Raw genomic sequence first — 72,089 nt, forward strand, 5'->3', positions numbered from 1 at the left:
ATAAACTCATTACTTTCCATAATGTGCCCTTGTCGGATGGCATCCTTGATTTGAACCCCAATTTCATAGAGGTCCGTAAAGTTAAAGATCAGCTTCTGCACTATCTCAGCTTGCCTAGCCATATCTTGCTGCACCAAATCTACTGATTGCCAAAAATGGATAAGCAAATCTTTTAAATTTGTCGAAGGTTGCACCATGATAGAGGTAGATGCTCGTGCTCTGAACAAAGGTGATCTAGTTGGTAAATGCTGAAACAGTGGAACTGATGAGCCCTGTCTGGCCCTTCTTTGCCTTGCCTCTAGTGAAAGAAACACGAATGGCTCTTTTGAACTGAATCTTCAACCTGACAAAGTCTATCAATACAAGTCCAGAGTACCCGGGGGATATCGGAGACTTCTGAAGCTATAGTTCCAGGACTACCTAGCAAAAGAGAAAACAGACAGCACCTCAGCCTGATTTCACTAGAACATATATGAGCATAACTGAATGAATGTGCTCTCTACTAAATTATGCCCCAAAATCAGATACCAACTTTGCAACTAATATGCACGTCCCTATACAGTTTCACTATAAAGCACATACCAGTTAAAGAGAGCCAAAACACCTCTATGAGAGGGTAGGGTTACCTTGTCCTAGTTTTGTCAGGAGCTAGGGGTTCACTACGCAAACAAGCAGTTTCAAACAATTCCTGCATTCGGGTGAGCAACCTGTCCTAGTTTGGAACAGTCTCTATGGCTTCCGATATGCAACTAGGTCGATTGGTCAAAAAGGGTACCTCAACAAGACCACCTAATATGCCTCTCACGCCTAACACCAAGAAGTGAAAAGAGGATCAAACGGTACAGTGAGAGTCCAAATCCAAGGGTTGTGTTCCCATCATGGCAGAGCCCGCAACCGGTCAGCCTTTTGGCGAGCTTTTCCAAGCAAGCCTCTAGCAAACTGCTCAGGAATAATAGATGGCAAACACTGTGACTTAACCATACCAATGCAAATGCAAATGCAAAAAAACACATAAGTGTAAATAAAATGACATATCATGAGTTCGAGTCAAGTTCTCTAAATCCCCAGCAGAGTCGCCAGAAACTGTGGGCTCGCCTTTTTCCGCGCCCCCGCACCTTTCAGAAAGGGTTTGAAAAGAAGGGCCCTAACAGTTCGGACTCTACCTGTGGTTCTGAATCTAGTATCACAAGTGCAATGTGAAATTGATAACACCAAAGAGTCCAATCCGGCAAATCATTTTGGAAAATCGATTTTGAATCAAATAATGCCAAAACTGGGCTGCTTTTCCAAATTACAGAGTCGCCACCTAAATATTTTATTTTTGAGAAATTTAGGAAACCCTGACTTGTGCCAAATGCCACGTGTCTGTCATCATGAAAGTTTCCTCGACTTGAGAACTTGGGTACGAGAGGGGAAGGTCCTGAAGTAAGCACCCCCATTCGCCCAATCAAAGATCGGCCTCTACTACTCATGATATGATGTTTTATAAACCTTATGTCTTTTTATTCCGGTTATTAGATAACTTTACTATGTGACGCATACATGCAATTATAGACTAAGTCGCATGACTTGGAACGAATTCAACTCATGTTTGCTTTCGAAAATGCTTTGAATTTGCCACCTTCAACTAGGCTTAAAAGTACAGATTTGCCACCTCAAGTGGGCTTAAAACTTACATTTGTTGAATCGTCCCAATTTAAACAACAATGCCTTCATCCATAGACATTCATGCATTTTAGCAAATAAGTACATAGCGTTATGGCAAGCATGCGAAACATGGCAACATGGCAATCACACTCATGCAAGTATGCAAAAGCATAAAACTCACCGAGTACTCCAAGCCAAAACAAAAACACTAGTTAGAAAAAATACATGATCCTATCTATACAAGATGCCTAATGCAACACATGCAACATGAAATTAATAGGCTCGGCTACTAATATTGCATTTGCAACACTTTGATAGCATGCTTTGAAACACGTATTCAAAGAAGTAATTAATTGACAATGCAGTTTGAATGATGCGTCGAGCCTCGGTGCATGCAAGACAAATGAATGATGCAAACTTGCAAGCATAAGGTATGCTAATTGAAAATGTCCCTAATCTAACCATCAAAAGCGGTTAAATAAAAGGGAGAAAGATGCGGGGTTGGAAGACATGCACACACACACGCACACTTATTACAACATTGTGCCCTCGCAAAGGAATGTCTGAATAAATAAGAGCTAAGCTAATCAAACTAATCTAATTAAACTAATTAGACTAATTATTACAAATCAAATGAATAACTAGCAAACTAATTACTAATTATTACAACACTTAACTAATTAGCAAACTAGTTAATTAAAGCAAATGTACACTAACTAATTATGCGAAATATTTAAACAACACTGCCTCAGCTCTGCTTCGAGAAGTGGAGGATGCATGCACTCGGTTTTCTCCCTTGAAAAGCCCTCCAATTTTGCTCTTGAGAGGCTCTGTTTGCAGGGTTGACCATACTCTAGAATCTTTCTGCTCCACCTTACCAAAAACTTGCTGAGGATTGCACCTATGGCCTGCCAGCCATGCATGGTGGCTGCCGACTCCCTGTCAGCCAAAAGTGTGCCTTGCCGGCCAAGAGTGAGCCACTGCTGGCCACCAATGAGCCACTGCCAGCCACTGGTGCTTTAAGTCACCACACTGCAACAGAGCACAAACAGAGGAAAAAGAAGGATTTTCCAGGGGTTTAATTGTACTGTGCCTCTCCTTATCATCTCAAATCCTCAAAGAAGTGGCACACTTGGATTTAAAACCACCAACCAAGCATTTTCAATGCATGATGGCCAAGGAATCAAGGAGTACATTTTCATTGTATGAAAAAAAACAAGACTCAAGACCACCACCTTATCATGAGTGATCAAAGGCAATGGAGGCCAAGGAAAATGACACATTTCATCACTATTGAGTATGAAATGTCCCACTTGCCTTGTGTTCGAATTAACGTCCGATCCGAACACATGTAATGCAACACAATATGCTTATCTTGCTCAAATTTTACTTATCACTTTTGTTTACTCATTTTAGTTACCGATCCATTCTTTAACCGGTTAGTCCAAAAGTGAGAGTTCTTTAAAGAGAGAAGCGTCAACCAAAGGATGATGTAAGGCAAGGGAGAGATCATGCCTTTGGTTAGTAGAAACCCTCAAAAGAGGATTCAAACCATTAAGCACAAATCTCAATCTCAAGCTTAAAGAATCTCATGCTTGAAGCAACTCTCAAAAACAATTGAAAGAGTAAAACAGAAGAGAATGTGACAGAGCTATGTATGCTGAAATTACATGCAAAATGACATTATAACATGTAACCAACTCAAACAACTCATGTTTAAAGGCCTAAAACAATGAGCTAGTGAAGGAATTAACCCTACAACTATGCCACACAAGGCTCAAAAGCAACAACCAGCCCAAAATAGAGGTAAAATAGTCCAAAATATAGCCTAAAACATTCTAAAACTAAGCCAACACAAGCTAGAATAATAGGCTAAAACATGAAGCATGCTAGACTAGTAAGCAAGACACAAGGAGGGGAGGCTACCTCCTCCAATTTTGGACGTCAAAACATGTTTTTAGTCACTAAAATAGCTCTAAAAAACAGTGTTTAAATGCTCTGAAAAAGATGATGCAAGGGTGGGAAACACAAGGGCAAAAGCCTCCAAAACAAGGTACAAAGAAAGGCTATCAACCCCTCAACCTTTAATGGCCTTTGGACCCAAGCTTCAGGTCAAAAACACAGAGTTTTATAGCCCAAAATCAGTTGAAAGACATGCTAGAATGAAGACAAAACTAGCTAAGACAATAAGCTAAAACATGGGGTTACACTACAACCATGCAAAAGACTACTCATACAACACAAACAGCTCAAGACAGAGCTAAAGCAGCCCAAATTAGGGACAAAAACATGCTGGAAATAAGCTAAGTTAATCTACAAAAACATGCTAACATATGGAGCTAATTAGGCATGCAAACAAGACATAAGGAGGGGAGGCTAACCCCTCCTATTTTAGACTTCAAAACACATTTTTTACCACTGAAAATCCTCTAAAATCTAGTGGTTAAAAGGGCCAAAAAAGTTGATTTGAAAGTGTTGGAAAGCTAGCACAAAAGCTTAACAAACCAAGGAACAAAAGGGTGAACCATCCCTAACTCAAAAAGAACCTCAAACCACCATTTTTAAACCATAAAAATAGAGATTTTTTCAATTCAAAACCACCCCAAAAATAGTACAAAAGGATGGCAAAAACAAGTATGAAAGACAAGCTTAAAGGGTAAAGGTTATACCTCTTGGAGCCAAGCACGCTGTAGGCACAAATGAGGCACCAAATCAAGCAAATATCACCTTATAAAGCTCAAAGAAGGTCCCAAGGAATCTCAGCCCAAAGATGAACTACTTTGGTTAAGGGTTGATAGGTTAAAGTTTGAAGTATGCAAGCTTCTAAGCACAAAAGCTCAAGAGAGAGAGAAATCTAAAGAGAGGGAATCATAGAGAGAGAGGATTGTAGAGAGAGAGAGGCTCCCAAAATTCTTTCCAACCCTCAAAACAATAGAGAATGGCCTCTACAAATAGAAATATATGACCTCAGGTCAAAAATATCATCAAATGGATAGCTAGAGCAATCTGGAAACATCTGGAGGTAAAAATCTGCAAAAAATCAAAATTTTGACACTAGTGGCCGGCAGGGGATCATTGATGGCTGGCAAGGATCATTTGTGGCTGGCCCTGAACATCAATGGCCGTCAATGCATCATCTATGGCAGGCACACTTCATTAGTGGCAGGCAGAAAAATCTGCTCTCCAGGTCCAACTTCAAATGGGCATATATCCTTCATCTGGACTCCTTTGCGGGTCATTCTTGAGCCTAAATTGAAGCCCCCGGAAGTCTTATATCCAATGGTGTTAGCCTCACATTAAAATTCCAAGTGTGAAAAAATATATGCTCCTTCTAGTAAAGACTGCTCAGTTTCGGTCCTAACTGGATTAATGCCCAATTTCTTCCAAACTAGTTTTCTTCTCTCTGCTCCTCTTTTTTTCAACCCCAAACCCCTAAATATGATGTTTTGAAAGATTTTTCATAAATTTCACCTCTGTTTCATCTATTTCCACTTTGTCCTTGCTCGGTTTACCGAAAAGCGCAACATTTAACGAAATGCGAGCTTTAGAACATTGTAAGAACTTTTTCAGAAATATTTTGAAGGAAAGGTTTTAAGGTCTAAAATCATTTTGGTCAAAATAGCTCTGGTCCAAGAAGGGGTGTAAGGTTGGGATTTGAAGCTCCTCTTGTCGAAGAAATCGAACCTTAGCACTACACAACTTTCATCACCAAGTAAGCAATCAGTGGCGCCCAAGTCTTAAGGGCGGTCAAAAATGGGGTGTCTATAGATATGATTATCGGTGCCTATCTACTTGGTAACATGGCAGCATTGATTGTGAAAGGATTAAAAATAGAAAGGTTTAGGGACAAAATGGAAGATTTTATTAAATATATGAATACACACAAACTTGGAAAGCCTTTAAGTAATGAGATCAAAGACCATGTGAGGCTACAATATGAGAATAGATACACAGAAGCTGCTGTTCTTCGGGATATTCCAATCTCCATTTAAGCTAATGTACTATAAAATGATAAAAATCTTAACATGTCTCATTTATATTATGTTCAATAGCCCATGTTGACACCTAAAAATAAAAAATAAAAACTTAAAAAATAGTATATGCTAATTAAGTGCTTTAAAATAGTTGACCAATCTCTTGTATTTTGTTGGAAATGTGTACCATTAGTTTGCTTCGTCACCCAAAAAAGAATCGTGGGTTGTAGATTGTTTTTCCCCATAAACTGTTTCTTCTTTGCAGATTTCACAAAAGTTATATGAGCCATATGTTAAAGAGGTTCCACTTTTCAATGGGTGCTCTTTGGGATTCATCAAATAGATTGTAAGTCTTCTTGTTACTAGTAAACAGATGCTAAGATCATACCTGCATTGATTTTACAAAGTCATGCGATATTTATTGGCTTAATTATCTGTGCAAGGTAAATATTTATTGCTAGGGAGGTTAATGAATCTAGCAACTCCTGATCCTATGCAATTTCCAACTTATTTAAGTGCTTCAGCTTACTAATATCTAGCTATCTTCAGTGCATAAGATTTTTGGAGTAACCTAAATATTGTCTACTGCATTTTCATACTTGTTCTGTCTTTCTATATTATTTATATTATTTTAATAATTACTGGTTTCTTGGTATTCCTTTTAAAAATGCCTCTTCTGAAGTGCCATTTTTTTCGTTAATTTGTTGCTTTTGTTGTCTACTGTCATAATTTGATGTCATGTTCATTTATACTCGAACATTACAGATCTGATAAGATTTAGAGCCTAATATTAATTTATAGTAGTCGGCCTTACTCCTTCTTCTTCTTTCTCTCTCTCTCTCTCTCTCTCTCTCTCTCTCTCTCTCTCTCTCTTTTTGATTTTCAAGCAACCAAAGTCCATGAGGAATTTTTCCTCCCAGGAGAAGTAATTATAGAGCAGGTAGATATAGTGGATCAACTGTATCTTGTTTGTTTTGGTGTACTAGTATAATTTTTTCTCATGGGTAGCTTGCTCAAGCCTAAATAGACTTGTAGGAAAAAACGGGACCTTGATTGGATTTCCGGTTAGAAAATTAGATGAAAAATTGTAAAACACAAGACTTGAAAGCCTCGTTTGAGGGGCAGAATTGCGAAACGACCATCGAAATCGCCGAAACTTAGCACGGGTCGCTTGCTCAAGCCTAAATAGACTTCTAGGAACAAACGGGGCCTCGTTTCGATTTCCAATTAGACAATTAGAAAATTGTAAAGCACAAGACTTAAAGGGCCCATTTGGAGGGGGAGGGGAATTGCAAAATGACCACCAAAACTGCCGAAACTTGGCACAGGCAGCTTGCTCAAGCCTAAATAGACTTGTAGGAACAAATGGGACCTCGGTTGGATTTTCAGTTAGAAAATTAGAAGGAAAATTGTAAAACACAAGACTTAAAAGGCCCGTTCAGGAGGCGAAATTGCGAAATGACCACCGAAATCACCAAGGGCAACTTGTTCAAGACTAAATAAACTTGCATGAAATCAAAATTGGACTTTCCATTACAAAATTAAAATCAAAATTGTGAAATTCATACCGAGTTTTTTTTTTTTTTTTTAGTCAATCTAATATTGTCTTTTCTTTTTCATGTCACTGATTGGCAATTGTGGAAAATAGTTCAAGCTGCATCAGAAGATTTGATTTTGTGTTTTTTGAAATATTTTGACATAGGATTTTGGTAAATGACTTATGGGTTGGATGTTTAGCATGAAAATATTTGGTTTTGTATTTTTACAAATATTTTGACATAGAATTTTGGTAAATGACTTATGGGTAACATCAAATATTTGGTTTTGTGTTTTTGAAAATATTTTGACTTAGGATTCGGTAATGGAATAGTAATGAAATTAAAGTATTGAAGTATATGTGTTCAAGTTGAATTGGAATTTGGGAATGTTGAAACTTATGTTTAGAATTTGCGAATGAACCTTGTTATAAATGTTGAAATTCATGCTATCATGTAAAGGAAAATTAGAGAAATAATCTATTAAGGATATGGATGATATGAACTCGGTTTTGGAATGTTGAAAGGAGATTCAAGGATTTAATTTGAATTATGTTGAATTGCAAATTGATGTGTAATTTGGTATAAATAGAATTAAACAAGTTAAGAACGGAATAATTATATGTAACCCGATTTCTATGTGTATTATGACTTGTGTAGGGTCAGCTACAGGGACGGACCAAGCACCTGAACACTGTGAGTAGTAGTACAAAAATGTACATTTTATCTACTGTTGACAATTATTGTCACTAATGCTTTGTTCCTTGTAAGTGTTATACGAACATTTATGACAATTGGAAAGCAATGTGAACTTATATGAACGCTGGAAGATTCACGTACGTTGGTATGATTTTGGAATCCTTATGTTCTGTTAATGACGAATATTAGCCATTTGTTATTTATCAGCATGCTGTGTTATTTCTTAAAGAATAAGTGGAACCTATGTTCATCCTTGAAGAATGATATTTGTGTGAATCTAAGATTATGTTACGAAGGGACCCAAGATCGTTTAGAATCTATGATATGAATGTAAAGGTTTACCATCAGTATGCAACCCACATAAGAATATGAATTATTCTATGTTGTTAAGCGCATGATAATGATATGATATAACAAGAAATGCTCTGTTTTCTATAAACTTAATGAATGATTATTCATATATGTGGAAGTATTCACATCATCTTTAGCACAAGGCCCTTACCCAGGGGTAATAATACCGTGGTTCAAATAATTAAGTTACAAGTTTACGTATGTTCTAAGTTTAAGTCTGTTATAAGTTTACGTATGCTCTAAGTCAAGAATGTTACAAGTTTATATATATATGTGACAAGTTCAAATATGTACAAGTTTAAGTAAGGTTACAAGTACAAGTATATACAAGTTTAAATGTGTTACAAGTTTTCGAGTTTAAGTATGTTATAAGTTCATGTATGTTACAAGTCCAAGTATGCTATAAGTCCATGTATGTTATAAATTCAAGTATGTTACAAGTATACGCATGTTATAAGTTCAAGTATGTTACAAGTTTAAGTACGTTACAAGCTTAAGTATGTTACAAGTTTAAGTGCGTTACAAGCTTAAGTATGTTACAAGTTTAAGTACGATACAAGCTTAAGTATGTTACAAGCTACGTTACATGCTTACATATGTACAAGTTCAAGTGTACTATAAGTTCACAATGTTGAGGAATTTCTTTATGGAACTCACAAGAATGTTTTTTATTGATTTGCCAGCGCTATTAAAAGGCTAAGTATAAGTAAGTATGAATTCTGATTTCTGTTAATGATTCAAGCATAATGCATATGTATGAATTTATTTCCGTTTATGGTATGACATTTATGTATGGTTTGGTCTGTAAGACCTGCTAATTATTGGTATGGAACAAAGTGCTACTTGGAACTAACTGCTACATTGTGAGCCACCGCTAGAGTCCATGTGAGACACCTCTTGAGTCCATACATTCTGTGAAAATTATGAGGCTGAAAGCCATTCTGTGGAAGTTATGAGGCTCATGGCCATCTGTATAAGTTGTTATGAAATGGAACAAAGTGCTACACAGAACTAAGTGCTACGATGTTAGTTACCTCTAGAGTCCGTGTGAGACACCTCATGGGTTCATATATGCATGTCCAAGGGCTTTAATGCCCATATGTTTCAAGGGCTTTAATGCCAATATGTTTTAAGGGCTTAATGCCATTCTGATAAGGGCTGTAATGCCAATCTGATAAGGGCTTATGCCATTCTAATATGAAACAAAGTGCTACACGGAACTAAGTGCTACAATGTGAGTCACCTCTAGAATCCGTGTGAGACACCTCTTGAGTTCATATATCTATATGTTCAAGGGCTGTAATGCCATTCTGATAAGGGCTTTATGCCATTCTGACAAGGGCTTCATGCCATATGTACAAGGGCTATATGCCACCATGTTTAAGGGCTCCATGCCATATGTTCAAGGGCTATATGCCATTATGTTTAAAAGCTTAATGTTAATGTGTTCAAGGGCTTAAAACCATTATGACTCACGATTGGGGCCTAAGGCCATTTAAAATGAAAACATGAACAGATTAACTACATGATCTTCGCATTTATTTATGCATTGTTATGTATTATGTTTAAATTGTGCATTTATGTATCATACTATTCACTGAGCTTGGCTCACCCTATGTTATGTCTGTTTCTGTAGGTAACCAACCAAGTGGTCAGTCCTAAGCCATGACGCTTGTCCTCTTTGGTCAACCTTTCCATGTACAAGCCTAAGAGAAGCTGCTCTTATTTTCATGAAGTTTTGACGAACTTTGGTTTTGCACTCTAGTTGTTGGCCTAAGGTTGAAATGTGTATAATACTTTCTTTCGAAACGTTTTTGATGTATGCCCACTTATAGAGCTGGGCTTGTATATATGTGCGTATATATCCGATATTCAGGTGTATGTTTTAGATTTTATTGTCTGTTTAAAGTTTGTGATCCTGGCATGATAGTAGTAGCTCAATGGAGTTTGTTTCTATTGTCAAATTTTGATATTTAATGCTTCCGTTCAGGCCCCATATATTATATATAACAGGTTAAGTGTCCGTTTCTAAAGTGGTCATGCCCAAACTTCTAGGGGCGGTTTGGGGTGTGACAAGTGGTATCAGAGCACGAGTTGCTATCTCACACACGGATCCATTGAGCTTTAGGATGTCTAGAAAAGACTTAGGCATCATGCATGACATCCTTAGTGCATATGAAAGGAATTGATAGCAACGATAATGGTATATGTAATGACGTTAACCGCAATGGTTATTATTCATGTCTGTTATACATTTCATGTATATATTGTGATTGATCGCTATGCAGAACATGGTAAGACCTACAGATGGGATTAAATCAATAAAGTTGCGCGGCGGAAGCGTGGTAAGAATTCACGTTGAACGGTAAGACAAGTTATATGCCTATGACTAAGTGAAATGTGTGCTATTAATTGTGACTATAGAATTGATAGATATATGCGAAGCATCTATTTAGATGACTTACTTACATGATTTAGTGCGTACATAAGATAATATGTGCGATGTGTACTTTCTGTAACATAGCCACATCCTCCTTATTATAACAATGTTTAAACCTGCGAGTTCGAGAGGTTATTGTGAGTTAATAGTTGCTAAAATAAGTTTCGCATGATACTTTGTAATGTGTTGAAAAGGATTGGCTATGATAAAAAGTTATATATATAGTGATTCTCTTTGGAATTGTGCACGGAAGTATTTGATGGTCGAGTAATATGAAGAACCCCCCCTATATGATGAGTCTGCCCATATGATACCGGTAAAAAATAATAATAATAATAATAATAATAATAATAATAATAATAATAATAATAAAAACAGATAAGTTACGACAAAAATTGGAAGTTTGTTTCTGTATTTTAATGCAAATTGTTAAACTAATCCCTATTCTGTATTTAAAAAAAAAAAGGGTTAAGTAAAGTTTATGACTAACTAGTCAATTTGAACTTATGACGACATAACCAAGTGTCTAATATGTTACGAGAAGTTACGAAACTGTATGTTCTTTGTTTTGATACTATAAGGATGATTTGTGATCACATGTTTTTAAATAGTAAGTATTTTCTGAAGTGATCAAAATGTTATGAACTTCCGACATGTTTATGGCATGATAAGCTTTCTGGATAATTTTCCAAAATGACTAGATACGCTAAGAAGCTCCGAATGTTCAAGATATGACAAGATTTCTGAAAGAAATATTTTGCTATGCATGAATGAGTTCTTCATTTGATAATTTATTGTTGCATACTTGATGAAAGCTCTATGTTGAGCTTCAAGCTATTCTGCCCTATCTGTTATAAGTTGAATCGGAGATTGTTCTGTCAAAGTTTAAATAAGTTTAATGCTATTGAGAATTATTCCATCATCTGATATCTTTGAAAGACTTGATAAGTTTCTGAGTAATATCTCTTAACAACGTATTGTATGTACGTATGAAGGGTTTGAAGAACTTTATGTATTACATATTGTTGGAAAATATTTTTGTCCATGATAGGAACATTTACTACATATGGAACAAGAATATAAGAACTTTATGGTAAATGTATTATGTATGTCATAATGTTAACTTTGAGATCTTCTAAGCCAGTATGGATCTTAACTGATTATTATCTTACTGTAAATTTGGGAAATATGACCATTAAGGTTCGATCTGTATTTGATTTTCCTAACACTCTACCCTGAACATGTAATTCGTTGATATGAGATTTAAGTTGGTATTTGAAGCCTATTAGAGACTTGATTTACACTGATAAGTCTAATACAGATAACGAGCAAAGGACCCCGAAGTCGTTGATTTGGCACTTAATCGCTATTATGGGTCTAATTGTGGTAAGAAGCATATACCTTTGTGGAATTGTGATAATGGGGGTTACTTATGAACTTAAAAAGTTTGAATTATGTTTGATAGTTGAGGACACGATTCAGAAATGTTATATGTCCAGGACGGAACTAAACTTATAACAAGGTGAATCAAGTTTGGAGGACCAAACTTCTTAAGGTGGGGAGAATGTAACGACCCCAAAGTGCGTATAGAAAGTTATCCTTATTTAATTAGGGGTTAATGTGTTTGCTATTGGAATTAAAGAACTATCCGTTGAGTTATGTCTTTGAAACTGGAATTGGTGACCTTTACCAAACAAATCTGAATTTTTTCCCTCCGCTCGAGCGGAGTAGTTGGCGCTCGAGCGTACTTTTAGAATTTCCAGTAATTTCGCAGGCAGACTGAAATTCTGGGAGAGGTGATTTTCCGCTCGAGCGTATAAGTGGGCGCTCGAGCGGGTCGCCTGGTTAAGTTTGATTCTGAGACACGTGGACTCATTTTTTATGTTCTTCTTAGTGTGTTTGGAATGTTCTTACCTTATTTTGGGTTATTGATTGAGATGTTAATATGATGGTAAAGTAAGATTGGATCAAAAACTTTAATTTGAATAATTCGTTTACGACCAACCGTCACTCTTTTGCCCTTTTCTTTTTCCACTCTTGGAATTTGGATGTGAGGTTAGAACCATTGGAAATTTTATTTTCGGGGCTTCAATTTGGACACAAGAACGACCTAAAAAGGAGTCCGGATGAGAGAGTTACACCTGTTTGAAGTTTTAGAATCTGTGCTGAGAGCAGGTCCGCTCGAGCGGGAATAGGGACGCTCGAGCAGGTTTTTCGGGGCAGCGGCTTTAAAAACGGGATTTTAGATCATTTCTTATATCTTTCTTCCTCCCTCTTCCTTCCTCTTTGCCTAAGTCCGAAACCCTAACTCTCAAACCTTTGATTTCATCTGTTTTTACCAACAATCCACCATGGATCGTGCATTAAGGGTGAAGAAGAAGTGAATATCAACTTTTTCAACCGATTAGATTTTGGGATTTCGAGAGGATGCATTCAACCTAGCTTCTTTGCTTCCAATTTCGAGGTAGGGGGTTCTCTTAGCCTTGAATGTTTATGATTCAAAGTGATTTTGTTGGTACTTTGTGATTTTATTGACATTTTGGAATCTTGAGTTGATTATGGGATAGGGACACTTATGGCTTTATGTTGATGCATAATTGGGGCTTCCACTCTACTTCACAAAGGATGTTGAATGTTTTTAGCATATTGGCATATAGTAATTGTTGATTCGGCGATTTCACTAAGAAAAGAGGAAAACCCCCAATTTTCTTGGAAACCCTAGGTTGATTAATGATGACAACCAATGAATTGGCTCAAGTTGAAAGTAGAGTAATGAAATTAAAGTATTGAAGTATATGTGTTCAAGTTGAATTGGAATTTGGGAATGTTGAAACTTATGTTTAGAATTTGCGAATGAACCTTGTTATAAATGTTGAAATTCATGCTATCATGTAAAGGAAAATTAGAGAAATAATCTATTAAGGATATGGATGATATGAACTCAGTTTTGGAATGTTGAAAGGAGATTCAAGGATTTAATTTGAATTATGTTGAATTGCAAATTGATGTGTAATTTGGTATAAAGAGAATTAAACAAGTTAAGAACAGAATAATTATATGTAACCCGATTTCTATGTGTATTATGACTTGTGTAGGGTCAGCTACAGGGGCGGACCAAGCACCTGAACACTGTGAGTAGTAGTACAAAAATGTACATTTTATCTACTGTTCACAATTATTGTCACTAATGCTCTGTTCCTTGTAAGTGTTATACGAACATTTATGACAATTGGAAAGCAATGTGAACTTTTATGAACGCTGGAAGATTCACGTACGTTGGTATGATTTTGGAATCCTTATGTTCTGTTAATGACGAATATTAGCCATTTGTTATTTATCAGCATGCTGTGTTATTTCTTAAAGAATAAGTGGAACCTATGTTCATCCTTGAAGAATGATATTTGTGTGAATCTAAGATTATGTTACGAAGGGACCCAAGATCGTTTAGAATCTATGATATGAATGTAAAGGTTTACCATCAGTATGCAACCCACATAAGAATATGAATTATTCTATGTTGTTAAGCGCATGATAATGATATGATATAACAAGAAATGCTCTGTTTTCTATAAACTTAATGAATGATTATTCATATATGTGGAAGTATTCACATCATCTTTAGCACAAGGCCCTTACCCAGGGGTAATAATACCGTGGTTCAAATAATTAAGTTACAAGTTTACGTATGTTCTAAGTTTAAGTCTGTTATAAGTTTACGTATGCTCTAAGTCAAGAATGTTACAAGTTTATATATATATGTGACAAGTTCAAATATGTACAAGTTTAAGTAAGGTTACAAGTACAAGTATATACAAGTTTAAATGTGTTACAACTTTTCGAGTTTAAGTATGTTATAAGTTCATGTATGTTACAAGTCCAAGTATGCTATAAGTCCATGTATGTTATAAATTCAAGTATGTTACAAGTATACGCATGTTATAAGTTCAAGTATGTTACAAGTTTAAGTACGTTACAAGCTTAAGTATGTTACAAGTTTAAGTGCGTTACAAGTTTAAGTATGTTACAAGTTTAAGTACGATACAAGCTTAAGTATGTTACAAGCTACGTTATATGCTTACATATGTACAAGTTCAAGTGTACTATAAGTTCACAATATTGAGGAATTTCTTTATGGAACTCACAAGAATGTTTTTTATTGATTTGCCAGCGCTATTAAAAGGCTAAGTATAAGTAAGTATGAATTCTAATTTCTGTCAATGATTCAAGCATAATGCATATGTATGAATTTATTTCCGTTTATGGTATGACATTTATGTATGGTTTGGTCTGTAAGACCTGCTAATTATTGGTATGGAACAAAGTGCTACTTGGAACTAAGTGCTACATTGTGAGCCACCGCTAGAGTCCATGTGAGACACCTCTTGAGTCCATACATTCTGTGAAAATTATGAGGCTGAAAGCCATTCTGTGGAAGTTATGAGGCTCATGGCCATCTGTATAAGTTGTTATGAAATGGAACAAAGTGGTACACGGAACTAAGTGCTACGATGTGAGTTACCTCTAGAGTCCGTGTGAGACACCTCTTGGGTTCATATATGCATGTCCAAGGGCTTTAATGCCGATATGTTTCAAGGGCTTTAATGCCAATATGTTTTAAGGGCTTAATGCCATTCTGATAAGGGCTGTAATGCCAATCTGATAAGGGCTTATGCCATTCTAATATGAAACAAAGTGCTACACGGAACTAAGTGCTACAATGTGAGTCACCTCTAGAATCCGTGTGAGACACCTCTTGAGTTCATATATCTATATGTTCAAGGGCTGTAATGCCATTCTAATAAGGGCTTTATGCCATTCTGACAAGGGCTTCATGCCATATGTACAAGGGCTATATGCCACCATGTTTAAGGGCTCCATGCCATATGTTCAAGGGCTATATGCCATTATGTTTGAAAGCTTAATGTTAATGTGTTCTAGGGCTTAAAACCATTATGACTCACGATTGGGGCCTAAGGCCATTTAAAATGAAAACATGAATAGATTGACTACATGATCTTCGCATTTATTTATGCATTGTTATGTATTATGTTTAAATTGTGCATTTATGTATCATACTATTCACTGAGCTTGGCTCACCCTATGTTATGTCTGTTTCTGTAGGTAACCAACCAAGTGGTCAGTCCTAAGCCATGACGCTTGTCCTCTTTGGTCAACCTTTCCATGTACAAGCCTAAGAGAAGCTGCTCTTATTTTCATGAAGTTTTGACGAACTTTGGTTTTGCACTCTAGTTGTTGGCCTAAGGTTGAAATGTGTATAATACTTTCTTTCGAAACGTTTTTGATGTATGCCCACTTATAGAGCTGGGCTTGTATATATGTGCGTATATATCCGATATTCAGGTGTATGTTTTAGATTTTATTGTCTGTTTAGAGTTTGTGATCCTGGCATGATAGTAGTAGCTCAATGGAGTTTGTTTCTATTGTCAAATTTTGATATTTAATGCTTCCGTTCAGGCCCCATATATTATATATAACAGGTTAAGTGTCCGTTTCTAAATTGGTCATGCCCAAACTTCTAGGGGCGGTTTGGGGTGTGACACGACTTAGATGATTAGGTCCGAGAAGAGAAGAGCTCAGCCTCAGTGAGCAGATCCAAGATTCTAGAGGATAAGATCTCGGCCTAGATGATTAAGTCCGTGAAGAGAAGAGCTCAGCCTAAGTTAATGACTTTTTATATAAGGTCCACAAAGGAGTATATGGAAGCCATGCACGAGGCAGATCCCTTGCCTACAGAGCAATATCCCAAGGACTCTTTTGGCCTTACATGCAAAAGGAAGCGGAAGCCTATGTAAAAAAACGTGAAAATGTTATTGAAATCCACCTACAACATGCGAGAGAACAACAATTCGACTGGGGGCATACCAGCAACAACTTGCTAGGGATTACAACAAGACGGTTAGCCCAAGAGAGTTCAAGGTTAGGGGCGTCATCCTGAGAAAGGTTGTCGGCAATAAGAAGGATCATAGGGAGGCCAAACTTGGCCCAAATAGAGTCATTTCGGTTGTCGGCAATGGGGCATATCGGCTGAAGTAATAATAAAGTGCTAGTTTGATTTTTGTGAATTTGAAATCTGTGCGATAGGACCGACTAGTCCTATGACGATGTTTCCAAATGAAACATGCCGAATAACTTAGACTTATTATATGGCAGAGTTGAATTATACTTGCATATAATAGAGTTGAACTAAGTTGGCGATATTTCTGAATGAAACAAGATGAATAACTTAGAGTTATTATATAGCAGAGTTGAATTATACTTGCATATAATAGAGTTGAATTAAGTTAGCGATGTTTCTGAATGAAACATGATAAGTAACTTAGACTTATTATATGACAGAGTTGAATTATACTTGCATATAATAGAGTTGAACTAAGTTGGCGATGTTTCTGAATGAAACATGACGAGAAACTTAGACTTATTATATGGCAAAGTTGAATTATACTTCCATATAATAAAGTTGAACTAAGTTAGCGATGTTTCTGAATGAAACATGACGAATAACTTAAACTTATTATATGGCAGAGTTGAATTATACTTGCATATAATAGAGTTGAACTAAGTTGGCAATGTTTCTGAATGAAACATGACAAGTAAATTAGACTTATTATACGACAGAGTTGAATTATACTTGCATATAATAGAGTTGAACTAAGTTGGCGATGTTTCTGAATGAAACATGACGAGAAACTTAGACTTATTATATGGCAAAGTTGAATTATACTTCCATATAATAAAGTTAAACTAAGTTAGTGATGTTTCTGAATGAAACATGACGAATAACTTAGACTTATTATATGGCAGAGTTGAATTATACTTGCATATAATAGAGTTGAACTAAGTTGGCGATGTTTCTGAATGAAACATGACGAGAAACTTAGACTTATTATATGTTGAATTATACTTGCATATAATAGAATTGAACTAAGTTGGCGATGTTTCTGAATGAAACATGACGAGTAACCTAGACTTATTATATGGCAAAGTTGAATTATACTCCCATATAATAAAGTTGAACTAAGTTAGCGATATTTCTGAATTAAACATGACGAGTAACTTAGAATTTTTATATGGTAGTTGAATTATACTTGCATATAATAGAGTTGAACTAAGTTGAATTCACCTTTACTTGCCATGTCGGCAGAGTTAAACTCATAATGGAACTAAGTTTGCTTTAGAGAAACCAAGGTTGAACAACTTGGCTAGTCTTTGTTTGACTCAGACTTCAGCGAAATTAAAGATACATGCTTAAAGTGAACATAAGTGACACTTGGGTTCACATTAGGCGGTAGGAAACAGGAATAAGGAATAGGCCTAACACTGGTTAAAAAAATTTACAAGTTAGAGTCAGCCGAGATATCCAGATGAGGGGACACTCGAGTTGTTGGTTACCTGAGATCACCAACCAGTTCGTCAAACCTAGAAATATTGGATGGCAGCAAGTACAAGTAAGGAAACAATACTTGTTGAATGTTGTTTAAAGAATTTTTATAAAATGCCCATTAGCCAAGATCACAATAAAAGGTGACCTTCGAGGTAAGTTGGTCTGAGGTGGCCAACTAAGGGTGTACCCGAGATGAAGTGGATTCGAGGTGGTACATGTCAGATGTGTTCTAACCCGAAGTGATTACACAGTTAAAGTATACTTGGGAGAAGTACCAAAATATTCTAAGTATGGAATCATACAAAACAGTAAAGACAGAGACAAGCATTAAACACTTAGTCAAAAAGAGGACTTGCATTCAAAAAGACAACTTGTTCATATACAAAAGAAGGCACCTCGGCCCAAAGCAAAATAAGATATCAAGATGGAATCTGACTCCACCCTCAAATGATAGATACTACAGGAAAGGGCATACATGTCTCTCCAGGCATCATTGAATCCTCCTCCCCAGCCAACCTTAGATGAACGTCAATTGGAATGCAGAATTCCTGACGGAAGCATTCTAGTTTATTAGAGAAGTTTACCCTCCATTTGAACATCCCCATGACCTCGGCTAGGGTGAATTTGGCAAGGAAAGTTGGACTATGTGGGTTAAAGGGATCGGAGAAACCCTAAGGATTGCTGGGTATCAGTTTTAGGGTTCTGAGGAAGGTTTGGGGGCAAAATCTGTTTTAGTTTTCCTAAGTGTAGATTCTAGCAAATCCTAAACCTACGTCTATGCAAATGTACAAGATTCAGAGGCAGTAATCTACTAATAAGCCAGAACAGATAGAAGAAACAGGTCTCAAAAACATGAAATAGTGACCAAAGACTCAAGAACACGAGAAAAATAGAGCATTGATAGATTCAAGGAATGAACAAAATTGATAGAATTCGATGACAGTGTGCTAGAAGATATGTGTCAACTATAGAAAAAATGTGAAGATGGGCTCAAGAACATAAAGAACAAAATATGAGTCAAAGCAAGCAAAGGCATGTAGAACAATGGGATTCGAATATGAATACAAGATGGCAATGTAGATGCAGATACAGATACCGTGTGTGATGTGTAACAATCCACAGAAGGAATATATTTGAAAACAGTGGAGAACTGAAGTTAAAATAAAAGAAATCAAGAACTTACAAAGTGAAGCCGAGGAACTAAATGTCGGAAAGGGATTCGCCGGAGTCAAACAACGTTATGATTGGAACAGAACTGCTGAGTGCACGCCAGAAGTGGTGGCCAGAGTTGTAATAGGAATGAATGCTTTAAGAACAGTGATGATGGTTTGCAGAGGCCAAGAGAAAGAGAGTCTAAAGGCACAAGTAGACACGAAATGAGAAAATGAAAAGGTTTTGCTAGAATTGGAAAAAGATGGCAAAAAGTTATGATTTCGATTCCCGACGTGCCCGCGCTGACATCAAGTGGCGGGAGGCAGAACTGATGCGACACAATGGGGACGTGATTGGTATGCTCCAATCTGATGATGATCTTGATTGAGAAGTGCAATCTTAGTTGAGATATTGATCTTGGTTGAGATGTTGAAATTGGATGAGGGCAGAACTTGTTTATTTTTCGTTTCTGATGAGATAATACTAGGATCTTGATGTTCTTGAACTAGCAAGTCATGATCACTGCTAGTAATGTGATCTCTGTTGAGATGTTAGACCTGGATGAGATAGAACATGATGGTTCTTGATTCTTGATTCTTGACGAGTGGATACATGAGTCCTTATTTCTTGGTGCCGACAAGTCACAATCTCGGTCGGAGGAGTACATGTATAAGTTCCATCACCTCAGTTTGCCGAGGTAATAGGACCTAGGGACCAGTTGTGGGGACATATTTTTAGGTAGTCCACGTGGCCGAGGTTGTTAGCCGAGGTGCCACGTGGACGGACCATGGTGTGGAGATATGGTGCGATAATACGGAAATCGAGATATTTTGGATAGAGGACTAGAGTCCTAGATGACATCAATCTACCTATTTGGATAGAGATAGGACTCTTGAGGGAGTTCATCTTAATCTGAATAGTGTGAGTTGTGATAAATGTTATCCTTGTAAAGGATAGAGTCCCATGAAGTAAGACTTCTAGGAGAAGTTGGACACTGACCACTATAAAAGTGAGGCACCCCCATGGGTCTAAGGTATGCTTTTTATGTTCTGTCTAGTGAGTTAAGCACTATTGGTTATCTTTGAGAGATATTTGATTACTGACTTGAGCGTCGTAGTGCCCCCGGGTGGACGAACCACCGCCGGATTCTTATCTTTCTGTGACAGGTTGTTCGGGTTTAATCTATTCTGCCGTTGCTCTCCAGCTGAGTTCCCCCTTTGGTTGTGTGGTCGGAAATCAACACCCACAAAAATATATGATTTTTGGCGACCAATTTTTCTTGTCGCTAAATGTCTACATACGGTGACAATTTATGATTTGGTCGCCAATACTTTCAGTGACAAGCCTTTGGCAACCAACTAAGTACTTGTCGCCGATTCTTTTGGCGACTAATTTTTTGACCGCCAAATGTGCTTTTTGTTGGAGTGATCACTTTGTTTTTATTTTTTTGATGAGCCTTATGGAAGTGTTGGGGTGATGCCACTAGGCCACATACATCACCAGTGTATCTTCCCAGACACAATTTAACCCCAAATCTTCTAAATTATAATAACTAAAACATTACTGGATACCTTCCAGTGTAACTCTCATTCACCCTTGGAAAATCTACAGCAAGTGCTGATAGTTTTCTCTATGAAGAATTGCCCTATTTTTCATGTTGAATCTCATTTCATACTTGAAAAGAATAAACACCAATAGGAAACTTAGCAGATGGTAGTACTAGTATAATAATATATTCAAGTCCAAGAGTCATACTGTTCATTTACAAAATGTTAGTTCCACTTCTGTGTTTTACAAAATGAACTCTATCATTTATTTTTATTTTTATATTTAACTGCACTATATTTCATTTGGATTTATAGAGGGAGCATTTGGATGAAGCATCGCATTTTTCTTTATTTGGCATTCGAAATATGTCTATTTTATATTTATATCACATTTCGTTTCTGCATGTGCACCTTTACACTGAATGTTTAAGAGCTTGACATACATTGTTTGGCCTATTAGCAAATAGCTCAAGGTTTTGGTGTAAATAACATGTTGGCTAACATATATAGTAGTGGGATGTTGTTGACATGCTTGAAATATTTCTGAGGTTATATTGATGGTTTGAATTGTTATTGATGAGAAATTCTTTCCAATAATTTAGGTATAAGAAGTACCATGTTCCTCATGGAGGAGATGAGGAAAAGAGGAGAGCTAACTACTCTGACATGGTAAGAAGATTTCTCATGATATAATGTCATCTTTTGGTATGTCCTTTTTTAATTTCATCTATTAAAAACTTTATTTTCATTTATTTCCCTTTTAGATAATTGTTCCCTTCAACTTAAGTATTTTAAAAATTTACCAGCTGCACCTTTCGTTGTGTATTATAGAAGGTTAATTAGACTAATAGATTTCTTACACTTCAAATTTAAAATTAGATAGAAAGTTATATGCGTTAGTTTTGAAGATTGTGATCTTTCCTTTCTAATACTGAAAACCATTGAGACATTTCAAAGATTCAATCAATGCACTATGGTAATTGACATGCTGAAAATAAGGCAGTTGATCTATGTTACCTGTCTCTTTGATTTTAGGTTAATAAATATTATGATCTACTAACAAGCTTCTATGAATATGGTTGGGGTGAGTCTTTCTATTTTGCACCCAGGTAAATGGCAAGCTTGATTTTCGCATAACTGTTTTGGGTCTCTTTTTGTTCACTATGTACATGCAAAAGAGCATATTACTCTTTCTTGAAGTTTTATTAACAAGTAGCAAAATTCTTATATTGGCAGATGGAAAGAAGAGTCGCTTCGAGAGAGCATCAAATGACACGAGCACTTTGTTGCTTTCTAACTAGGCCTGAAACAAGGGCAGAAGGTTTGGTTCACTTACTCTCACAACTTGACTCAGTAAACTTGTACAAGCTATGACAAAATCTCCTGTTTCGTACAAGTTGTGATTCAACTTTCATCTCATCATTTGAAGATTGGGTAACATAATTTGATCCTGATAATCTGATATAATTTAAATATAAATATAACTTATCCACTTGGATTATTTGATCCTGATAACATAATTTTTTAAAGATAGGGTAACATAAATTTTAGTTTGGTATATGATGTTTCTTTGTCTAGTAACAATTTCATTTCAGTGGTTACACATCAATTTGTTTTGATTAACTTGCTTGAGTTCATTAGATTAAAATGGTTCACTACAGGAAATATATGATTTAACGGCGTTTATTTAACGGTGTTTTTTTAAACGCCACTATTTTTAATATTTAACGACATTTTATAAACGTCACATTTTGTTTTTATTAAAACGGTACCGTTTAAGTAATGAAGTCGTTTAAAAAGCGCCTTTGAATGTGTTACACTGTTTCTCTCTCTCTGTCTTCAAGCCCTCAAATCTCTCACAACTTATTTGAATCTGAGAAACCCTAGAGTCTCAAAGAAACCGATCCCTCAAATCTCTCACTCTCTCTCTCTCTCTCTCTCTCTCTCTAAGTCCTTCAGTTCATTCAACTTGATTCAACCTTCTTCAGCTCGGTGATTCATCATTCGATCGATCCAATCTCAGAATGATTTTGATTTCAAAGCTCCACCGCCATCTGCATCTGCATCTGCATCGCCTACTAACGATATGCATGATTTCGATTTCGATTTCGATTTCAATCCAATCTCAGTTTCGTCGATTCTTCTCTTTCTCGATCTCTGTCTCTGTCTCCCTCTCTCTCTCGATCTCTCTGGATCTCTGTCTCTCTCGCACAATCTCATTCTCTACGTACACATTATCTGTACTTTTTTTTGAATAATTTTTTTCTCCTAAAAATCTCTCTATACAAGTATATATATGTATCTCTATGTATTGATTGAATAATCATCCTTATTTTGTTTTCAGGCTCACGAATGATCCAATCGTCGATCGGCAGTGACGGAAACAATTATGAAGGTTTTTGGCAGAGTTCATCCTGATTTTTGGCTGTTGATACTGACTTTGAACTTTCACTCTCATGGCTCCCACTCATTTTAGTTGCTCATTTCTTGCCTGAATATATTAGGACTATTTGCTCTATTTTACTTGACATAAATAGCTTCCTAAGTTACTTATAAAGAAAATCTTGTTAAAGGTGGTTTAAAGTCTCTGCAAGCTTGTCAGCAACTTGGGATCGAACCATGGTCATGCACTTACCGCACCGATTAAGAAAATCTAACATGCCATCTCATCTTGCTATGCTCTATTAAGTGATGGTTTTTATGGTTAACTGCTCAGTCTATAATTCCACAAATCAGAGTGCTTATAGATTTACATTTAAATTTTGCTTTTGAAATTATTTCTACGAAATTGGTGTTGTGTCTGCAGATGTTGTATCTAAATGAATTCAAAATATCTTGTATTGTTTGATATTTGTTTTTTTTTCACATTGCATAATATCTTACCGGAATCTTACTACCATGGTAGCTTGAGAAACAATGCTGTGGATATTCAGAGTCATTTTGTTTTAACTGGTATCATACTACTTTCAGTGTAAGAATCAAATTCTTAGGAAAATATATGTTATAATTCATTTTTGCTATCTTGCAGGGTATAGTAGGAACCCTCAAACAGAAGCTTTCTTGCAGTTTCTAGAACTTCCTTATATTCTTGATAACAACACATCAGAATCAAGGGAACAAACCCGTAGTCCGGCTTCCTTTGTTTCTACAGGTATAGGAATACGTTTCATCATTCTTTTACTGCAATTATTGAAGTATTGGGCGACAATTCTGGTCAGACCAGTGTAGGCAAGTTGAACTTCATTGCTGGCCTAATTGATTGATTTAAAAGTTGAACTTCTCGTGTCAAAGACCAAACGGTGACCTGCATTATATGAGCTTTTGGGGACTGGTTTTGATGAAGTCCTAGAGTTAGATTTGGTCAAAACTTTCCTATGTTTGGATGTAATTGAATGTGCGAAGCTTCATGCACTTCAATTTTAGTTTGTTGTAGTTCAGGCATGCGAGATTTGTAGGTGGCTTATATTTCTTAAATGCCAGAAACTTTTGTTTCCATATACACATGTTTACAATAGGTCATGAGCTTTCTGATGTGAAGATTTTCATATGTAAGAAACTCCTTGACTGTTTTCTTTGAAACTTTCATCTGGAGTTTGTTGCATTGATGCTTCCATTCCTGGAAGTTCGTTACTTCTATATTATAGTAAACTTTTTCCGCCTTCCCTCTCCTCCATCCACATTGCGGGGGAATGACACCCTTGTTATTGGTACAGGTGTAGGTTCCTTTGACCATGACAGTGATGTGGATGAAATAGAAGAACTTGCTGAAGCTCATGATGAAGAAACCCAGGAGGAAATTTTATAGAACTTTGGAAATCCCTGGGTATTCCACCAAGAACCAAGTTAATGTCGTTATCGGCTTCATTGATACCGGTTAGTTGTCTTTCCCTTTCTATCGAGAACAATTGGTTTCATTGATTAGTATCACTGTATGTGTATGCATAAATTAGACAATGTTCATTTATTAGTTCATTATGGAGACATGACCTCTGGGCTCTTCCTAGGATTACGAGTAGAAAAAAAATTGACTCTTTGTGCTCATTGAATACAACACTTGCTCATTCTTTAATGAGTACCCATTATCATTTTCATTGATGCCCTGTTTGTTTGAAGTCACAAGTATGTGAGCTAACAATGCCCTTCCTCACTCTTCATTATGATTTCGAACTAAAATGAGACTTTTCATTATGATTTTAGAAATTATAGGTTCATTACTCACTTTTCTTTTTAATCCTCTCTTTGTCACTGTTTTTGCTAACAAAGGTGTGCCGGTCTCTCTTGCCACTGTTAAGATTGTAGTAGAGTTCTTTTTCACACACACAACTCTCAAATTGTTGTGAAACATATTGAATTGCAACATATCTCTCTCACACTCTATGAAATTGCAATTAATTTCAAATGTCAAATGAAGAGCATTTAAGTGCTATGCACGCAATTGCGCATACTTATCATTAATTAGCATGTAGACATTTATACTTTAGCTGGTTTTGCTACATGCTGAACTTTTGTTGTGGTGTTTATCTGGGACATTGTCAGATAACTAGAGTAGAGTACAGACTAATATTTTCGTTTTTCTTGCGCTACGTAGATGGACCTTATTGCCAAAATGAGGAATCCGTTTATTGTGGAGTATAAAGATTCTTGGGTAGAGAAGGTCAGTAGATGTTATATCTCGTATTATTGATGTTGTTCAATTGACATTGGTATTTTCTTTCATCCTTTGTTTTCTGATGGTCTAATAGGCTACCTGAATGTCTATTCTATTTGTTTTTGTTCCTTCCTTCCTGTCATGCTGATATTGCTTTCATATGCTTCATTGTTTAACCCAGTTGATCATTGGTCTTAACATTATGAAACTTTACTAATTAAATGCCATCATTTATGGATACTTCTTTCTCTCTCTCTCTCTCTCTCTCTCTCTCTCTCTCTCTCTATACATATATATATATATATATTATTTTGTGTAGTTCTCTAAATCCAACATGTGTTTTCCTCTGCTCACCTAGATTATGAAAGTTTTGAGAAGCTAATTAAGCAATGTCATGAAGTAAAACAGTTACAGTGACTTTCCTCTTTTATTTATTTTTCTATTCACGTCAGAATAGTTGTGCTCTCTTAAGCTCATTAAGCTAATTAAGCTAGTTGTGCTGTCTTCAGAATAGTTGTGCTCTCTTAAGCTAATTAAGCTAGTTGTGCTCTCTTAATAATTTTTCTATTCACTTCAGAATAGTTGCATATGGTCTGTCATTTTTTGGATGTTACAATTCACAATTTCATTGTCTTGGCTCTCAGGGCTGCTATGTATGCATCATTATTGGTTATTGTGAAGGAGGAGACATGTGAGTGACTTTTCTGGCTAAAACTGCAATACTTGGCTTAATCCATTTACTTGGGCTGAAACTTTACATGCAATCTATATGATGTCATCTTTTTTGCTACTTTATCTTTTACAGGGCAGAAGCTATAAAGAAAGCAAATGGTGAGATATGTACAAATTGGGATGATTTCAGGGCTTCCTGTTTCAGTCAATGGAAAGGAATTCTCCCCTGCATCTCTGCTTTCTGAGCTGAATGAAATTGGTGGGCATATTATTTTTTTTCTTTTCAAAAATCTGACTATGATGAGTTTTATTGATTGCATGGTGATCCAAGAACATGCATAAATGTCACCCCATGTATTGTGCAATTGGGGGTAAGATCTTTCTCTTTTTGAAAATTTGTATAAAATTTCTCTCTCTCTCTCTCTCTCTCTCTCTCTCTCTCTCTCTCACACACACACACCAAAATTTTGTTATATGCCATTCAGATTTTTAATTGGCCAAGTATTGTGTAGAAAATCTTCGAGGAATCCATGAGAGAGATGAATTCAAAATTCCTTAACCATTATATTGTGCTTTTCAATATTTTGATGTCATGCTGATAAGTGTATATAGCAATAGGGGCGATGCATTGAGCGAGTCCTGTTGATGAGCCTTAAGCTTTCTCCACCCCTTTGTGTGTTTTGTTGTGTGGTTATGCACTCATGCTCCTTTTACATGTTTGGGGATGTGCTTTTCTTTTAGTACTCATGGTTGTTAATGTTATTGCCCAACAAAGAAAGTATTTGTATCAAATTGCACCTTACCCTACCATACCTATGAAGAATAATCATCAAAGTAGATTCAAACCTCAAGCCTCAGGGTGTTACCTCATGTCTTGATTTCCGTCTTTTAATTCTTTATTATGGAATGCTTCCTTGTTTTCTTTCTTTATTAATATTTTTTAATTTTTATTTTATTTTAATAAAAATAAAATAAAACAGCTGCTAATTCTTTATTATGGAATGCTCATGTGGCTTTAGATGTAGAGCAGGGTACTTATGTGCCTCCAGCATTGGAGGAAGATGGCAATATGCTGAATATGTCCAAAAGCTTGAATTCCATTGAAGAACCTCGTGTTTGCAAGACTGCAGGCATATGTAGCTATGTATTTCAAATCATTTACCAGGTAAGCATTCTCTAACAATATTGGTTTTTCCTTAATTACGTACAAATTTTAAAACATAATATCATATCTAGTATTTTCATTTTGTTGTCATCTATTGATTCCTCATATTAAGTAAAGGGTGGGGAATGAAATGCAGCAATGTCATTTTTTGAGATTGTTCCATCGTATGGAAGAGGTCAGGTTGAAGGCATTGATTAGGACTTCTGTTTAAATATTATTCATTTGAATTTTAGAGTCTAGAAGTGAATTGAATGAGGTGGGTAGTTTAAATATTATTCATTTTTTTTTTAAATTTTAAATTGTATTTCTTTATTTTTATTTACTTTTTGTTTTTATGTCCAATACACCTACTTAGACATACAATAAACAAGTACATGTAAATAATCAAATTTACTATATGAGTATGCACTTCACTTTTATGCATAAAATGCTATATTTTAGGAAAATACTCTACATAAACAGATTTTTTTACTAGAGTGCTGCTATACGTAAATGTCACACCCCAAATCCGGGCATGACCGGCCGTGGCCCACAGGGACTTAGCCCAAGGCACACGTAAGCCTAAACACGAATCCAATCATATTGAACAACTGAACAATAGTCCAATAATAAATAACCAAAACTTAATCCAGACATGTCACAATTATAAACGGCAAAATCAACCGTAATCACAAACCATCCAAACTTATGGGATATAAACAACCCACATATAAAAAAATAATCCTAAATGAACTTCGATAAGAATAAATATAAATATGCACAAATTTGACATAACACTCTAAACTAAAAGAATGCCCTAGAGGTCCATGCAATTGAGTCCCCGCTACGCCATGAGTCCACTCTAAGTCCTTCTAACACCTGGAAATGGTAAACAACTAAGTCAGCTGATAGCTCAGTGAGTAGCAACATGGATAGTAAATACAGTTTTGAAAACAGGGTTCAATTCCAAAATAAGATATATATCACAGAAACTAGATTGGCATACAGTTTGGTAAATACAATCTGTTTCAAAAAGATGGTTCCACAGATCAACACTTAAAATACTCATGTCTCGCAAGAACATGATAAACAACATTTTCCACTTAAAACAGATTATAACATGAACACCAATAATTTTCTGGGTACCAATAAAAACAAATAATCTGCCACACATTTCTCAGGCTATAAGCCCCGTTGGATCCAATACCGAACTAAGAGTCATCCTCAGGGTGGCACCTGGGCCTTTTCTCAAAGACGATCCGATTGAAGGTCACCTAGTTGTTTTTAAAGGTCTGTTCCTTACAATCGTTGAGCACTAGAGTCATCACGGCCCAACCCGGATCTGTTCTCTAGTGGCCAGAGTCACCACACACAGTGGAATAATTTCCCTGGACTAAATACACACATGGTCCCAATAATCAATACACATCAGTTTTGCAAAACATGGTGGTTCATCATTATAAACATGAGACCAAAACAAATAGTTTACAGTATGCCAAGTTCACACATGTTTCAGAAATAATTTGATTCAATTGATAATATAATAATTTATCAAAGCAGTTTAGTCTTGAAACAACAATTTGATTTTCCAACAATTTAGGGTAGGGAAACATTTATAAAAATACGTAGCATGAAACTACTCACCTGAAACGCAATAATATAATCCTCGAATAGAGTATGAAAGTCCAACTAGTGCCCTGAACCAAGTATAAAAACTACACGTCACTACAAATTTAAAAATACTAAAGAATACGAACTAAGTAACCCCAAACTAAAGCGCACTAACACGGCTCAACCCAACTCACCGTTACTCCTAAATATTACCTAAGTTCATATTCTTCAAGGTCTAAAATCACCCAAGACATAGATTCCGATCGAAACTTAACTAAAAATGACTTGGAGATGAAACAGTGTTTTAAACAAGTTTTCCCAATCTATTCGCTAACTTTGAAAATTACAAAACCCACTCCACGTTGTTCGAAAAATTCCAATAACCTCCAGATATGATCTAATATATCCTAAGTTTCAAACCCAATTGGTTTCACTTGATTTTCTTATCAAAATAATTTTCTACAATTTATTATATCCAAACAGGTTGTTTTCTGCAGCACTTTAAAGAAATTGATGGTTCTCTTAATATACACGAGCAATCAATGCAAGGCCAAAAACGTACGAAACTAGACTCGTAACCGGTTCTAATGACACTAATTTGATAATTTTTGGATTTATACCCAAAGAGAACAACACTCCCGAATTTCCTGTTTTGGACTGGTTTTCTGGACAGATTTGAATACCTCAATTTATATGGATTTTGACCCCCAAAAATTATGAAAAAAATCAGATATACAATTCAGTATGTAATTAATCTACTGTAAAAATTTCAATTTAAAATTCATCCATTTGATATGGTTTCTTGATTTTTAAACTCTATGGTTCCGCACAAAATTAATGTTTTACACATGAATGTTTGAACCTTAAACATTATATCTAGACCTATACCAAACAAGGGCACCAGTCCACTGCCAACAAAACACACAAAAGATAATGCCACATCTCTTCCACAATGAGAATCATGCAACCACACAACACTTGTTCTTCCATCATTATTTCCCATGACCCAGGTTTGATATACTAGAATGTCCTTCACACAAGCCCAAAAATTACTAGATGCTCAATGAATAATCCTTGCGGTTTCATGAACTCAACTATGGAAGATAAAAATGATAATAATAATAATAATAATAATAATAATAATAATAATAATAATAATAATAATAATAATAATGATAGAGGTGCAATTAAACAGTTTACTTACCCAAAGTATTGATTACCCAGAGCCGAATGCTAAATTCCTCTTTCTCTCTTTACTGTTCACCACAGCTTTGTTGCCTCTCTCACTAAATCTCACGGCTGCTGCTAGGAACCCAAAGGGCTGTTGTTGTTTTGAAAAGTAATAAGAGAGTTAGGGTTTTGTAGGTTTTGTATATATTTTATTTTATACTAGTGTTGGGCAACATAGGTCAAATAAATATATAAATATACAAAACATATATATAAGTTATATGCAACTCAAATGGTAAGGGTTTTATATATTAACCTTGTGATCTAGAGTTCAAGTCACACCCTCCTCTCTCTCTATATATATTTTTTTATAATAAATCTTGCCTCTAAATTAAATACTTTCACCATAAATTTATTTTAGATTTTTAAAATTAATTAAAAGACCCTCCGAATATTTAATTTGCACTTTAGAATTCACCATCAAAATATTTGAGATTGTAATATTATTATTTAATTATTTACTTAATTTTTATATTCGGGTTCTCACAGTAAATGGATTTTTTTTATCAAGTTTTTATTTTTTATTTTACACAGTTAATAGTCCAAATTAATAAATACAAGTGAGACCCATTGTTTTGTGTGTAACAGTAAAAAAATCTAGTGAAAAATCTGTTATGTAAAGAATTTCCTAAAAGATAAAAGAAGTATTTACCAAATGTATACCTAATTGTATAATGATATCTTGACTTAAAAATTAGATAAATCCCTCACCTAGAAACACGGATGGGCACATAGAAGTCACAAATGAGGTTTGATGTCACTCACATATCTCCATTTCATCCTAATTAGAGGATTGTGACCATCTTGATGCATCATTTCTTGCAGAGCACTTGAAGACTTAAGATGATTGAACGGAGTTAGTTATCAATTATCTGCTATATTATCATATTCTCTGATGTTTTGGCATTTGATATTGTTCACATAATTATGCTAATTAGGGTTATGCATTTTCTAGTTCTTAATTGTATTATCTGTTTGTGGGTCCGAATTCTTTTGCTTTTCTCTTATTGTAACTAGTACATGGCTATGGATGTGCACATTTCAACTTTTGTAGAATTAAAAATGTCCTTTTGTTTACTCTCAAAGGAGATTTGCCCAACATTATGTAGCCTTTTTGTTTATAAATTTTCCATCATTCAATATGGAAATGATTTTTGGAGTTTTAAATGTTGGTTCATGTGATTTCAGGTTCATGCTATTGAAAAAACTTCTTCAATGAGCGAGTTGAATGAAATACTTTTTGGGCAGGTATCCTAAAGCTTCCCCAATCATATTATTAGACATTATTGTTATCATCCTCATCATCACCTTCATCATCTAGTGAAGTGAACAGATAAAAGCTAATGTTTACTTTATCTTACCTTCTTAACGTAACTGGATGATGGGAAGCAATATGGAGAGCGATTCAGAATGACAATGAAGGACGGATGGGGGCTTTCCTTCGGATTCTTATTTCTCTTCTTTTTTCTTTTTTTCCTTTGATCTGATTGGGGAGTTGGGTGTTTTGGTTCACTTTCTTCTTATTTTTTGTGTTAAATGGGGGAAGGAGTGGTGAGAGATAGAGAGAGAGAAGAGAGTAATATTATTTTGTGGCTTTGTATACAAAGTAGTAATTAATTTTTTGGTTGAGAATTGTGAATACAATTTTTGGGGGTAATATTAAAATATCATTTGTGGATATGTTATTTTGTGGGTAATGGTGATTGGTGAATGGGAAAGTGAATTAATGATGCATTTGTTATTTGAATGTAAGTTGTTATTTCATATTAGTGTTTTTCAGTTTTATTATATGTATTTTTTTAGTTTAATCACATAAATTAGCACAATTTCAAAAAAAAAAAAAAAGGAGATATCACGGCGTTTTTTAACGCCACTTTAAACCTTAAATATTAGATTTTTTTAAAAAGATACGACGGCGTTTAAAAAATGTCGCAAAATATCATAATGATGTCATGATACTGTCAAGTAAGACATTTGGCGGCGTTTTTAAAAACGCCGCCTATACTCATATAACGACGTTTTTAAAACGTCATAAAGTTATAGCGACGGTCGCGTCCTCGGCGCTTGGTGCTAAGTGTCGCAAAAAGCTGAATTTCCTGCAGTGGTTGCATGAAACCAACTGAATCGTTTTAGTTGAATGGACCTATGACTCTCATATAGAAAATTTTAAGTTCATATTAGGAGTAAGGGTCCATTTGATTAGTAAGGGAGTGATGGAAATGTTAAAAAGAGAACCAAAAAAAAAAAAAAAAAAAAAAAGAAGAAGAAATTTTTTTGTGTTTGATTAGCAAGTGTCTCAAAAAGTGTCGAAAAATGAAATGTGACATAAAGTTCTCTTAAGCTTTTAAATTTAGATTTTTGTTTCTCACAAAATATGCAAGATTTCCTGTAAAAGTGGGAAACAATTACCAAACTTTTTACATTTGTCTAGGGTTCCATTTCCTTGTTCATAATCATACAAGATTACCCCTGCTTCCTAATTTTGTTTTTTGTAGCAGCAGAGTAGCCCTAGAATATTTTCTATCCATCTTAAATATATTGTATGATTATGCCTTAACAAAGTGAATAGGATGGAGTGTACTCTATGTTACATGGACTTGAATATGTGACTCAGGTACGGGTATGTATGTGTCTAGGCTTGGGGTTCACCTAATTCACAAGTTTAAATATGGAAACATGACTAAATAATCATTTTGAAGCAACCATTTCCTCAAAAGAACATAGCAAGGAAGTTTTATGTACAATCATGCAGTGAACTTGAATAGACAGGAGTGGTTGTTGGGTGCATGTCTATGTCAATGTCAAACAAATATCCCATACGCTTACTCAAATGTCGAGTGTTTGACTTGAGTATTCACTCATTTAGAATAGGGCATCTAACAGAGAATCTACTTGCATTTTGGGATTCTTCATAGTTTATTTTATGCGAGATTGTTTCCTTTTGGATTTTCATTCTTGGAATTACGCATCTGTTTAAATGCTTTTCCTAGCTTTTTTATTTTCATGTTAACATTGTGTTTTGTTTTTTTATTTATGCAATTGTAGTGTAGGATTTCCATACAAGGAAATTATAACTACATTTTATGATGAAGTCGATTCACTTGCTCAGGTATGCTCAATATTCTTTTAGATATCCACTTTTTGCTAAAATTTTGCTACTACACGCTTGTTCAATTTGTGTCTAGTGCATTTTTAAGAAATATTAGATTGAAACCACCTTAATGGGGTTACATGACTGCATCTTTATTAGGGTTTAAAATCTTGTTCATCAACACACAGACACACACGCACACACACACACACACATATATATATATATTTATATATTAGTGGTTGTGTGCTTCACCAGTCTATAGGTGCTGTAAATACTCTTATAAGGCGGCATAGTGATGGAAAGCTGATTGGTCAGAATTAGCACGAACACTTTCCACACAAGCCTTGAAAATTCTATTAGTAAATGAAATAGAGGGCCTCGCAACATTAATTTGTAGGCCAGTAGTAGCAGTTGTAGCATGTTTTGGGAATGACAAAATCCTAAAGAAGAAAGTAGATACCTATGCAATATGCCTGAATCAGAAATGTTGTACATAAAATTTATCTTCCTGATAACTTAAAGACATTGCAAAGAATGAGTACAAAATATGTAAAATCAAAGAAAGGCTAGAAATAGAAAGAGAGCCTATTAAAAGAGAACTGGCAGATCTTATAAAATAATGAACTTGATGTTAAAGTCTTAGCATACGTAGATTGGGAGTTGGAGTAAAAACTACCTTAAACTAGGTTGAAAAAAGCCATTCAGGAGGCAAAAATATAAAGCAACCTCTGAACCACTCTATGGATGTCACCGGTAGCTTCCTTGTGACAAATAGGACCTGTGGAGACAGACAAGATATAATTAGCACATGTAGGTTGGGAGTTGGAGTGAAAAACACCTTAAACTTAGTTGAAAAAGGCCGTTTGGGGGGGCGAAAATGTAAAACAGCCCTTGAACAATTCTATTGATGTCATGGGTAGCTTTCTTGTGATAAATAGGACCTATGGGGATGAACGGTATGTAATTAGCACACATAGGTTGGGAGTTGGAGGAAACAACGCCTTAAACTTAGTCGAAAAATGCCGTTCAGGAAGTGAAAAGGCAAAACAACCCTCGAACCACTCTATGGATTTCACATGTAGCTTCCTCATGACAAATAGGATCTGTAGGGACAGATGGGATCTAATTAGCACACGTTAGTTGGGAGTTGGAGTGAAAAACAACTTAAACTTAGCCAAAAAAATGTCGTTCGGGGGGCGAAAATTCAAAACGGTCTCTGAACCATTCTATGGATGTCACGGGTAGCTTCCTCATGACAAATAGAACCTATGGAGATAGACGGGATGTAATTAGCACATGTAAGTTGGGAGTTGAAATGAAAAATGCCTTAAACTTAGTCGAAAAAGGTCGTTCAGGGGGCAAAAATGCAAAACAGCTCCCAAACCACTCTACGGATGTCACAGATAGTTTCCTTGTGACAAACAGGACTTGTGGGGACAAATGGAATGTAATTAGCACACGTAAATTGGGAGTTGAAGTGAAAAATACCTTAAAATTAGTCGAAAAATGCCATTCGGGGATTAAAAATATAAAACAGCTCCTGAACCACTCTATGGATGTCACGGGTGCTTCTTAGCTAATTTGTTAAGTGAGGCATACCCATACACACAATGAACACACCTTCAAATAACGGCAACAACCCCATTCTTTGAATAAGAGCATATTTATATGTTATGTGAACAAGTATCTCTCTTACCGGTTATGGATTTCTGCCATAGAGCAAAATAGCCAGCAACTGACAAGTATGAATATTTGACATGCTTTTGACAGGAATGTTATGATGTTAGTCCAACCACAGTAAAGTTATGGAGTGATTATTAAAATGCTATTATTTATTTTTATTTTTTGAGACATTATTAAAAGTCTATTATGTGCAGGGTTGTTTCGTAGGAAATGCCTCTTTTATGCTACAGCTTCTACAGTTCTGCAGAATTTTATTGTTTAAATAACTATAAGTGAAAGATGATGTCATGAGCAAGACATTCATTCACCATTCAACATATGGGTTTTGAAAAACCATGAGCCATAGTAAAGTAAAATAAAAATTAACTCCCAGTTCATAATACACGGGTGTGTTCAAAAACAGATTATACTGATAATTATATGATCTTTTTTTATGTACTTTTGTTAGGAAAGATGCCTATTACTGTTGGACATATGCCAAAAGTGTGAAATTATCTTCAAATGCTATATGGAACTAAATAGTTAAATATTTAGTCACTAATGGGTGTAATTGAGTTAAATATTCTTAGTTACTAAATAGTTAGTAGCTAAAAAAAAATTAAAAGGAAACAAATTTTTTGGCGATTAAATATTCAGTATCCATTAAAAAATACTTTAAGCGACTAATGATTTAGTAGCCAAGAATTTTTTTTTTTTTTTTTTTTTTTAAAAAAGGAAAAACACTTTTGATGACTAAATATTTAGGCCTCGTTTGGGAACAGCCCAATTTAGTAAATTTTTGGCTATTTGGCTAAAATATGAGGTAAAAAAAATTAGTATGTTTGGGATGACTGTTTAGCTTTTTACGAAAAGATGTGCAAAAAGTAGAGAGAAAAGAGAATATTTAACTTTTTGGCTAATTTTTAGTAACTTTTTGACTTTTTGGCTAAAAGAGTGAGTTCCCAAACGAGGCCTTAGTAACCAAAACAAAAAAATTATATGATAGGCAACTAAAACTTTAGCAACTAAACAAAAAAAATAAACTTTAGGTGACTAAATTATTTAGTAGCTAAGTAACAAATTGGACTTTAGGCGACTAAACATTTAGTAGCAAAAAAAGTAAGATGAACAAAAAAAGAAAATTTGCGACTAAAACTTTTGTCGCCCTATATAATTTAGGGATGCTTACGTGTACGTCCTAATAAGTGGATTTATTGCCTAATAGGTCCTATGAGAAAATTTTGTCATAAAAATGTCACTAATTGAAGTTTTAACGACAATTTATAAAAATCATGACAAAAAAGTAACTAATTGTCAATTTTTAGCGACATAAAAAATTGTCACAAAAAACATTATTTTTAATGACAATTTTACCAAGACTTATTTTCAATAGGACTTTTTTGGGTGGATAGTTTTTAATAGGACTTGATGAGAATTAAGTTCAACTATTAGGACCTATTGGTAGTTTACCCTATAATTTAAGTTTTGGCGATAAAAATTTTAGTAGCTAAAAATGTGATGTTAAATTTAATTGTAAGCTTTTGGTAACTAAAAAATTATTCGCTAATTTAGCCTTTCAGCAACTAAAGATTTTGTTTGTTGCCAATACCTTTCCTTTCGGCAACTTAAAAAATTAGTCGTCAATTTAGGACTTGCAGTTGCAATTTGTTGTAATGTCTCACAACCATCAAATCAACTACCAAAAAAAAAAAAAAAAAACTACAATTATCCCAAACAAAACTTTTTTAGTTATGCTAAAATAGTCAAAAAGTCAAATAACCAACTAAAATAGTCTATTTCCAAACAAGGCCAAAATAAAGTTTTTAACTTCATAATATTGATTTAAAAAATAAATAAATAAAAAATTTGTTACTTACATCATATATTCTGCTAATTTGACTTAATAGTTGATTAACGAAGATAGTCATTTGTTATATGATTAGAAATCTCAAAATGTGAGATGCAATTTTTTAAATGTAAAAAATAAATCAATGTTTTTAATAAATTTTAAAAGGTGTATTTATAAATTACCTTATAATTTAACAATCATTTCGTGCTTTGCTAATAATTTAAAATTAAAAAAAGTAAACAAAATAAAAAAAAAAAAAAAAAAGAAGAGGGAGAGAGAGAGAGATAAAAAGGAAGTGAATCTCCTTTGGCCCAATTATATCATGAATAAAAGTGGCTTGAAAAAATTGATCATGCATGCAAGATTCCAGACATGCAACCCACTTATTAGAAGGAAGAGAATGCATATGTTTCAAAAAAGCAAAGAAGCACAAGCTCAGAAAACAATGAAATAGAGTAAAAAAAAAAGGTTGTGACGAAAAATAAAAAAATAAAAAAATAACCTTACTTTCGAATGTTCTTTCTTGCGGGTATAGCTTAACTACTAATAATAATGGAATGTACAGTTTAGATTTTGTTTGTGTCCGTTTCCTCTTTTCTTTAACTTACATTATGACTAAAATTAAATGAGTATTACTTTTTTTTATCAATTACAATATTATTAAGATATTACCTGGCGACGCCTTAGGGCCAACCATTTCTCCTATGTAGGGTAACAAACTAGACCCAACATCACGAGTCTCAGTAGTCACTTTATTTGGTTTGATTTTTATGATTACATATTATCATTTAGAAAAATGATTCATCCCTCTAATTTTGTCTCTCTAATTCCATTCCATTGATGTAAAATTAGAGGAGGCTAAAGATGAGGGAAAATGATTCATCTACCTACTTTTGTCCCCCCAATTTCACCTCAAATGATGTGGAATCAAGGGAGCTAAAAACGAGAGAGATTGGAGTGTGAGATTACTTTACATGAATTTTTAACTACGTCATTAATATTAGGCGGATGTAACGGGCTGAAAAATGAAAGGAGTATGAGATCGCTTTACATGGGTTTTAGCTACGTTAGTGGAGAAAAATTGAGGGGTCCCAATTAGGGATGTAGCAGAACTATTTAGTCAATTATCATGAATAAAATAGGCTTGAAAAAATTCATCTTGTGGGGTAGACTGGTAGGTACCGTGCATGCATGCAATGCACCTAAAAAAGACCAAAAACAAAGGAGTACTAGCCATTGCTATCTTGAAATTTAGGGATTGTTTGGGGTGTCCTAAATAAGTGTACTTTTTTTTTGGACTAAAAAGTTGAGGGAAAAAATATGGATATTTGGGTTAACTTTTTGACTTTTTATGAAAAAATGTGTAATAAAAAATTGTAAAAATTGGTTTGTAGGGAAAAATTAGGATTGAGAGTTGCGCAGCCGTAATTGTTGACTTTTGGTGAATAGTGTTAACTTTTTAACTTTTTGAATAACTTTTTGACTTTTTGAATTTTTTTATGCTACCCAAACTTGGCCTTAGACTTTACGCAAAAACAGATATCTTTAATTAATGAAAAATGTCAATCTCACTTGACTTCTTCACAATGCACTTCTAAATTAATTATTTTTTTATGTGCATTAAAAATTATGTTGTGCATTAATCTCACTTGACATCTTCACAATTCATTCTCAATTTTTTATTTTTTATTATTATTATTATTATTTTTTTGTGTGTGTGTGATCATTGCAACTATCATGTTTCATGTTTACAAGGCTTAAGTTCCATGTCTTTCCATGGTTCATTATATCACTACAAGAATTTACATATTTGCCGACCACTTTTGCCGACCAAAAAAATTTTGGTCGCAAAAAAATGTCATTTGCCGACCAAAAAACATTTTGTAGCTAAAACTTAATACTATTACCGACTAAAGTAATTTTGTTGCAAAAAGATGATTTTTTGCGACCAATTTAAAAAATTAGTCGCTAAAAATGATGTCAGGAGGTGAAAAATTGGGAGGGAACAGTAAAATCTTTTAGCGACCAACACAATTTAGTCGCAGATATCAAAACGACGTCGTTTTGATATCTAAATGCACTGGTAGACAATGGCCGACCAAATTTTGGTCGTTATATGTTAAGATTCTGCGACAAAAAACAAATTTGGTCACTAAAGGTGAAATGTTTTTTTCGTGGGATATATATCACCGCCCCTGTTCTCTGTCTACAACCATTTGTTCAAACCTCTCACACATTCTTTTTCACCACCAAGCCTCACCTCACCGCAGACCACCACCACCGCCGCAGATCCCCACGGCCACCGCCGCAGATCCCCACTGCCCTCGATGATCCTCCTCCGTCCTCCTCTGGTGCCTCTCTCTCTCTCTCTCTCTCTCTCCCCTAAACACCCACCGCCGTCGACGATCCTCCTCCTTCTCCTCCTCCTCCACTGGTGCCTCTGCTGGATCCGAGAAGATCGTCGAAATCTAAATCAGATTTGAATCCTAGGCCGAGATCTAACCGTCGTGAGTGATCCACAGCGACGCAATCGCTTCCAAATCCTACGACAAGATCGCCAATATCTGCGACGACCTCATCCTCCAGGCACATACACTGCCCATCCTTCTATTCTATTATTGATCTCTCTTCTTATCAAACCCCAATTTACTCTCTGTCTCTGTCTCTCTCTGTCTCTCTCTCTCGCTCTAGGTTTCAACGCAGGGGATGGACGAATGGCCCTACTCGATTCATCTTCTAGGCCTCATCTACATCGACGACATGTGAGTTGATTTTGTATGACTGTGTTGTTCAGTGTCATTGATTTGGGGTTTTACGATGGTTTTAGGGTTTATGTATATATATATATATATATATGTTTTGTGTTGTAGCAATAGTGCTCCATTGTTCAGTGTCATTTTTTCTATGTGTAAAATTTTGACATTGTTGGTCTCACTTTGTTTCTTGTTTGATTGTCAATTTGTCTTCTAGGGTTTGTGTTCATTTTTTTTAATCAGATGATTTTGATTGTCGTAGGCTTTTATTTGAGTTGCCCAGGCTTCATCAGTCTCATCTAAGTATAGGTTCATGCGGCTATTGAGGGAATATCCATTGGGGTCAGCGTCACGGGTTCTAACCAAGAGTGGGGACCAAAGTGCTTTCATAGTAAAGTCGTAGTCAGTGTAGAGCCAACGTCTGAATTTTGTATCTTGCACTTCAGAAACATCTACTGGATAGGCTGCCTGAAAAAGGTACAGATGAAAAGATTAGCAGCTAATATGAATACTTTCTGATCCATACAACACACCTTAACTATATTTTTAAATCTACTATCAGCTATTCATTATGGGACTTGTGAGCTCTAGAAATGTTCAAATAAAAGCAGGGGATTTTGTTGGGCTCTCAAGATGTACCTTAATCTTCTTATCAGTTGATGGGTTCTATTTGTATACCATTTGCATTAAGATTTCATGACGGGAAGGCAGTGGTGTAAATGTATCTTATTATATTATGCTTACATATACACTGCAATAAACCCATTGATTATGCTAGATCTTGTGTAACATAGCAACTACATAATATCAAAAACTAAAAAGGGTGGTTGTTAGACTTGAAGTTGAAATATTACTTGGTATATCTATTTATACATAATGCTATAATGAGTTACTGAGCACTTACACTAGCCAAGAGGCATGTCAATGATTGCATTTGGTTTCTTTGCACTGAGTCCCCAACAAAGGCCAAAGTCTTACCTCTAACAAGCTCCAAGAACTGAACTTTGTTGAAGAGAGGTAACTCACATTCATCTGGTTTCCACCTCCATTTCATAAATTCTGTGTCTGGTCTCCCAAACTTCATGCAGTTTTGTCAATCATCAATCACACATTTAGTCTCATTTGTGTAGTAAGGTTCCTTGGGATATGGAACCCAGTTTCCATTAAATATGTCACACTTCTGATCCAACTTAACATTTGTTGAATCATTGGTTGTATTCTGGGGAGAATGCAAAGCCAAGGACAAATTGTTTTTCTGAAAGAGAGGGACTGAGCTATTGATCTTAATCTCTACTGACCGTGTAATGAAGGGTGAGTTGTTATATAGATAGAGAGGGATTGTGGTGAGAAGAATTAGGGTTAGCATTGGTAGGATAGCCTTTTTGGAGCTGTTGAGAGCTGTGCTCTTCCCACTGGGAAGCTCCATGGTATTGATCTTCATCTGAGAATAGTATGAAGTAGAAGCTTTACATTTGGTCTATGTATAGGTTTACTAATGTCTGAGATGAGTTTATATGGTTGAAATTTGGAATGTATTTTATATGAAATGTCATCTAGGTTATGAAGTTAAGTGCTCTTGGAATTTTTTTCCAAGGCTGGTTTGGAGTGAAAGCAAACAATTGTCATCATGATATATTATTGAAGGCAAAGTTGGACATTATCTTCCTTTCCCACTGTTCATTAGAAATTTATTATAGTATGTTAATAGTTTTTTCAATGTAGAGAAACCTTTGCATGCTCTAGAAGATTAAATGTAATGTTGATACTTGATACCATTAAATGGATATTTCAATATTTGATCCATTCATTGACATTTAAATTAAAATATTCATATACTTGAGTGGTTTCATTATATGTACAACATGTATTACTGGTTGCAGTTCAATATCTATCATTTTTCTGTCAAATGAAGATGTTTCTCAAATTTTTCTAGAAGCAAGATTTGAAGTAGTGGGATGCTTACTAATTCTAATTTTTGGTATATTGCATGTGATTTTATGTAAACCTCTATGATCACTGATCAGGTGAGATGATGTCCCCAACATAAGGTATGAACATGTATGATGAAGAGCCCTAATTTCTTACTTATTAAACAACAAGGTTCTGTGAATGCAGTGAATTATGATGGAAGTGTGTACCTACTAATTATTAATCAAGATTTTTGTGTCCAGCTTTTTTGTTGTGTAGTTATTACAGACATCAATCATTTTTGTGTCCACCTCATGGCTAGAATTGCCAATGTTTCCTATAATCTGAAGGTGTTTTTTTGGTGGTGTTGTCTACATAGCGTAACTTGGTGGCAAAGTAGTTGATCATTACGATGCCTTGGCCACCACTTTTTTTAAAGGTTACGACATGACTTTTCATATTAATGTAATCATGATTTGTCCAATGAAGCTATAGCATGCCAAATTGGCATCAATTTAACACTATGGTTACCATTTGAATATGAAGCGTCTACACCTAGCAATTTAATACTATGGTATAAGTTTATTGAGGCGATTAATAATTTGCTTAAACTTAGCTTGACTTGTTTATATGAAGAGCTAATATTGAACGAGTTTTTAACGAATTGATATTGAACGAGTTTTTTCGGGAATATGAATTTGCTTGTCTATGTATGAATATCCCACAATCTTGTTCAAATTCTTTTCTATATTTGTCATACTTGTATTAGGTTGCCATGTTTTTCTATTTACCGTGTGTTATTTATCGTGGTATGCTAATTCTTTCAGATATCCAGTGACGAAGCTGTTGAAACTGCAAAGCAGCTGGCACTCCAAGAGGGCTGGTTGGTTAGTATTTCTTGTTAATTTTTAAACCATTACTATAATTCGAGAGCAAACGTTAGATCAGAGATGCTTTCTTCTTCTGTTTTCAATATCTCTGTGTCTTAAAAAAGGGGAAAAAAATTTGAAGACTAATTCAATGTTGAAGACTGGATGTCTGAAAGAAAACTATGGATCAATTGAAGACTATGGACCAATTCATATTGTCAACCTTTCATGAAATATTGTCAACCTTTCACATGAATTAGTCTTCATATTGTCAACCTTTCATGAAAAACTAGTTTTCATATTGAATTGATCGAACCTTTCATGTGTGTTAACTTTACATGAATTAGTGATTGTCAACCTTTCACATGAATTAGTGATTGTTCGTTGCACTATGAATGTGTGTTAACTTTACATTTTACATTGATATTCCTATTCTAGGTCCTGTTTTGGAACTCTGAAGTTTGTTCAGTTGTGTTTAAGCTCAACTCCAGCTGACTGGTCCATATAAAGAAGATTATTTGTTTGTATTTAGTTTATCTAAATTGCTAACTGAACCAGTTCTATAATTATAGTTGTATATGTGTATGTATTGGGCCTTGAAAAGAACAAGTTAGCAAAGAACTAGAAAGAGGAGGATTCCAACCAACCTCAAAACATGTTAGGAAGATAAGTAGATAGAAGATAATTCAATTTGCTTTTTTAATGAAATTTTAGGTGGTTTTACCTTGTCTTTCCTTCATTGGATTTGAACTCTTATGAATATTTATGGTTTCTCCATCTGTTTAACAACTCCTCAAGCTTCCAAGGTTCCCTTTAACTTTCACATGTGTTTATGTGAGGATGAGGTAACCATTATTACAGCAAAAAAGAGAGAATATGATTGAACTACATGAATATTTTTCATGCATGTTTCTTTTTAAACAAAAGTATATATCTTCTGTGTCAAATTTTTGCAAATTCACTCTCCAACCCTCTATCAGAATTTATGTTTCTTTGGTTAATAGTGTGTTTAAATTGAAGTTATACATAATTAAGGAAAGAAAGATGACAATGAAATCTATTTGGTGGTTGGGATTGCATAAAAAATAAAGTAACACAATTTGGCATTATTTTTATTGTGTGCAAACAGTGGAAACAAATGACATGATAGCCAATTTTGATGCACCATTCTAGAAAACATTTATTAAAATTTTCTTGAAAATATCTTTACTCAACAAAATATTTAAGATAGTTTTTGGTTTGATAATGGACATTAGAAGCAAGATCAACTTTAAAATAGTTGAGCAAAATCATCTCATGTGTTATCTTTATTTTGAAATAAGGTGTGCCATTTCTGACATAACATCAAGGGAGAAATTCCCTTTTTACTAAACTTGGACAGATTCTGACCCTTTGTGTGTGGATATCATAAAATATCATTCAAAACATAATAATAGCTATTGATACCCTTTTCTCATTGTCTTTCCTTTGGCTTTGGCCTTGCTTGCCTTCACCTTGGGGTGGCCGTAGCTTGCCTCGACCTAGTGATGGCCTTGGATTGCCTTGGCCTAGGGGTGGCCTTGGTTTCCTTAGACTTACCCTTGGTTCTAAGCCTTGTATGATTATATCTTAAATTTATTGTCTTTCAAGTCCAATGTCTAAGTTACTTGGGCTTTGGGGGTGGCCTTCATTGACTTGGCCTTGATGTCCATAGTTGTAATTATCTATGCCTTAGCCCTAATATTTGGTTGTAATTGTTGTCACAGTTATTTTTGGTAACTCTTTTATTTATTTTGAGAAACAGAAAAGACAATGGGAGAGAAGTGGTGGTGGTTCAATGCCCCAGGATGGATGCTTGTGGCCATGTATTGGTCTCTTCTTTTTATTATTGTTTTTATTAGGAGTTTTGTTTTAACGAAAAGATTTATGTACTTTTAATGTGAAGTTGGGTCGAATACATGTGTGCAAGGATGGACTTGTGGAATAAATTTATTGAGCAATAAATCTAATATTGTACAGTAGCTCCTTTATCTTTTGGATCATCTAGTTTGTTTATTTTGCTTTTAGTTCAAATATATAGTGTTTATCTGTAAGGATGTTAGCAAGTTCTAAAATTCCAAATTTTTACTTAGTGTCTTATGGATATCAAAGATCTGAATTCTTTTCAACACTATTTATTCATTCAGTTGTCATGTAGCAGTTGATTATTTTACAAAATTTTCTATCATGAGAAGTTGATCATTTCACAATCTCTCCTTTTACACTAGTGTGTGCAGTTTTCCATATAGGGTAGCAACTTTGATGGTGATTTTTTTGTTTTTTTTTTTTCAATTGGCAAGTGATTATTTATATTTATGAAGATAATTATATTAAATTGAACAATCATAATTTATAAATAATAGAGCAAAAATAATCAATCTTTGTCTTTGGCATAAATTGACTCCCTAACCTTGTAATTAGAAGTATGTAAAAATTGTCAACTAAGCTAGTCCCCTTGATTAACTGTTCCACTATTGTGGCAGTCCAATCTCTTGCCAAACTCTTCCACTATTGTGGCAGTCCACTAAGCTAGTGTTATTTATATTGGTGTTATTTATATTGTGGCAGTCCACTAAGCTAGTGTTCCACTAAGCTAGTCCACTTGATTAACTATTCCACTGGTGTTATTTACATTTCTTGCCAAACTCTTCCACTATTGTGGCAGTCCAATCTTCTACTATTTTGTTCTGCTGATCTGTTTCCCCTGCTGTAGTATTCAATTCTTTTTTGGTTTCAGGATTGGACACAGTATGATAACTGATGCTGAGCAGAGGAGTCTTATAACACCAGGGAAGGTAACATAACCATGAATACAACCCTTACCTCGTATTGTATAAAGGATGTGTGCAATCTTGATGTGCTTTGCCTTTTGTTTTTGCTGTATTTGGACAATAGCAGCCCTTGTATATTAAGGCAACCCTTCCATAGGTAGGTCGCCTTAACAAAAATTGGAGTCCATGAAACTAATTTTTTTATGCACCATCAGCACATAAACACTTAAATCAACAGCTGTAATGTACCTTTAACCCTAATAATAATATATCTTTTGTTGTAAACAAATGATCTGAAGTAGAACACAGCATGAATGCATTTAACACATCGTGGTGTTATTCTTCATCTTGGCTCAAAATGCTTCCTGTAAATATGTATGGCACGTTATGTCCTCAATATGTTGATAATCACTTTAGTTTAGATTAACATTTATCCTGTCTATTAAAAAAATAAATAAATTAAAATATATCCTGTTTACCATTCTGATGCAACAATTTTCTTCTTTCTTCCCCATCTCCTCCGCCCCCCCTCTATCTAGAGCATTCTGGTGGAGCCAACTAGTGGAAACACTGGCATTGGACTTGCATTTATAGCTGCTTCAAAAGGATATAAGCTCATATTGACAATGCCAGCCTCAATGAGTCTAGAAAGAAGGGTTCTTTTTAAAGCTTTTGGAGCTGAGCTTGTTTTGACTGATTCTGCTAAGGGGATGAACGGAGCAGTTCAGAAAGCTGAAGAAATGTTGAATAGCACGCCAAATGCCTACATGCTTCAACAATTTGACAATCCTGCAAATCCAAAGGTATTTTGCTGCAATTTTTTTATTCTCTCCCAAGCACCATGTTGCTGCTAGAATCACTACAAGGTCATTTCTCTAGCCTTGCTCCAAGATTTATACCACTATTGAATTGTCTTGATGTGGGACGTGTGAGCTCAAAGTTTGGCATGGTGGTTTTATTCATTTTTATAATTTTATGTTTATTTATAGTTGAATTAGGATATTAGTAATATACTCACTGACCATAGTGGTAAAGTATATACTTGACCAAAGAATTTCACAGCCAAAAGAATGTTATTGGCAATCAATGCTCTTTTTCAGTGCTAGTTGTTTATATTACATGAGGGTCTATTGAATGCCGAGTCTCTTCTTGATGAAATACCATTGTACGTGGAGGGAGCTTTCAGAATTATTATATGGTAAATTAACTAGACAGACAAGTGCTTCAATAGCGTGCATTCTAAGATGCAATACAATTAAAAATAGAATCAGATCATTGACCTGTGAAGTTGTTTTCAAAAAAAAATATATCTTTTGGCTAATTGATATTCAACATTTGTTAGGGTTAAAACAAATTTCCTTTGCTAGATTATTTTATATTAGTTACCATCAAAACTTGCATGATTTCCATGGTTTGCTCAGAAGATACAAGACACCCTAAAGGGCGAGTGAACCTTCTAAATTTATGAGAGCACCATATTTTATTTTGGTAATCATGGGTTACCAATGTATGATATACATATTTTTATGTATATATGTATTTCTCGTCACCCCTGCTAAGCTTTAATACATGGGGGAATGAGGATAGTGGACACAGTGCAGCCAAGAGCACTATGGAAAAATCCAAGCACCACCTTTGAAAGAGCACAACTTTTGAATGGATGATGGCATCTTATATACTCATGGCAGTCTTGTATCAGCGACAATGTGGGACATGGCCACTGTTTTTCCCGTTAAGTATTAATATGATGGAAAGGCAGAAAGTCGAAACAATAGAGTTAAGGACACTAAGGCACAATTCAAGCACAACCTCCAAAAAGACCTATCTTTTGAAGGGGTGATGACGTATATGCTGCATATTGACCACCAAATGCATGGTTTCCCTGATTTGTGCTTGCAGTTTTTCGGTGGGACGAATTTTGGCCGTACTGCAGGGGGCCCAAACTATATTACTAGTTGCGATTATGTTGCTCCAATTGATGAATATGGTAAGTTAAACTTTACTAAAAGCCAAGCAACCCTACATGGGACTTCCAAACCAAATGATCCTCTACTCATCCCTCCTCCTTAGTCAGCAACAATGGTGTATCATACTTCAAATTTGGTAGAAATTGCCACTGGTTTTGATTTTTGATGAAACTGGTTTTCACTGGACAAGTCCAATCAGTACACACACACACATATATACTATGATAATTGTCCAAGAGCTTTTTCACACAGGTGATTCAAGTTTCTTGAATGACTTCCCTTTAAGTCGTTTAATTTCTTTTCTGGTTTTGTAGCTCCAATTCCCTGGATGCTTGCCTCTGTCTTCTACGTTCTTTTATGATGTGTTCAAGGAATCAAGGACCTGATCTCCCCTTCCTCTTCTCTTTCCCATTCTTTCTGGATATATAATTACTAAAATGCTAATATCTTAAAATTTTGAAATAGAGAGAAGGACTTGGATGAAGTATTGCAGTCACAAACTGTTTATTCAAATGTTTCGAAGGGGTTCTTGCCAAGTCAAAAGATTTAGTAGCAGCTTTTGGGACAGATGATCAGACAAATATATGCTTGGAGGTCAGTTTTAAGCTTTGTTACTTACATTTGGAATATGTCACTGTGTGATAGACTATTCTGTGGCAGTGGCTTGTGTGGGTTAACTTGACAAGTTCTTTAAGTAAATTTATTATTATTATTTGTTGAAAAAAAGTGGTGGTTAACTGATGTACCTCAATTTGGAATAGATTTTGGACAAAGGAGAGCTACAAGTTGCTGGAAAGGAAAGGGATTCTCAATTATCGAGTTAGTTTCGGGATATTGCTACCATAGTTATGCAGAAGACTATTTAACCCTGAGACTCAACGCCCTTATACTATTAGCATGATTCAGCGTCTGATGCATGAAATCCATTTTGCGGTTGATCCCCATAGTAGCTCAAAAAAACAGGTGAGTTCATTTGTTTGGTTATAGATTGACAAGAGATTTATGGTTTTCTGAGTTTTAGCGAATTTTCTGCTCTGCATTGATCTGTGTTAAGTACTCTCAAATTGTTAGGAAATTCAATTAATTGTGCTATTCACATTTGAAATTTTGTTTAATTCTTTGCTTAAATAAAAAAGAAAAAATGAAAAAGAAGTTCACTTTCCTCTAGCAAATGCTCTCTTAGCAAGTTCCAATTTGTCATTCCATTCCTGTTGCAATTTTATTGCTGTGACTTATTGTTATTTGTAAAATTGATGATTTCATATATCTTGAAAGGAATGGTCATCTCCCAATTGACACACTGCTGACATATGATTTTTTGTAGAAGCTGATTGCTTTAAACATTATGTACTTCAGCTAACTGTTTGTCTTTTACAGTCGCTAGATGTTATTCGGGAGCTTCAAAAGCACTTACCTATAAAACTATCTCCAATGAGGCTACGGTTGTATGTCCCAGAACAAAAATTTTCTTCTCTTTCGGAGAAGCTCAATGATTGGACCGCTAGTATTGTATCGAAAGATGAATCTGGAAGTCAGCTCTCTATTGTAAGTGTGAGACATGGGCCCCTAAGGGCACAATCTTATTTAAAGTAGTTTAAATTTTATACTATGATTTAGCTATTTTTCTCATCCTTGCTTAAATAGTTGGTGTTAGCTTGGTTGTTTCTTTAGTGCCTATCAAGTTTTGACATAGAGTTTACTTGCCTTCTTACATGGCAAATTCAACCAGTGATCTTCTTTTTACTTGGCATAAGTGTGGTTATGTATCAGAGGAGCAAACTCACAGCTTAATCTTAGACTGAACTTTTATGGTCAATTAGTCTTTTAGTTTATCATTTGATCATTTGATTGATATTCATGTAGTTGATGCTTATCTGGTTGGGTGAACTAGTGAACGTATTTAACCATGGAAACAACATAATCCATTTATGTTTTTGCAACAGTTGATCACTCCAGTTGTTATAATGATTGCTTTGTTCATTGCAAACTCACATGGGAAACCTTTGTGTATTTAAAGTAGACCTTACGGGTTAAGTACTATCATCAATGTACTCATATACACAGAGCCCCTCGGAAATAATCTTTCTCTACAGTGGTAACATCCTGCTGTCAGTGTGTGAGAAAGGAATGACATATGCAACTAATAGAATCAATTCCAACTTTGTCAATTAGGATGATCAGCTGAGTTTATATAGAAAAACCATAGTTTGACCAGTAGTTGTGTTGCAGCCATTGTCTCACTTAAAGAGCAAGTGGAGTGGATACAGGAAATCAACCTGTCAGGTGGAGGGGATACAGGAAAAACCAATAAGTGTATACTGTCAGGTGTTTTGAAATGCCTTGGTGACAATAAAAAACATATGAGAGAAAGCACTCTGACTACTTTAGATGCTTGGCTTGCTGCTGTTCATCTCGACAAAATGGTTGGGTTCCAATTTCTCTATTTCGTTTATGCATTAATCAATTTTATATATTTATCATGCTTCTCTGATAAATTTTCCAATTCTGTTTCTTTATTAGGTGCCTTACATCACTACTGCTTTGATGGATGGGAAGCTTGGCACGGAAGGGCGCAAGGATCTTTTTGATTGGCTATCAAGGCAACTTAGTGGATTAAGCAATTTTCCTGATGTTGTAAATCTAAATTATGTATTGTATCAATTTGTTATGCTAGATGGATATGACTTGTGAATGAAAACTTAGAATAGTTGTATTGTGTCGAATGTTAATGAATTATGTATTGTGTCGAATGTTAATGATTCAGTTAATTTGAATGATGCTTTAAAATTATATAGGTTTACTATGGATTGAATGAATTATGAGGAACTACAGGTGTATTGTTTTCCTGCTTTGGCGACCAATTTATTAGTCGCGACAAATAAATTATTTTTTTCGCAAAAAATGACAATTGCCGACCAAGAGTTTTGGTCGCAAAAAATACATCTATTGCCGACCAAAACAGTTCTTGGTCGTGGAAACTCACTTTTGCCGACCAAAAGTTTTGGTCGCGAAAAGTAACAAATGGCGACCAAAACTTTTTTTGGTCGCGGAATGTCACGATTGGCGACCAAAATTTTTGGTCGCGGAATGTCACAATTGGCGACCAAACTTTTTGGTCGTTAAATGTGATAATTGGCGACCAAACTTTTTGGTCGGGAAAATATCACTTTTCGCGACCAAAGTGTTTTGGCGACAAAATAAATTAGTCGCGGTAATTAAATATTTAGCGACCAAAAATTTAGTCGCGAAATCCAACTTTTGCCGACCAACCACAATTTTGGTCGCGAATTACTTTTGCCGACCCTCAATTGGCGACCAAAGTAGCGACCAAAAAAATTGGTCGCGGATAACTTTTGCCGACCAAAAATAGACTTTTAGCGACCAATTTTTTTGTTGCCAAAAGTGTTAATTCTTGTAGTGTATAGTGGGCATCTCTTTAAAAAGTGTGTGTGGAGACTTGAAGTTGCAATTGAAATCTAGTTGATAATGCAACATATAATATGTTAGGTATATTTTTATTAACAAAATTAAAAAAAAAAAAAAAAAAAAAAAAAAAAAAAAAAAAGAGAGAGAGAATTGAAAGACCCACTTAGATAGAGAAGATCTTTTTTTTTTTTTTTTTAATCAGAAAAAAAAAGAATTTATTGATGATAAACAACATATAGTGAAAGAACTACATCACTAAGAGTGCAGACAGAACTGCATCATAGAGGAGATCTTCTGTTGGTTCAATTCGAGGTGAACTTCACCTCTATAGATAATAATGACAGTAGCATTGATCTAGAAAATGGAGACTAAGGAAGATGAGATAGGAAATAAACAAAATAAAATAAAGTTGTTAACTTCATAAATATTGATATTAGTATTTTTTTTTCAAAAAAAAAAATTGTTACTTACATCATGTATTCTATTAATTTGACGAAAATAGCCATTTATTGTATGATTAGAAATCTTAAAGTGTAATATGTAATTTTTTAAATGTGAAGAATGAATTAATATTTTTAATAAATTTAAAGAGATGTATTTATAAATTATCTTAAAATTTAACAATCATTCCGTGCTTTGCAAATAATTTAAAAGAAAAAAAGAAAAAAGAAAGTGAATCTCCTTTAGCCCAATTGTATCATGAATGAGTGGTTTGAAAAAATTGGTTAGACATGCAACCGACTTAAAAGGAAGAGAATGCACGTGCTTCGAAAAAGCAAAGTGCAAGCTCAGAAAACAAAGACATGGGTGGTGTTTTGGGGAGTAACTTTTTTTAGTTTTTTTTTTAATAAAATAATATTAAAAGATAAAATAAATTAAAATAATTAATAAGATAAAATATCATATTAAATTTATAATTAATTTTTTTTTTATAAACATCACATCCAACTACAAAAAATTTAAATATCTTCCCAAATATAAAAATTTTAAATTCCTAAAATAGCTAAAAATTAAAATAATCTACTAAAATAGTAATTTTCCAAACAGCCACGTAGAGTCAAAAAAGTTGTGACGAAAATAAAATAAATAAATAAATAACCTTACTTTCGAATGTTCTTTTTTGGGAGTTTGTAACTACTAAATAGTACTGGTCATAGAGTTTAGATTTTGTTTGTTTCCTTTTGTTGTTTTCTTTTACCAATATTTTGAATATAAATATATTATATGATATACATTATGATTAAAATTAATATTTGACTATAAATTATTATAATGTTTAGTATAAAAAACTCAATATATTTGAATTTTTTTAAAATTTTTTAATATAAAAAGTGTATAAATAATAAGAGCGAAAATAATAATTTTTATTTACGTTATATTTTTTAATTAAAATAATCTTTTTTCAAACTTATAGGTGTATCTTATTTTTTAAATAATTTTTTATACCGATAATATGAGACCAACAATTCAGTTCAACGTGACCTTTTTTGTAATTACATGACATGTGTCTTTACAACCACAAAATTTGCGAAATGTCAAACCACCTTTGCACTTTCTGTTTTTCAAAAATAAAAAAAAATAAAAAAAGAATTAACTTTACTTTTTGGCTGGCCCTATTTTGTGTCACTTAGCAAAACACACTTTTCTTTTTTCTTCTTGCAAGTGCTTCATATTTGTCATGTTGTGTGTTGGACTATTCAATATCATTAATTTTGTGTTCTCTACTATTATGTCACATGATTTGCTTTATCACGTGTTCATCAAATAATTGAAGGGAATGTTCTTATTTATTTATTTATTTATTTATTTTAAATATTTAAATGTGTAATTAGGTACACATGTAATCACATTTATATTTTTTGACTTATTTTATAATTTTAAATTATGGGTCCTAATGGTAGTTTTAAAAAGGGTCAATAAGTACTGTAAAAATTCAAACAATTTACATATTTCAATACAGTTTTTACACTTTTTTTTTTTCAAAATTATCAATAGTTCTAAGAGTTATTTTTTTATTATTTATTTTATTTTATTTTTTATAATTATTATCCCACAATAATGGCAAGGCAGTGAATGGGGTGCTATCCAGCACCTGATTGAATTCATTGTTTCAAAATCTATTGAGTGAGTTTGACAAATTGACAGATGGATGCAAACTAAATTGACGGATTGAACAAATCTTTGTTTACAATAAAAATGATAATTTTTACAAAACAAATACTATTTTGCAAAAAGAGAGAGAGAAAAAAAACTAATATTTTAAACTAATGAGAAGTGAAGGTTATGCTTTTTCTGAAAATTTTAAAAATAATTATATTTGTGAAAAAATATTGATATATAGACAACCAAAATAAAATAAAATAAATAAAATGAAGAAAGACAAATATGACAAAAATGGCATCTTTAAGACTCCTAAAAAACACACATAAGTCAACCTTAAATCATGACTCTTTAGAAAAACAAATGCTTGTACCCTCACAACGGCACCAAACTCTTTACACTTTTTGCTTTTAATCATTGAGAAAATTATTTTGCAATAATTTATAAAGATTGAGAGTTAAATATTTTAGTCTAAAAAATTATTATAAATTGTTACAGTATTCTTTTTATTTTTTTATATAAATTTTTATAAAAATTCAAAAAAAATATTAAAATAACCTATTCTCAAACGAGACCTCATTGAAATAAGACTTTGGATAGCTACACTAAATTTGTTCTTATTCGAGTGGATCCCGTTCTGTTGTGTATGCTTTGGTTTTTCCACTAATTCATTATTGAGAAAAGTTAGGAATCATGAAATTTTTTTCATAAAAATGATTATGAAATATTTATGATCCTTGGATTACCTTGATTAATGTGTGGTGCTTTATTCTAAGTGTAATTCAAGGGTCACAAAGTTTTTATAATTATTTTCAAGAAAGATTTTTCATGGTACCTAACATTGCTGTTCATTATTATATGCAAGGAGAGAAGGAAAAGAAAAAAAGAAAGGCCACTTTGCTTTGCACAACGACACTGATTTTTCATTTCCTAAATGTAAAACACACATGATATGATATTTTTTTTATAAGTAAAAAAAACGTTTTATTGCTGAAATGAAAATACAAATCATACAAACATCAATAAAACAAAGGAAAAGTTACAAGCATCATAGCTTAGCAAATCTGGAGATGGCACATGATATGGTAATACAAACGAAACAACACCTATTGCAAGCACATCCACTGATAATAACAGCTTACTAGGCTCAGCAACAACCGCTCACATGGATCCTTGCATGAAATCCCAAAAAAAAAATTTAAAAAAAAAAAAAACAAAAATAACAAAACATAAGTAGAGGACAATTGACTTTAACTGAAACGAGAAAGAAACTTGTTGTTGCAGGTCGTTCATTTAGTTCTTCATCGTATCAAAGGAACTGACGAGTCGGGATGCGGTTAGGGCCTTCACATTCGGCAGAATATGTTCCTTCAGTGGGAGAGTACCGAAGCTTCAGTGTTTCTCCAGCCTCCAGTTCATTACGACGTACAAATTGAATCCATGTTTCGTGATTCAACAACTTTTTATTACCATTATCACCACCTATCTGAAAGCTCCACTGCATACCTTTTTGATCCCACACAACCATGACGGGCTGGTTGCTCGCATGAATCAGTGGTATATTCATGTCGGTTAAATCTTCTTCAGAGAGCTTCTTCTCACAGCTTATTCTGGAAGTAATTCTCCAACCACTGAACAAATTAAATGATGTGATGATGAATCAAAATATAAGTTCTTAAAAAAAAGAAAAAAAGAAAAAAGAATTGAATGTATTGTATATGTGCATAAAATAACATAAATTCATCCGAACAAAAAAGAAAAGATAGGAAAAGACAATATGAGTTTAGAGTGAAAGAGATAGAGCAAACATATAAACCAATTGACGTGGTAGATTTGATATTACAAAATTACCCACTTTCTAACTTAGAAACAAGTAGTAGTAGCCTCATTCACAGAGAGGAGGTAGATGATAAGAAAAGAGAATATGTAGAATAATATAGAGAGAGAGAGAGAGAGAGAATAAGTGGGTAGTTAATTTTATAATATTTTGTTTCTACTTCAATCATTTATATTGTCGGCCTATATATCCGGCCCTACCCTCTCAAGTCAATTAACCCCTAACAACTTTACTCATGTTTCAAGCTTATTTTTATACCTTCAACTCAAAAGAAATTTCTTTATAAAATTTATAAAATTTTAATTAGATACTTTTACTAAGGACAAAAAATTTTAGAAATTAATAATAGTTTCTACAAAGACAAAAAGAAAAAGAAATTCAAATCCGACCTGAGCCGTTGGTCTTTCAATTCCACGAAATATAAATTTTCATTGGGATTGAAATAAAACTTGACAATAACACCTTCCATGAGACCATAAGCCTTAGTAAACCGACTCCATTCGCCTTGCAACCTTTTTTGCTTCCCATCATTCTTTATCGCCACCTCAAACTTCCATTTCCTTCCAGTTTGATCCTTTACATCCATCATTTCTTTGTTTTCTTCTGGTAAATTAGTTGCGGAACGAGGTACCTCCAAGATGGTTTTGGTAGCATCTGACATCGAGAGTAGCTTCTGAAAGCAAAATACCATTGTTGAACTCATTCTCCAAGACCTAATCAAATTAAAAAGATGTTTTAATTAATTAAAAGTATGAATGTATTTGCAGAGAATAACAACAAAATTTAATCCAAAAAGAGAAATAAAAAAGGTACACGTGTTTTGAGTTCTCGCGTTAAAAAAACAAACACTAGATCAATTGATAAAAAAAAGGCCGACAGTATACTAAAGCCAAAATATAAAAGCTGACTGACTGATAAGAGAGAGAGAGAGAGAGAGAGAGAGAGAGAGAGATTAGTTACATACTGTGACCTTTGATTTGCTTTGAGTGAGCAAGCAAGTAAGTTGAGGTTAGTATTTATAGGCACAGTGGTGACTTTAATTAATTAATTAATTAATTGTTTTGATGGGGTCATTCGTAGTGACGATGTGAGTGAGTGAGCTTAGAACGTGACAAAACTCTTTGTCTGTGCGTATTATTCTTTTGATGGGACGTCTTAACTTGGTTTTTATTAGTTAAAATAATGAGTTTTATTATTTTTTATTGGATTGAGAAAAGAAATTATTTTTTATTAAGGTTTGGTTTGGGGTGTCCTAAAAAAGTGTACTTTTTGTCTTTTTACGAAAAGATGTGTAGAAAAGTAGAGAGGTGATGTGATGGAAAAAAGATAAAAAGATAAAAAGATGGATTATATAGTCTATGCCAAACTAACCCTAAGAAAGAAGTGGCACTGTGTTAAAAAATTATATTGACTTTTAAAATTTAATAATGCGACAGTTTATTAGAATGTGTAAGTTTTCGTCTTTTTTAATTATTCATCAATTATCTCACCTTTTTTTTTTTTTTTTGACAAAGATATAGTGTTAATATGTTAGTATAATTAAATTATAACTAAAAGGGTTCGTCGTTACTCTATCAGTGCGAACCTCTGACCACCCTCTCACCACACCTTAACTTTGTATGCCATTTTCTTATAAATAATGTGAAGTATTGTTTTAAAACCACTAAGCTGTCATGTTTGTGATCGTGTCAAAACTACTTACTCGCAATTATTATAATAATAATAATTTAAAGACGACAACATTGACTTTTCTATATGGGATTTGCATGGTCCTTAATGCAAGAGTAATATGAAATTTTTAAAGATAAATTACATTAATTTTTTTTGAAGTTTAATGAATTGCAAAAACTTTTTCTTTTAAAATTTTTGAAATGATTTAAACCTCCTTTGAGGTTAATAAAATTGTTAAATTGACATAAATCTTTCTTAAAGTTTAGTTTTTAAAATGTCTGAAATGACAGGTTTAGTTTTTTATTATAAAATCACCCATCTATTACTTTACTGTATTGACTATCATTCACAGTCATGCATGAATCGCACGCCCTAATTGTGAATTGAAAATCAAGGTGAATGTATATCATGTGAGATTTGGTCATTACCCCACACCAAAATTTTAGTCTGACATGGACATCTTTATAAACATAAAATAAAACTTTAACCTGTAGCCTATCTAAAAATTTTCAAATAAAAAAATGTAATCAGTTGAAATATGCTGTTGTTTAGTTTTCTTCCCAACATGTGACAAAGAAAGCAAATCACCAATGTGCTCAAAAGAACATTCACTACAGGAAAACGTCGTAAATTTCAGTAACATTTAATATTTTCGTCATTGATGTAACCGTCGCAATAACTTTACAACGTTTGAAAAATGTCGCTAAAAATATTAGGCAACATTTTGATGCCTACTACCATTCCTGTTACAAAATAACGTATGACATCATGATGATGTCATTTAAAGGCATTTTTCCAACAAACGCCATTTTATTTTATTTTTTTTACTTTTTTGATTCTAAAATATAGCATAATATGGCCGAAGAATTTAACTAACATATAACATAACACAGGACCAAAGAATTTAACTACCTGTATGCTTGAGAATTTGACTACCTGTATACAAGAGCAATAGCATGTACAATCTGTGATTTGGCAGAAAAAAAAAAAAAAAAAATCAATCTCAAACCACACCCTTAAAGCTGCTCTCACAAAAAATTAAAAGAATAATGAAATCAAAGAAAATAAAAAAAAAGGACATGCAAAAAAAAAAAAAGAAGAAAAAGGCAAAGGACCAATCACAATCATACTCAATATAGGAGCATGATTAGATATATAGAAAAATCTACCTCCCTGCAATTCATTCAAAAATGTCCAAAGAAAAATCTAGACTTCGTTGACAATCATACTCAATATAGGAGTATTAGATTAGATATATATTAAAAAAAAAAAATTGAATTAACAGATCCTCCCTATATCTAACCCATCTTCATCTCTAGCGATGCCAATAGTTTCAGCAACAATGTTTCTGACATCAGACGATCTATCATCCACTCGTCTTCTCATTTCTCCACAAGAGCAATATGTACAAGAGCAATATGTAAATTTTCTACATTTGATCTCTTGTGGAACGTACTCTTTGAACGCATTCCATGGTATGAGGCTCTTGGAGCAGTTCTTCAGCTCTTCCTCCAATGTGCTCATACCACAATGACATCTTATTGCAATTTCAGTTTCTTGTTGCACATCCATGGATCGCTGGTTCACTTTTGCAGTTCCTATCAACATGTATGTATCATCCACTAAAGAACAGAAAAGCAAAAGATCAACAACTAGAACAATTAAATTTCATATCTCTTTTTTAAACTAGAAGCTAGAAACAGAGCATTCATGCAATTATCAGTACAACAAAACTGAGTTTTTACAGCTCCACATTAATGACATACAGTAAATGCAAGCCGTGATTTCTCACTTTTACGACTTGCTTTATTTGCATGTCATAAACAATTCCCCAACCACAACGTGTCTATTGCGTAGGCCGTGAATGCTAATAATGATGATTTTTTTACGACTTGCAATATTAGCTGTAAATAATAAAACTTTCTACAACGTGCATTTGGCATGCCATTAATACATCAACTATGCACGATACGCATACACCAGCAGTTAAAAATATTGAACATTTCACGGTGCACAAAAAGTCAACCGTTAAATATATTACACTTTTTACGATGCACAAAAAGTCATCTGTTAAAAAGTATACTTTCCATGACGCATATATACAAGCCGTTAAAAATATTTACTTTTTACGACATGCAATTTCTATTGTGAATAGTATGTCCAAAATAAAAATAGGCCCCAAAATAAGACTTTTGATCTTCAAAAAAAAAAAATCAAATCAAAAACTCCAACTCTTCAACCTCAAAACTCTAACCTCCTACTCATCATCATCAAAAAGAAAACCCCAACTCTTCAAACCCATACACGGTTACACTTCCTCTCTCTCCATTCTACCTCTGACACCACCGCCACTGCCACTGCCACTATGACTGTTGGGCCGTCGCCATCACCTCCGTTACCTCTCTCTCTCTCTCCCTTCTCGGCATGTTGCTTCAGGACATCGATTCGCTTCCGGTGGCTTATTTCTCTCTACATTTTTTCTCTCCTCATCTTTTCTTTTCCTCACCAGATCGATGACAATCTCCCCGTCCTTCACTCCTCTTCCATGGCCACCGCCGTCTTCATCCTTACATCGATCGCACACAACCACCACCACCATCGTCTTCACTATCTTCGTGCCATTCTCGGACGACGATGATATAAGATATGAAGGCTTCAAATCTGGTGGATTTATGGTAGATCTGAGATGTGAGGGCTCTTCCTCCGCTGCTACAACCACCGAACCAACGACCAATCGATCCAAGATTTAGCAACGACCAACGAACCAACGACCAATCAATCCAAGAATAGGTATGTCGATTCATGTTTCCCTCTGTATTAATTCCTTGGCAATTCCCAAAAGTCTGGAGCCTATCTTGTTTGGTACTTGAGAAAATTGAGGGGGGGAAAATTGAAAAATGGAAAATGAAAAAGAAATCTTTGAATCTCGTGGTTCTTATGATTTACTAAAAATGGGTTTTTGAAAAAACATGGGCCGAATACCTGGGTTGGTTTCAGTTTAGTTGAGTTTATGGAGAAATGTCAGGATTTTTTTTGTTTAATTTATTGTTGATTCATGTTGGTAGCAACCAAACTGAGCGTGAGGGGTTAGTGTATTTGAATGGATTTGTGATTGGAATATGATGGTGATTTTCAGAAGGAAACGCAGAGTATAGGGGAGGGTAAACAAGTGGCTTGTGAAAATCATCATGGAATTTGTGCCATCTGTTTGAATAAGATAGTTTTTCAAGAAACTGCTCTTGTAAAAGGCTGTGAGCACGCCTACTAGTTTGTCTGAATCAGATGTCAATTTATTTACCATTCATTCTCAATTGAATATATATATATATATATGGCTTAATTGATTGATTGGTGATACTTTGTTTATACAGCTACTTTTATGTGTTTTTCATTCTCAGATTACTGTATTGGTTGTCGTGAATTGTATATAATAAATAGAACATTTCTACTACAAAATGTAATTGAAAGGAAAGATTGTTGTTCTTTCTGTAGTGCTCTCCAATGATTATATTTGATCTGGATAGGTAAAGAACATGATCAATTCAGTGCGAGGAAGATATGTTTCTGACCCCTATTGGACATTTATTTGAAATGTCAAATCCTGTTCGAGATAGTAAATTATAATGATGAAGAAAGCTGAAGTGGTTTGGTTGAAAAAATATGGAGGTTTGGTTGAAAAAATATGGAGGTTTGGTACTGATTTAACAATCTGGCTATTGGTAATATTGAAGTATAGAACTCAGTGGCAACTAATGCATTAATGGGTGACTTTTTTTCAACAAAACTTGGATATACAATTACAATTCTACTCATTAGAGAGCAGTTGGGAAAGGAATTTTTGGGAGAAAGTTTATTAGAATCTTAGCTATTATCAGACACTAATTTTACAGTCAATCTGACAAAATGAATTTTTTGGTTTATTTCACTTTCTTGTGATGGTTGAAACTAGTATGGGTGTATAAAGTGGGAAAGAAGAAATATGCTAGCAATAAGGATTGCTTTAAATGATGGTGATTGATATGTAGAGAAATTAAAACAAAATACTAATTAATACGAAAAATATTGTGGAAGAATTATTATTATCTGAAGCTAGCTATTGAGATAATAATGCACATAATGCGGATGGAAAATGCATCTGAATAGAAACAGATACACTTGTCCAATAAGTGAAAATTTTGAAATATTATTAACTAGCTACAAGGAACAATTGCCCTTCATTTATAGTAGCTAGAAGGTATTTCAATTTTCAATCTTGAAATATTGAACATGATCGAGTAGTTGTATATAATTCTTAATCAACTTCCTTTTGAAAAATTCCATTTTTTTTTAAATTAGAAAAAAAAAAAAAAGAGGGATATATAACTATAAGCAATCCAAAATTTATAGGCTTCTAATTCTAAATAAGATGTTTAGATATTATGACTGAAAAATGGGCAGTAGCTGGAATTGAATTTTCCCTACAGGTCGCAGCTGGAGCCTCAATTACCTAATTAGGTGGAATTATATGACATCAAGGCATCAATAAAGCAACATAAATGGGCGAAAGCCAAAGATAAATGATACTACAAGTCATGATGCCCCATCTAGAGGAGGAATGTACAATTATAAATTGGTATACACTCGAGTCATAGTTTCCCATTTTTCTTTGTTTTCCATTATTGCTGGTGTACTGAATATCTTGAGGTGAACTACTATTTTCCAAGCCATGCCCGAGCTATTGCGTTCAGCAAAATTAGTTGTAGAGAAGGGGATTGCTTAAGGTCATAATGGGTCTTATATTAAGCAGTTATCTGACTACATTGTTCCAGCTTTTGGTGGAAGCTTTGCATAAGGTGTAGTTTGTTGTTAAATAATTATGCTGTGTGGTGACATAATTCTTGTCACTATATTATGCTTATGATTTGAGAACTGAATTTTTTTAATGGGCATCATATTGCAAGAGCCTGATACAGAAATATGTGTAAGCATGTTGGATGCATTGAATGAATGCATACAGGTTTTCAATTTTTATACTGTGGTTATTTCAAATAATTTATCTGCTATAAATGGATAACATATAGATCCCATACTGTTGTATCTTTGAGATCATTTTTTTGTGTCAAATCTAATGAAATGGTTTTCATTTTACATTTAGATCATAGACTCTTATTTTTATCTTTTTTTAATAGAAAATGATTTTGTAATTCAATGCAATTCATTTGTGGAGAATGACACTCATAATGCTTATGCTTGGTAGCAGATTCTGAATGTTGGTCCATATTATTAGATAATAATGATATCATTGATATGTAATTTCCACAATACATTTGTATACTTTGGGGGTGGGAATTGTACTAGGTTGAAGTTGAATGGATCAGCAATGATCCAGATCATAAGTGAAGAGTTCTTACCATAGTCTGGTAATCCAATGGATAACTATGAATTCAATAGGAATATGGCTCTGTTAATTAATGGATTCTTGTTCAAAAAATTTGATTAAATCTATAAAATTGGTGACACGCTGTATACAGTTTCACAATTCTGGAACCTGAAGTTTAGACCTTTAACAAATTAATAATTTCATGAGGGCAGGGATGAGGAGATTTTGAAAACCCAAAATAAAGTTCCCATGGTTGTACTACCTTTTATTAATCAAAAGTTCATTTGGATAAGAGCTAAATAAATAGTCTTTGGTTGACTTGTCTTGGCTCAGCTTGGCTAGTTTTCACTGTTAAAACTTGCTGCTGATTTCCATTGAAGCTGAAGACTTCGATGCTGAGGAGGGGGAAATACTAAGAGAGGAAAATGAGCAAGAGGAAGAAGTTTTATTTGATCAAGTTTTTCTTCCACGAATCATTTTTTAGTGTCATGGATCACATGTTCATCTTTTTATTATATGGTTCTAATAAAATTTCATTTCATTTTTTGCCTCACAAATGGATTTCCTGATTCAGGTAGGTGAAATCTTGGGAACTTTGATAAAAACATTTAAGGCCTCTTCTTGCCCTTATCTGATGAGCTGTCATCATATCGTACGCCTATGTTGATAAGTTCTACTTCAAGCTACCCATTCATGTTTTATGTATCTTTTGTGTTTAATCGAGCTTTGATAATTGATGCTCATTAGTTTGTTGTATTGTATAGCGATCCCGGGTTTACCCTTGTTGTACAGTGATCCAGACATGTGTCCGTGGATGTTGGTAGTTGACTATTATCTTGGTTGCATCCTTTTTACTTTGTATTTGAGTTATAGGATGTGTTGGGCAAGTTTGTTACAGGCTGGTTGAGTTTAGAAACCAAAACTAGTTGCCCAGGTTTTGGCCTGTCCGCTCGAGCGGGGGTTTTGGCGCTCGAGCGAGGAATACACCCGTCCAGTATTTCCTGTGCAGTGTTGGACGCTCGAGCGTGGGATTGACCGCTCGAGCGGGAGTGTTGTGTGTGACGCTCGAGCGAGGGAGTTGGCGCTCGAGCGGAGACCTAGTTCTGCAAAAGTTCTGGGAGTGAGTATCCGGCGCTCGAGCTGGAGTTTGGTCGCTCAAGCGCGAGTCTGTGAGTTACGCTCGAGCGGGGGTTTGGACGCTCGAGCGGGGCGACTTTTATATAAATCCGAGATCCGACTTTTGGATCACTTTTTCAAGATCTTTTCTCTCTCTTACTTTTCCAAAAAAGCCATTTTCAGAGCTTCTCACTCTAAACCGGCCCTTCTCTCTTAGATTTGATCTAGTAGGGGTTGTTTGCTCACCTTTTGTCTTCACGAGAGTTGTGTTGATCGTCGAGGGCTTCCTTTTAATCTGAAAATTTCGAGATTTGGAGCATTTTGGTTTTGGTCTTCATCTCCTTTGGGGCTCCGAATTTGAGGTAGGGATATCCTACTCCTCTCTATGATATTTGTCTTTAAATTTTGGTATTTTGAGATGTTGGGGTTGGTTTGGTAATTTCGTGAGAAGTTTGGGGCTTTTGTGTAATTTTACAAAAGTTGGGGTTTTATTTATAATAAACCTAGGTGCATGTTTGGCATAGAGAAATGGAATAAATGTTGAATCATTGATGAAAATGGGACCCTAAGGGTTGTAATGTAAATTATGGAGAAACGACCTAATTACATTGCTTAATTAATGGGGATAATTAATTGTGAGAAATGAGGAAAACGGAATGGAAATGTTGAGATTGGGAACGTATGGAAAAAGGGGTGTAGCTGAATTAATAATCACTCACCGAATTGAAATGTTGATTTAATATCCATTTGTGCATTTATTTTCTGTTTAGAGATAACTGCTTTGGGCTATCGGTGGAGGATAGTCGTGATTGTTGTAGACAATGCATGATGATTAGGCAAACTAAAACTAATCGATTGAATGTGTCATAGAATATGACGGTGGATTGAATACATTAAATTTATGTATTGATTGATTGTATATAGAACCCTTGTGTTTATATGCGTTATGTGTAGAGGAGGAGATGGGGGATGTACTCCGCGGTTTAGGGGAAGATGGGGGATGTACCTCTAAACCGGATAGACTTGGGAGGAGATGGGGGATGAACTCCGTAGACACAGCTCATATGCTTGTCTAGAGAAATGAAGATAGAGCTCATATGCTTATCTTTGAGAAGTGTAGATATAGCTCATATGCTTGTCTAGAGAAGTGAAGATAGGGCTAACATGCTTATCTTTGTGAAATGTGGATGTAGCTTATATGCTTATCTGTGAATGTGGGATAGAGTTTGTATACATATCTGTTGAGTTAATGATAGAGCTGATATGCTTATCTGTTGAAAAGGGGAAAATGAAAGGTAACTTGGACTCATAAGTCGTGTGACATATAATGTAATTTATATGGTTGTATATGTGTTGGCCATCTATCAATTGCTAATCTTTTAGTCATTGTTCATGGTTGGTTTAGTGTATTTCTACTGGGCTGTGGCTCACCCTATATGGGAATATCATTTTCAGGTACAAGTAGCATGCCACCTCCAAGGACATAGCTTGGGAGGCTAGAGGCGGACATACTTTTGTCGTTTTATTTTGATGTATTACATGTAATTTCAAGCCAAGGGCTTAAAGTGTAACGAGTAGTACTCTTTTGTTGTAACCAAGTGTTAACTTGGAAAGCTGTAAGCCCGTAGGGCATTTGCTTTTGTTGTTAACATGTAATACTTTTGTAAGAACTAATTCTGATTAATAGAAGAATGTGGATACTTTTACATATCAATGCATGTCTTTATTGATGGGTTTAATGTTGTTATTTTGAGGGCGTTACATATTGTGTACCCATATGATAGTCTTTTGTAACTCTTCTATTCATCATTTTGTTAATGTTGAATTTTGTGCGAGCAGCTTTGTTACATCGTGCTTCATTACTTGCATGCTCGTCTCAATTGCAAGGGAAGGATAAAACAGTTGAGGAGAGAAGGATATCAATTTGCATCTTTGATGATGTTGTAAAGCAGTGTCGTGAAGCAACTCTGAAATAAATATTCCTTTCAGAACATTTGTGTAGATGTACTGATTGCTATTGTGGTTTAAACTTTTTGCACAGTTTAGAACTTAAGGATATAGTTTTCGAATGTTTTGAATGTATAGACAATTGTTGAATGCTTATAATTTATGGATATAGTTTCTTTTTGATGTTTTAAACAATATTTTAGTGTTTGATTGATGTTTTGTAATGCTTATTTGTAATATTTGTTAGATTTGAAAAATCTAGAAATCCGCTAGATATTGATTTGTGATTATGTATCAAATTTAAGCAGTAAATAACAATCCCAATCAAACAATCACGACAAATCAACACAACGATTTTAACTTGGAAAAACCACAATTGGACACCTCCAATTGTGATAAAAAAAATCACGGGAAACAGCCACAAAACAATTCACTAAGAAGATATAAAGGAATTACACAGGTATACTCTCAATTACCTAGCGAATCCACGCCCGAATTGAACCAACCTCTATGTGTCTCTTCCAACCCCGTCTTCACCTTGAAATTGTCTTGACGATGAGCCACTTCTGAATCCACCAAAACTTCAGGCTCGTATTCTTCAGAATCCACCGAAGAACAACTCTCCCTTTTGTATAGAATTAAACAAACAATCCTTTGATGTAAGCTTCTAAAACCATGAGTTGAATACTCAATCAAAACATCAAAGAAAATTAGCAAAATATCTCCAGAGATAAACCTTAATATCCAAAAAGAAGATCTGAAGAAGTAATCCTAAAATCTGACAGAAACCCGTACTTATAGAAATCTGGGACTGCGAAGCTCGCTCGAGCGAAGACTCTCTCGCTCGAGCGAGGAACCAAAAATGCGTGTTTTTCATAAGTGGCTTCGCTCGAGCCTCGCACCTTTCGCTCGAGCGTACATTCATCTCTTTCAGGTTTTTTGCCAGATGTAGCCTTCGCTCGAGCGAGCAAGGGCAGACATGCAACTTCGAATGCAATTTCGCATTTTGGCAATCTTGAAAGTATTAACATCACAAACTTCTTTGCAAGGCACAATTCGGGTTGGATTCGCATCTAAACACTCATAGTCTCACTGAAATAAAAAATGGGAAAACAAATACAACTTAAAGGAGTTTTGTCAAATGGGGTTGCCAAGAATAAAAACCTAACAAGATTGTACAAAATTGGTCAAATAAAACCTGTTGAATTTAAAAATAAAAAAACTGCATATTCTACGGCAGGCATGATAAGTCGTTCTATTACATATTTTACGACGCGCAATCAGCGTCGTTATTTGTCTCACCAATTAACAGCGTACAAAAGTAGTCATAGAAAAAGTAACAACGACGCATAAAATCTGTCGTTAAATAGATTTTAACAGCGTACTATAGCATGTCCTAGAAAAAGTAACAACGACGTACAAAATCTACCGTTAAATAGTTTCTAACAGCGTACGAAGTATGTCGTTGAAAAAATACAACGACGCACAAAATCTGCTGTTAAATAGTTTTTAACGGCGTACGAAGCATGTCGTTGAAAGTGAATGACTTTTCATGACTTGTCATAATATGACGCGCGCTGCACGTCATAGAACACCGTAAAAACCCTTTTTTGTTGTAGTGTATATTCTTACCGATCGTGATCATAAGCATTTAGATAATCAAACTTACAACAAAAAGATGGCCTTCTTTCATTGAGTTTGTCTTATCTACTTCTTCTTTTTCTTTCCTTTTTTTGATATTTGAACCTGCATTTGACAAGAACAAATAACATGAATAAAATGTTATATTGAAAATTTCATAATTAACTATTTACTCACTTTCTCAGATGAATGATGGCAGTTAAACGATGAGATGTATGCATGCGATTGTTCTTGGGAATGCACATGTGTAGCAGCTGGTGCAACAAGCCCATCCATGGCCTGTTGAGACCCCAACTGCTCTATGCGTATTTGTTGAGCTTTGATTGTGTCTTGCATCTCCATTTGTACTTTCTATTGGTTAAGCATAGTATTCATCATCTCTTTTATTTGCGTCTCCATTTGTGCTTTATATTGGTTAAGTTGATCTTGGACTTGCATTTAGATAAGACGAGTTTGTTCTTCTGATGGCCTATATCCACCTCCAAAGACATTTGTCGGAGAAGGACCCAATCCATATGTTCAAACACGACCAAGTCATTCAGGCCCTAGAATCTGTGTGATAATCTCTTCATCCGTAGCATTGGATTGCGCCCCGAGCTCCTTCATTTGTGTCTGTAATTGTTGATTAGTTAATTAACCACCAATAAAATTTATAGTAACATAACTGATAAGAGTATCAAGAACAAACATACCTTGATCTCAACAACTCTATCAGTATGTGGTTTGTTGTCCTTCAACTACACAGCCATCCATATCTCTAAGCGAGTTGCTAGAACTCCATTCTTCTTATTTGTTTCCTACAATTACAATTAAAATTAAGTAACAAAATCAACATATACAATTTCGATTTGAAATATAAAGAAACTATATACCTCTACTCGAACAACTGAGAATGGTTTTCTACCGGCTATGTGATTTAATGTCTTCTTCTTTCAAATTTCTTTGTTTTTCGTACTTTTTTTCTATTACATATGAACACAAACATAAGATAATTTATTAATTAACAAACTCATCTTATGAAATTACAATATAGTTCAATAAACAATTTAACACTAAAACAATTCATTGACAGTGCCAATCGTGCCTTCTCTATAACCATCCAACACTTTTCATGGAAACAATTTAACATAAAACAATAAGATCATAAAGCAAATAACAAGGCACAACAGAAGACAAATTATTTCAACCAATAAAAACCAAATTAGAGCACTACATCAGGCATATAATATTCTTTCGACTAGCTATGTAATATTCTTGTTTCCTTATTCTATCTTTTTCATCGCTATAGTAAATGTTATGATTAGGAGGAGAGTTAGTATAGCATGCGTACAAGAAACTAAGTGGACAGGTGAGAAAGCAAGAAAAATTGAGGATACCATGTTTAAACTGTATTATAGTGGCAAGGATAGAAGCATGAATGTGGTAGGAATAATAGTTGCCAAGGGTATTGTGGAAAATGTAGTGACGGCCATTAGAAAATGTGATAGGATTATGTTAGTTAAACAAGTTATTTGAGGGAATATAGTGAACGTTATTAGTGCATATGCCTCCCAAATAAGATTAGATAATCAGACTAAGAGGGATTTTTTGGAGCAAGATCTTACAGGAGATACCCACATGAGATAATCTAGTTATAGGTGGAGATTTCAACAACCATGTAGGAATAGAACAACTAGGCTATGAGAGGGTACATGGTGGTGTAGACACCCCATTTTGACCGATTCTAAGACTCAGACGCTTCCTTTTAATTATCCGATAATGAAAATAAGAATATGCTATCTCACAACATTCTCAATAAAAAGATGGAATTTAAGCATTAATCCCAACCTTCACCCATTTTGGCCAAATTATTTTAAATCGGTTTTAGCCTAAATATTACACATTTGACCCGTTAAAATATATTTTACTAGTTTATTTATTTTTATTATTTTATAATTTTGCATATTTTGGTGTGTTTTTATAATATTTTGACCATCTATACATATATTAATGTATTTTAGATATTTTATATATTATTATATTATGAAGCTACTGTGCACCATTTGAAAAACTCACCCATTCCATCATTTTCCATCGTTTGTTTTTTTTTTTTTTCCCTAGTTTCTTTTGTCTATAAAAGAGGCAGATGGATCAGAAGAGGACATGATTGAAAAAAAGAGAGTTAAGTGAAGGAAAAAAATTGAGAGGAGAAAAAGAATCAGAAAAAATATCAGAAAGAAAAGAAGAAGAAAGAGAGAAAAATATTTTATTAGATATTTTATTTTTTTGAACCAAACATTTCTTTTCATTGTCTTTATTGCCTTTTCATCAAAACGCCCAAATACCATTAAAGCTGAAATTCTAAATTTTGGATTGAGAATTAAGAACACATTTCACAACCTTGAGGGTGGTCAAAAGAAAGTTTGTAAATTAGAAAATTCGTCATTTCTCCTAAAGGTGAATTTTCGCAAACTTTCATTTAAATTTTAAAATTTAATATAATTTGTTTAAATTCTTTTACTGCTTTTCATAATTTTTTTTATCGCTTTTAAATAGAAGGTTGCACCACCCACATATCTGTTGTAATTTACTGTTTGTTTATATAATTATTTTACTGCTGTAAAGGGAAGGCTGCACGACCCGCATATCTGTTGTATTTTACTGTTGTACATAAACAGTTTTAAATAAACTATTGTAACTTACCGCTTTGAATGGTCGGTGCCACACTGCATACATAAACTGTTGTAAATTACTGTTTTAAATGGTCGGTCATCAAAATCACCTAATTTCTTAAAAATGTGACCTCGTCTGGTGAATAGTAACCTCTGGTGAATAGTAACCCAGACGATGAATAATACCTCCGGTGAAGAATGGTAATTGCGGACGAAAATGCCCAGTAGGATGAAGAGTGATCAAGGAGGGTGGATTGTAACTATCGCAGTGAATAGTACTATCAGCGGTGAATAGCGCCCCCAGATGAACAGTGCTCCTCAAAAATGTGTTTTCTCGAACAGAATCGAGCAGTCTTCCAATGTTGAGCAGAATGGTTTCTAGTGGTCTCTGAGGCACTTAAAGTTTTTGTTTTTCTTTTATTTAGAGAGAGTTATGAGGTTTTTATTTTGTTATAATAATTTTTCCCCTCCTTCCTTATTCGGATATGTAATTATTCAAAGTGTTGTAATAATTTCCTACCCCCGCTTCTTTCTATCCCCGTTCTTTTACTTGCTATCATTATTCTATAAATATGTAGTATATTTTACTTGTCATCATATCCATACTTTGCATCCATGTTTCATGCATTAAGATTTGGTTAAATCTGCATTTGTGGGTTTAATAAATTATTATGTGATTTTGTGCGCTACCTTATGTCTTGAGTTGATTCACATGTCATCTAGTAGAAGTCGGATCTTTAGTTGCATTTCATGAGTGAATTTCATTAAGATCTTGTAGATAAGATCATGCATATTTTGCTAATTTTGTTTTGTGGCTGTTCACGAGATGCTAGTAAATATGTGAGTTTTTATGCTTTAGCATCCCGCATTTGTGTGTTTTTCTTATTATGTCTACCATCTTACCATGTAGCTATTTGCTTAATTAATATAACTCTATGATTGCCGGTGGATGGAGGTTGTGTCGCTCAATTTGGGACAGTATTGATTTTTCTTGTTTGTGGGCTCAATTTAGTTATGACCTATACAAATCTCAAAACCAATTCAAAATGCATAAAATCAAATTGCTCCAAATTGAACGACACAGTTTATATGTGTTTGCTTCACATAGTAATGTTTAGGATTTATTAAATAATTAGAACATGAACACATAAAGTAAATAAAAATCATATCATGGTTAATAAAGGCCAATATTCTGATCGGGTGAGCGGAGGTGCTCAGTTAATGACCTTCTCCCTTTATACCTAAGGTTTCGAGCTAAGCATCCTTGGTTACGACGAACAGTGGCCTTTGTACGACTTACGGGTTTTCTAATTTTTCCAAAATCTTAGGTGACAATTCTGAGATCTAATGACGTAGCTTATTTCTAGCAATGTTTTGCAATAAAATGGATTTTCAATAAAATTTGCAAAATCTGGACTCTCATATACATTTCACATCGCACTCGTGAGACTAGATTAAAAAAATCGAGGGTCCGAACTATTTAGCGCGTGAGTACCCCCCGGGTGATGCGATAGGTGGATATGGTTTTGGAAATAGAAATGAGGCTAGAGAGAGTACTTTAGATTTTGCATTAACTTCTGACCCAGTGATGGCCAATATTATGTATAAAAAATGAAAGGAACATTTGATAACCTTTAAGGGTGGGTCAGTTAAGAGCCAAATAGATTACTTTTTAATGAGGAAAGTAGATGTCTAAAATGTAGTGATTGTAAGGTGATTCCTGAAGAGAGCCTAACGTCTCAGCATATGATTTTGGTACTAGATTTATGCTTTAAAGGGCAATACCAGGCTAAGAAGGATAGTCGGCATTATAGGATAAGATGGTGGGACTTGAAAGGAGATAAACTAGGAATATTTAAGAATATAATAGATAAGGAAGGTACTTGAGACTTGGAAGATGATGCCAGCACTATGTGGAACTCGATGGCTAATTGTATAAGGAAAATCTCAAGGGAAGTTTTTGGAGAGTCAAAAGGAAAGGGACCCAACTCTAGAGAAACTTAGTGGTGGAATGAAGAGGTTCAAACGATAGTTAAGGTGAAAAAGAGTACTTTAAAAAGTGATAGAATGATAGAACTAAGGAAAACCTTAAGAGCTATAGATTGGCTAATAAAGAGGTCAAGAAGGTAGCTAAGTTGAAAGCTTGTGATGACCTATACACTAGACTAGATAGTAAGGAATGAGAGAAGAGGGTATACAAACTTGCTAAGATAAATGAAAAGAAAATAAGAGATTTTAATCAAGTTAAGTGCATCAAGAGTAAGGATTCTAAGGTATTGGTGAAGGATGAAGAGATTAAGGAGAGGTGGAAGAACTATTTTGAGAAACTGTTAAATGAGGAACATAGAGGTATGTTAATAGGGGAGGAAATAGCCAATAATATGGAAAACCAAAATTATAGATTCTATCGCAGGATTAGAAACTTTGAGGTGGAGATTGCATTTAAAAAGATGAAATCGAATAAGGCTTTAAGACCTGATTATATCCCTATTAAAGCTTGGAAGTGTTTAGGTAAGAAGGGGGTTGCTTGGTTGACTAGGTTGTTTAGCAAGATTTTGTTGACTAGGAACATGCCAAATGAGTGGAGGAATATTATTTTAATGTCAATCTATAAGAATAAAAGAGATGTCTAGAATTGCAACAACTATAGAGAAATCAAGCTAATGTGTCATATAATGAAAGTGTGGGAGAGGGTGATGGAACATCGATTACGAGATATAACAGAGGTGCTAGAAAATCAATTTGGATTTATGCTTGGTAGGTCAACAATGGAAGCGATCTATCTTTTGAGGAGAGTAATAGAAAAGTATAGAGAAAGGAAAAGAGATATTCGTATGGTGTTTATCGATCTTGAGAAATCATATGATAGAGAGTAGAGAATGAGCGACTAAATGTTATATTGATGTGATTAGGGACATGTATGAAGGGGTGGTGACCACTATTAGATCGTCTACTAGAGAAACAAACAAATTTTTAATTACTGTAGGGGTACATCAAGAATCTACCTTAAGTCCTTATCCTTTTACTTTAGTTATGGATGAGTTGATGAAAAATATTCATGATGATGTGCCATGGTGTATGCTTTTTGTAGATGATATTGTGTTAGTTGATGAGACTAGGGAAGGAGTTAATACAAAGTTGGAGATTTGGAGAGAAACACTTGAATCTAAAGGGTTTCGAATAAGCAGATCTAAGACATAATATATGGAGTGCAAATTTAGTAACAGTAACAATGAAAGTAGAGGAAAAGTAAAGATTGAGAGCCAAGAACTACCTAAGAGTGAATATTTTCATTATTTATGGTCGATTATCACAACGATGAGCGAGATTGATGGAGATATAGCCCATAAAATTAAGGCGTTAAGTGGAGAAGTGCGTCTGCGGTACTGTGTGATAAA

The 72,089-nt window shown here is 34.4% G+C and overlaps 2 protein-coding genes and 1 long non-coding RNA gene across 5 annotated transcripts; 2 read left to right on the top strand and 1 right to left on the bottom strand.

The window, feature by feature from the left end:
• The first annotated feature begins 22,943 nt into the window (after positions 1-22,943).
• LOC114255851 (serine/threonine-protein kinase Nek3-like) lies at positions 22,944-31,348 on the top strand. 2 transcript variants are annotated; one of them, XM_082881797.1, is made up of 8 exons: positions 22,944-23,142; positions 23,776-23,898; positions 24,461-24,620; positions 25,336-25,401; positions 26,040-26,086; positions 26,201-26,326; positions 27,087-27,232; positions 31,241-31,348. In XM_082881797.1, the coding sequence occupies exons 3-6, from the start codon at positions 24,594-24,596 to the stop codon at positions 26,310-26,312; spliced, it is 252 nt and encodes an 83-aa protein (XP_082737923.1). In that variant the 5' UTR covers positions 22,944-23,142; positions 23,776-23,898; positions 24,461-24,593; the 3' UTR covers positions 26,313-26,326; positions 27,087-27,232; positions 31,241-31,348. The 2 variants fall into 2 exon arrangements, with proteins under 2 accessions (XP_082737923.1, XP_082737922.1); XM_082881796.1 differs by having other exon boundaries at positions 22,991-23,142.
• Positions 27,973-30,153, bottom strand: LOC145796579 (uncharacterized). Its single transcript, XR_014337065.1, has 3 exons — positions 30,027-30,153; positions 28,856-28,908; positions 27,973-28,090 (listed from the first exon to the last, which is right to left on the bottom strand). It is a non-coding gene; the product is annotated as an uncharacterized LOC145796579 (long non-coding RNA).
• Positions 31,349-47,165: 15,817 nt separating the features above from the next.
• LOC145796976 (uncharacterized) lies at positions 47,166-49,733 on the top strand. Of its 2 annotated transcripts, XR_014337833.1 has the most exons (5): positions 47,166-47,537; positions 47,705-47,906; positions 48,321-48,488; positions 49,173-49,366; positions 49,464-49,733. XR_014337833.1 is itself a non-coding variant. In XM_082882830.1 (4 exons), the coding sequence occupies exons 2-4, from the start codon at positions 47,841-47,843 to the stop codon at positions 49,632-49,634; spliced, it is 405 nt and encodes a 134-aa protein (XP_082738956.1). In that variant the 5' UTR covers positions 47,166-47,537; positions 47,705-47,840; the 3' UTR covers positions 49,635-49,733. The 2 variants fall into 2 exon arrangements, 1 of the variants encoding a protein (XP_082738956.1); XM_082882830.1 differs by lacking the exon at positions 49,173-49,366.
• Positions 49,734-72,089: the final 22,356 nt, after the last annotated feature.

Source organism: Camellia sinensis, chromosome 8 (assembly GCF_055761805.1).
Source record: "Camellia sinensis isolate YWXY chromosome 8, ASM5576180v1, whole genome shotgun sequence".
NCBI lineage: Eukaryota > Viridiplantae > Streptophyta > Magnoliopsida > Ericales > Theaceae > Camellia > Camellia sinensis.

Excerpts from the sequence above, each read along its gene's own strand:
- LOC114255851 (XM_082881796.1), top strand. The coding sequence starts at position 23,100 with ATGATCCAATCGTCGATCGGCAGTGACGGAAACAATTATGAAG. Across the intron at positions 23,143-23,775 it reads TGACGGAAACAATTATGAAG|GGTATAGTAGGAACCCTCAA; the intron begins GTTTTTGGCAGA and ends GCTATCTTGCAG. Across the intron at positions 23,899-24,460 it reads GGCTTCCTTTGTTTCTACAG|GTGTAGGTTCCTTTGACCAT; the intron begins GTATAGGAATAC and ends TTATTGGTACAG.
- LOC145796976 (XM_082882830.1), top strand. The coding sequence starts at position 47,841 with ATGATTCAGCGTCTGATGCATGAAATCCATTTTGCGGTTGATCCCCAT. Across the intron at positions 47,907-48,320 it reads ATAGTAGCTCAAAAAAACAG|TCGCTAGATGTTATTCGGGA; the intron begins GTGAGTTCATTT and ends TGTCTTTTACAG. Across the intron at positions 48,489-49,463 it reads CTGGAAGTCAGCTCTCTATT|GTGCCTTACATCACTACTGC; the intron begins GTAAGTGTGAGA and ends TTTCTTTATTAG.